At 45.2% G+C, this 71,864-nt stretch overlaps 3 protein-coding genes across 9 annotated transcripts; 1 reads left to right on the top strand and 2 right to left on the bottom strand.

The window, feature by feature from the left end:
* Window positions 1-16,317: 16,317 nt before the first annotated feature.
* On the top strand, window positions 16,318-19,472 carry LOC124661004 (mitochondrial carrier protein CoAc1). The gene is made up of 7 exons (XM_047198863.1): window positions 16,318-17,268; window positions 17,378-17,463; window positions 17,587-17,794; window positions 17,984-18,113; window positions 18,620-18,804; window positions 18,894-19,025; window positions 19,118-19,472. The coding sequence occupies exons 1-7, from the start codon at window positions 17,101-17,103 to the stop codon at window positions 19,226-19,228; spliced, it is 1,020 nt and encodes a 339-aa protein (XP_047054819.1). The 5' UTR covers window positions 16,318-17,100; the 3' UTR covers window positions 19,229-19,472.
* A 12,065-nt stretch (window positions 19,473-31,537) lies between these two features.
* On the bottom strand, window positions 31,538-36,856 carry LOC124663267. 7 transcript variants are annotated; one of them, XM_047200991.1, is made up of 5 exons: window positions 36,755-36,856; window positions 35,932-36,096; window positions 35,349-35,489; window positions 32,335-32,511; window positions 31,538-32,198 (listed from the first exon to the last, which is right to left on the bottom strand). In XM_047200991.1, the coding sequence occupies exons 2-5, from the start codon at window positions 36,071-36,073 to the stop codon at window positions 31,867-31,869; spliced, it is 792 nt and encodes a 263-aa protein (XP_047056947.1). In that variant the 5' UTR covers window positions 36,074-36,096; window positions 36,755-36,856; the 3' UTR covers window positions 31,538-31,866. The 7 variants fall into 7 exon arrangements, with proteins under 7 accessions (XP_047056947.1, XP_047056944.1, XP_047056946.1 ...); XM_047200988.1 differs by having other exon boundaries at window positions 35,932-36,110; window positions 36,755-36,853; XM_047200990.1 differs by having other exon boundaries at window positions 35,932-36,110; window positions 36,759-36,846.
* Window positions 36,857-39,315: 2,459 nt separating this feature from the next.
* Window positions 39,316-58,745, bottom strand: LOC124663605. Its single transcript, XM_047201287.1, has 7 exons — window positions 58,617-58,745; window positions 42,365-42,767; window positions 42,180-42,233; window positions 41,251-41,306; window positions 40,440-40,523; window positions 39,899-39,970; window positions 39,316-39,823 (listed from the first exon to the last, which is right to left on the bottom strand). Exons 1-7 carry the CDS (start codon window positions 58,743-58,745, stop codon window positions 39,794-39,796), a joined length of 828 nt encoding a protein of 275 aa, XP_047057243.1. The 3' UTR covers window positions 39,316-39,793.
* Between the last annotated feature and the right edge of the window lie 13,119 nt (window positions 58,746-71,864).

The following is a 71,864-nucleotide window of genomic DNA, read 5'->3' on the forward strand; positions in this document are numbered from 1 at the left end:
TAGTACTCGAATTTCTTACCCTATCATTCTTATTTGTGCCACTTGGGTTTAAGAACATCAACGTTGGCTTGCACGCCCGCCCATTTTTGGCAATCGGTGTTGATGCCGGACCAACGCCTTCCTCCTCGGCGGCGCTCGCGCCTTGCCGGGGGCCTGCGCGGCAGCGGCTGTGTGCAGCGTCGCACGCTGGGGGACGAAGAGAGCACGGGCAGCGGCGGTTGTGTTGCCGGCGTCGGCGCCACCGCTAGGGTTTGGCGCATGGGGCAGCGGCGCGGCGGAGGCAACGGCCGCGCGGAGGCGTGGGATTGGACGGTGGGGCGGCGAGGCGCTAGGGAAAGTTTCAGCGTGGGGTTTCTTCGCGCGTGCGTCGAGCGATGACGCGCGCTGTAGCCGACGTCCAAACTTTAGCGATTGCGATAGCGCAAACCGGCCCACGGCCAATTTTTTTACAGCGCTGCGTCGTTTGCAGTGCCTGCTGGAGGAGCAATTTTGCATCCGCGCGCTGCAAAATGGCAGTTTATATAGCGCGCGTCATATATAGCGTGCGTGTTGGAGATGCTCTTACAACATTGTCGGCGATCTATGGTGTCATGTCGGTAGTGTTCGTCGCTCGCGCCTTGTGGTTCCTCAAGTGCACCTGGTTCTAGCCGGCGGGAGGTGGCCGTGCTCGGAGCGGTGTGGTGCGGGCGTGCGGCTGATGTCGCAGGCAGGTATCACTGGTAGAAAAACGGCCTTTAGTCGCGGTTCGCAAAGGCCATTAGTCGCGGTTGCGCAACCGGGACCAATTATGCGCGACTAAAGGCCCGTCCACGTGGGCGCCAGGCGTCCGTCGGGGCGGAGGACCTTTAGTCGCGGTTCGCCTGGCGAACCGCGACTAAAGGCCTCCGCAGGTTTAGGGTTTTAGCCCCCCTAAATCTGGTTTCTTTTTAATTTGTAGTGTTTTATTTCTTTTATATTTTATTTGGTGTTTTATTTTAAATTTGAAGAAGTTTCAGTACACATATTCTATGCTACTATATTGTAACATCCCAAATTTTCAAACAAAGAAGAAAATGAATTTCACTTATTTCAAATATTGGAGCCAACAAAAACTTTAATTGAACCACTTGATATGCATATTATTCAAGTATGTATGATGTGATTTTTGCCATGATGGTTTGTTTGATGTATGCAACATGTTTCTAAACCCTAAACCCTATCCTTTTCACAAACCAAAGAGGACCAAACCAAAAAGAAAACAAAATAAAAGAAAAAGCATATGTGGGCATATAGCCATAATGGCAAATCTTGACCTATGCCATTATACTTTAGCTAAATGGTTTGAAACCATTACTAAACTCAACTTCACACTCAATGAACCCAACACAAAGACTTTTGGTCAAAGAAAAAGATAAGGAAATAAAAAATGGAATTCACATGTGAGGCTATGGCCATTTTTACCAAACTTTAACCTAGGCCATCTTACTTTGTTTCAATGGTTTAGAAACCTTACTAAACACATAAGAATCACTTTTGAATCAAAGAAATGCAAAACAAATCAAAAGAAAAATCAAAACTCACTCACATATGATAATGGTCAAATCTGCCAATTTTAACATCTTACCTACTTTGAGCCTCTGTATTAAGAGATTTCTAATCTAGACTTGCTCAACTCTTTGCACCTCATCCAAGACCTCATCAAGGTGAACACTTTTGGTATTGAACAACTATACAAACTCTTTCTCAATTGCTTAATATAAGAATGCAAAGTGGCAATGTTGAATCAGATTCAAGATCATATCCATTTTGGATTTTCTCAAACCACCTCCATTTCTCAAACCAACACCACCAATGTGTGCCAAATATTATTTGAATCACACCCAAGAAAAAGTTTGGCAAAATTCGAATATTTTTCTCTTTCGACCATTACATCAAACACCTTGTGTGCAAATTTCTGGAAAGTACAAACTCTCTAATACCCAGCATATTTTAGACTAAACCATCACACCAATTGCCATCAGTGACTTCTCCTAGGACCTCTTGGACAATGCCAAGCATTGGTACCTCTAGTACTTGGATAATTTTGACAAAACCACACCATGCCGAGCCATCATGGCATCACCATGCCACTCATCCTCACCTGCCCTCTCTGGTCCCTCTCACCATGTCCTTCAGCTCGCCCTCACTCCACTGAGCACGACCCTGCACGCCCTGGGCACAGGAGACGCTGGCTTTGGCCAGAACACGACGCGCCCAGGACACCCAGAACGTGCCAGCACGCGCACAGGCATGCCACTGGATGCACCAGAGCACGACGTAGCCACGTCGTGTCAGCCCTCCCCTCGCTCCCTCCTTTCGCACGCGCACTCGCCGCGACACCAGCTAGCCGCCAGACAAGCTCCCTCTCGCTCCCAGGCCCTGTCGCCGTCGCCATCGTCACCGTCCTCCGCCGCAGTACTGCACGGACGTTGACATCGCCCGAGCCATCCCGTCTCCCTCCTGATGTGCAGTGACGCTCGCAAGGACCGTCAGGCCACGCTGCATCATCCTCTGCCCTCGCCCACTCCTCTCTGCCCCTGTACTGTCGCCTCCATCGATGACCTCACCATGTCGTGCCGCAGCACCTCGCCCGCTATAAAAGGAGGACGCCCCAGCCCCCATTCTCCACACTAGCTCACTCCCCTCATTCATCTCGCTCTCCTCGACCACCTGCCCCTCCACATTCTCGCCGGAGCCGCTCCAATTTCTCGCCGGAGCCCCGCCAGCTCCGCAGCAAGGGCGCCGACGATTGGAGCCACCTCAGGCGACGCCGCCGGTACCAGGAGCCTCGCCATCCTCGACAACCTCGCCCTGCGTCAACGCCGACGACCGCCGGACCTCCGGTGAGCCGCCGACCCCTAGCCTCGCCGCCAGTAACGCGGGATCTCGTCGGAGACGACGATGATCCACCGCCATCGGATCCTGTTCTAATCCAACGCCCCACGTCCCTCGTACCGTTTCGCTGGTTAAGTGCCGCTGATAGTGGGTCCCGCTGTCAGGCAGCCCACGCGTGCGAGACGCGCAGTTGGGCTGGCCCATTTCTTTCTCCCCCTGGCCCAAGTTCTTTCCCGCGCAAGCCCATCAGTTTGAATTTTGTATTTTCGTTTTAATTCAAATTTCAACACTGGTGCTTTACTAGAAATTGAATAACTTCAAATCTACAATTCCAAATTGAGTAATTCCAATTGTTCTGGAAAGCTTATGAAATAATCTAGCAAACCCCACTGGTATCAAAACCCTAGTTCGTTATAGATCAATTGCAACAAAAATAACAAGGCAGTAACTTTTCAGAATTCAAACAATTATTAAAAATCAACCATAATGAATTTTGAGGTGATTCCACCTCTCATAATTCAAATTTCAAATATTATAATTGTTTATGCAAAAATATGACATGGTTGTTTCATATGATCATGGGAAAGATTTAAATAGTGGCTATGTGGCCATTTCTAGCTCATTTAAATTATTTCGCAAATAGTATTTAAATTCTATGAGATGTAGCATCTCATTTAAATCATTGTCCCAAGTACTTCAATATGAGGAAATGACCTTAGTCTATAGGACCTCATATGTTATTACTTGAGAATATTAAATCATTTTCCATAGTAGTATTTAAATTGCATGAGATAAAGTATCTCATTTAAATCATTTTCCCAAATGGTAAATATGAAGTGTTGAATTTGGTCAACATGATCTCATACTTATTATTTGAGGATATTAAACCTTAGTAATATTCAATGAGAGGGAATTATTTCTCAAACGAAATAAATAGAAACTCTAATAAATATTTTCAATGAGAGGAAATTATTTTTCTTAAAAAGAAAACAAAACCAACCACCATGATAATAAAGTTGTGATGCTAGGATAGCTTGTGTGATCCCTTTGTGTGTTATGTCTAGTGCTTAAGATTTGTTTGGTGATTGTTACCTCGTATCCGTTTATAGACGCTAGTACTGAAGGCTACGAGGAAGAGGAAGTCTTCTACGAAGAAGAAGAAGAACACTTTGATCAGTACACCAACCAAGGCAAGCTATACTCTTGCAAGCTACCATAGTGCAAAGATCTACTAGAGCAAGGCACCATTACAATGTTACTTTGTGTCTAAGGATTCTAATCCCAAGTTTTTATCTTGCAAGCTTTTACTATGGGTTATCAAAGTTTATTTTGTTCATAGTTCACTTTGGTCTAGATATGAAGTACTACAAGAGCATCAAAGTTAGCCTAGAGAACTACAAGTTAGTTAGCACCCCTCATGACTAGTTGCTAGTGCTAAAACTAAAATTGACTACTCTAGATGGGAACATGTGAATCAAATGACTTTGAAAACCTTAGAATGATGAGCCATTCTATTGAAAGTTTTGAAGGTGAATATGACTTGTGAATGACATGGTGAATTTTACGAAAAACTGATGGTTGGGTTCGGATGCGATACCATTCCAATTTTAGAGTACCCCCACAATACCTGATCATGGGTAGGGCTTAACTGAAAATTTATGTGCTTTAGTATGGGTTCCCTCTAAACAAGCGTCATAGGGGTTATGCCGAGGCTGCCTCCGTTGAAAGTGAAATGACGTGAAATGAGGTGAATGTCCGACCCAAGCCCTGTGCAGTTCCCAGGATGGCGGTTTGCCATGGCTGGGAGGCCAAGCTCATGGGGAGAGGTGCCTATACTAGGGTATGTAAGTGAAAGGTTATGGTTGGTAGTCCGCACACTGAGTGTGATAAATCAGGGCCAGTTACCCCTGACGGATTATTGCAAATATTGTGGCAAAAGTGTGCGAACTCTGCAGAGTGTAAACCTATTCAAATAGCCGCGCCCGCGGTCATGGGCAGTTGGAAAGGCCATACTGTTCCGTCATCAGAACCTTTCAAAATATGACATGTGACTGGTGAATTGTGACCTTGACTTGAATCACAACAGGGTTGTGGGAATGACACTAATGTTCCCACTTGAGTTAGTTAGACAACTAAAGAGTCTTTTATTACTAAGTGCTTATCTACACTACTTAAAAAGAATGAACCTGTTCCTTATTCTGCCAAGATACCAATACGTCAAGATTTTGGTCGTTCACTCCGTCGTTCCGCATGGGCTTAACTGGGCCGAAGCCCAGCTACCAGATCGTTAACTCGTCATGGAACCTAAAACCAGCACCAGAAACCCTCGCCCCTCGCCCCTGAGCTCGTCATCCTCCCCCCGTGATAGAAACAGAAGAGTAGGACGGCGTGTGGGCGGCGGAGCAGGAGCGGCGGTGGAGAGCTCGCGGCGTCCATGGGGAGCTCGCAGGAGTAGGAGCTACATGACGAGCGCTGCGTCGTGCAGCGTCCATGGCGCGTGGGCGTCGGCGGGCGCGAGCAGCCGATGCATGGAGGAGAGAGCCGCCCAAGCCCGGTGCGGCCGGGCGGAGGCATGGGCGATGAATCGGCATTGAGGAGCTCCTCCGCGCGAGCTCAAGGAGGACGGAGCTCGGGGCGGAACCGGCGCGCGGGTCCGGCCCTAGAAAGGAGGCGCGGAAGAGGACCGGTCCGGCAGCCCGACGTCGAGGTCGCAGGAGAAGCATGGCGTGGCTGGGGGTCGACGGGGGATAACGCGCCGCCGCTACCATCCAGGCGCTCGAGGTCTTTCCACATCTTCCTCCCGCACCCCGAATCGGCGAATTGCATCTCCATTTCTTAGTGCCCAGTTCGCCTGATTTTGGTTCGATGTACGTTTAGGCGACGATCTCGCATCTCCAGGAGGAGATAACGAATGTGGGCTCCGAGCTGGAGGAGCTTAAGGTCAGAAATCTCGAAAATCGCAGTGAATCAGGGTCCTACTAGCATGTTGCTTTAACATGACGCGGCGTGTGTATGATTTGCATTGGCGGGGTTGCGCTTTGGGTGATTGATGTAATGTCTCTACAGAGCAAGGAAGACAGTGAGAGGTGAGCAGGATGAACTATCTTTATTGGTTGTTTCTGTTGTGCTTCAGTAGGATGATGTTTCTGGTACCGACTAAAATTTTCATGCGCCTGCGCTTGGTTGGTTCAGAGACGAGTTCATCAGCCAGATGCTTGAAATGAATGCAAGGATAAGGTATGTGTTTTTTTGTTTTCCTGTGACAACTCCATGTCGCTTCCTGCAAATGCAATCAGCTGCGGCTGGTGCTGCATCTGTTGTTTGCTTTGGTACTGTAAAAAACCATGGTCATCGGCTAGCGCTCAAATTACAATTGAACAATTAGGCTTGCTCACGTTGTCATGGCTGGGCGTCAGCTGTTGGCGGACTGACAAACTAATTTGGTTATCACGCTTTGGTGGTGATCCTGAAAAGTTTGTTCTGTGGTTATTGGACTGTGCGTTGGTGATGGAGTAAGTAGCTGTGTAGTGGTGAACTTTGTTTTGGCGCCTGCCTTTTCCTATAGTATGTTAAACTTTGTAAAACTGTGCGGGAACGGTTTAGCTCATTGCTTCATTTTGTGTGGATCCTCAGAATTACTTTGATATATGAAGTCTGGACTCTGGAGCATTGTTTCTCGTAATTCAAATATTTGTTGTAGTCTGAAGGCATTATTAAGATCCTTTAATATAAAGATGGCAAACAACTCACGTGGAGGAACACTACTTAGTTATTTTTAATTCTTCAGACGGGTCTTACAGAATCACCCTTCTGCTTTTACGTGTTTATGTCCATTTGGTACTATTTGCTTTACCTGCTAGCTGAAACGTATGTTGGAAATTTATATTTAGCTAAATATCTTGTGATAAACTACATACCTCCTTTGCAGGCAATTTCAACATATGGCTTCTGTAGAATTAGCAAGGAAGTGCTCTGGAGTGTCAGCAGATGGTGAGCAAGAAAAGGCAACAGACGGTAATCAAGGCAAGGGAATAGATTGTAAGCAATGCGACTTTGTTTCCTGAATCCCTGTAAATTTGTAGCATCCGTTCTATTTCTGTTTCACTGCTTTGACATGTCCTTTTATTGAAAATGGACTGTGGATATTGTATTTCTATGTTGTGCATTAATATTTTCTGTACCGAAAAGCTTGCTACTCCTATTATTTTTAGTCGGGCCAATCCGATGTGTTTATTTGTGCTTGTGCCGTGAAAGACTAAGATGGCATATAATAAGGCGAAGGCTCATAAAATGTTATTTAATTATATTTCTTCATAATAGTATAAACTTGTGATTGAATATAAAAGAAGCTTCAGAATGTTCGATTCAGTGTTGTATATATACTTATGATCTAAATTGCTTTTGGAAATACAAGTTACTGCGGTCTTTGTTCTTCTGTGACTATTTTGTTAACTGTGTTTTCTGCAATGTGTTGAGGCTATGAGTTGCATGATAGAGCTCCCATTTGTTTTTTATTTATTTGTCATCAGTGTATTTTGCTATATAGACATGTTATGTTGTTTCCGCTTAGACTGAAATGTTCACATTGGCAGGTCATAATGTGAAAAACAAGAATGAAACTGATGAATCAGAAGACATGGTGATAGATCTTGCTGATAAGTTGAGCAGCATCGAGGCTGAAATGCATGCCTTGGAGGAAGAGTATCGAAAGGACCTGCTTGTTCATAAACAGGTTTTTCTCCACTGTCCCCCCCCTCCACACACACACCCCAGAATTGTGTTATTATTATTGACACTTCTTTGGTTGTGTCTTGACTATATTATTATTTATGAGAGCTTAACATATCTATGTGGCAGCTAAAACCCTCTGTTGCTAGATTTTACATGTCGTGGTTGTGTAATTGGAACAATCTATAATGGACAATAATTATGATGGAGGTGGTGGTTCCGCTGTGCCATCCGGAGCTGCCGCAGCGGCTCGGTATTTGGCCCCGTGAGCCAACACTGCTCTCCCTCTACCCATATTCGGAGGCATTGAGCGAATTGTTGATCTCATTCTAATGCTTGATTTGGTGCTTTTTAGTGTTTGTTACTGTATTTGTATTGTACACAGAGCCGTAGGACATCCAGGAGCTCTCGAGTGAGCAACCAAATCGGAAGGAGTACTGAACATGCACACTTTTGCGTTAAGTGGTAGTAAAGTAGACTGGGACAGTTCATTGAGGTAAATGATTTTCCCCACTATATTACTCTCCTTGTCCAATTTTTTAATTTTTATTCTGCACTCCTTATGCTATTTTTCATTTAGATTGGGAGAGTTCTTCGAGTCAAAAGTTTTCTTTTGACGGAAGGCATCCGGATAGACAAGTTCTTCTTCAAGTTGAATCTCTATATATGCCCAGTCCTGCATATGCCAACAAAATCTGATGTGTAGGTAAGACTGGAAGAAGATCTGGGAGGACTTCCGCACCAAGACCGATGTGTAGGTAATACAAATTCATCGAGGATGGTCCTTCTAATTTCTAAGCCATTGAGCGAATTGATCTCATTCTAATGCTTGATGTGGTGCTTTTTAGTGTTTGTTACTGTATTTGTATTGTCCGCGGAGCCGTTGGACATCCAGGAGCTCTCGAGTGAGCAACCAAATCGGAAGGAGTACTAAATATGCACACTTTTGCGGTAAGCAGTAGTAAAGTAGTTTGGGACAGTTCACTGTGGTAAATGATTTTCCCCACTATATTACTTTCCTTGTCCAAATTTTGTTAATTTTTTTCTGCACTCCTTATGCTTTGTTTCATTTAGATTGGGAGAGTTCTTTGAGTCAAAAGTTTTATTTTGATGGAAGGCATCTGGATAGACAAGTTCTTCATCAGGTTGAATCTCTATATATGCCCTGCATATGCCAACAAAATTTCCTTTAGGCCAGAGTGTTTATACATCCTCCGTGGAGTTACAAAGAATGTGCTAATTAAACTATGTTGCAGGTGTTTGTACCTGTACCTTCCACATATACCGGTATCTTCCACATGTACCGGTACCTGAGACCCATAGATTTATTGTGAAACTGCAACGCGATCAATGGAGTGAGTGCAGGAGCAAATATATATTAACTTTTTAAGGGACAACGTATCTTCTTGAGTATATAATTACTATATCATCAAGATGATACGTTGTCCTTTAAAAAGTTACGTGTATGATTTGGCAAGAGATGCAAAAAAGCATAATCTTCTATGTATCTTTTCTTAGGCCAGTTTGGTGATGCAAAAAATAGAATCTTCTATATATCTTTTCTTTGACCAGTTTGGTGATGCAAATTCGCAAGTTCTGCATTAGCCTCACGCTGCGCCGAGATCATTTTTATTTATTGGCTTATACCACTAGATTCATGCATCTCAGGTCAATTTAGTCAGTCCTATACCTCAAATATTTTTGTTGTCTCCTTTGTAGGACAATGTGGTGCTCCTATGTGTGGTAATGCTTTGACACATCCTTAATGAAGATGAGGCTCATTGCTAGGATTTTGCTCTATTGTTATAGACTTGTAGTAGTTTCAAATTAACTGTGTTACTTCTCAAGTAAATAAGTAGTATCTGATCTGCTTTTAGCGCTGAGAATATTCAAGGAAATACCTTTCACAGAATCGTTGTCTAGGATATAATCGGTAGTACATGGCATATATAGGTCGTGAAATGACATCAGTTATTTTCGTTGTAGGGTCAATTTTTTACCGACCAAGCTATTCTATGCTGTTTTTATATTATACACACGAGTCTCACACTTTATGTCATAACAAATAGTAAAATTTCGCAGCATGCATTTTTAATCTTTTTTTTGTGTCATTCTCTTACTTCTTGGTTGTCCTTCCATACTTGAGCAAAAAAAGCCTAATTAGAGTGTCACACTGTATGCCACAACGTTTTGTAGAGTCATATGATTTAAACATTACTATATTTTTCATTACTGACTTAATGAGTGCTTGGCAATACAGGTTTTCTAATATTATGTCCAGTTATTTTTGTGGCTTGAATAATTGGGTGAATTACTATACATGTATTACCTCTGTAAGAATTCTAGGGGTGAAAAAAGTATTTCTTTTTGGAGGTAAAATCATGTTCTCTTACGGACACCAGTGGATATTAAATCTGGACAACATGAAGGCTCGATGTAAACATATTTTTACACTTAGGCTGAAGTTTATGCCACTTTCATCAGGTTTTTTTTTTGGATGATCAAGGACTGTATGTCATAAGGACAACCGATTATGCTTTCACAGGCATGTCTTCCGTTTGCCATGGGCCTGACTACGCTGGTAGCCCTCAAAGTCAAACTCTTATATTTCAGGGAAGTTTGTGATGCCCACCAGCTTGTAGCAGCTTGTGCACACACTTAGTCACTTTTGAGAATAGGTCAAGAAGGAGGGTGAAGAATTTGAAGTTGTGTAAAAAGAGTCCAAAGAAAGGATATGTGGTTCATCGTTGCTCTGGGAAGAAAGAAGATGTTCGGTTCTAGACATTTACTTCTGGCAGTTTGCTTGGTTGTGGCATGTAAAAGTGTCATGTTTGGTTCTCTTTTAGGTGTTTCCTCTTTTGAAACTATAGTAACTTAGTTTTCTTTTTTTTGTTTTTGTTGCGTTGATGGTGCTATATGTGTTGTGGTGAAGAACTCTGTAGAATGTTTGGTTTTTTTAATGGAAATCGGGGAGTGATCTCTTGGTTTGTTCAAGAAACTTGTTCCACTGCCTCTGCATGCTAATGTAAAACCAAGAAAATATTGTGCAACAAATGCAGAAAATCTATTCTATTTCCCTTATGGGATATACATTATTTTGTAGATTGGCAGATGGGTCTATGTAGGGCCTAGGTCTATGGTTAACTTTGAAGCCATTCAAGTCCACGAATGAGAAAGAGAGAGCGGTAGGGGACCTACTGTCAACTTGCTTATGGTTGCACGGCTTTACTATTGGTTCTAGCTTGCCTGACATTCTGACAACACGTGTTAGTTGATATGATAAGGGTGTCTTTGAAAGAGGGAGGATAAGCAAAGATTTTATAGTCAAATCCTTTCGATAAAATGCAGCTCCAACTTTCTCGTGCGCTCCTGTAGCAATGCATGTTCTCTCTATTGGCTCGATGTGTCGGAATCATTAAATATTTATGTGCATTATATTCTATGTGCAACTAGAAATATTTTTTATGAACCGTGGCAAAGTGCTGACATTTAACTATACATCTAAAAGGATAGGTTATTGAGTTAACAGTTATGACAGCCTAGAACATAGGTGTGAGACTTACCGCGGAAGAGTAACTACAAAACGTATAACTTGGAACCACGTAGATGCACAACAATGATGTCTCGTTATTGCGTACGGTATTAGTTCATTATGATATTCCTAATTCGTTTTGAATTTTCATAGTGAGTTGTGAATTATATGTGTGTACTGCGAAATGAAATTTGAGGACCCGTGGCAACGCACGGGCATTTGTACTAGTGAAATAAAACTGGCTTTATGCAAATAAACCTAGAGCTTAGAACCCCCTTACCATGGTTGATAGTGCTTACACTAGTATTAGTTTGCGAGTACTTTAAAGTACTCATGGCTTTGTCCCTGGCTATTCAAATGGCCAGACTTTGAAGAGGAGCACCAGTACCAAGAAGATGGACAACAAGACGTCTATGATAACTAGGACTACTCCTGACGTCAAGCGTTGCCTGTGGAACAGATGGACCGCTACTACGTTTCTTCCGCTGTGTGTTTTGTAATTGATCGTTAGATCAACTCTTATTGTAACACTACTAGAAAAAGGGCAATCAGTGGCGCACCACTTTTACCCATCAGTGGCGCACTAGTGGTGCGCCACTGCTATCACGCCACTGCTAACTTTTAGTAGTGGCGCACTAGTGGTGCGCCATTGCTATTTGGCTTAGCAGTGGCGCACCGGGTAGTGCGCCACTACTAGCTTCATGGTGCGCCACTCCTAAACATCTGAGGTGCGCCACTGGATAGAAAAAAGGTGCGCCACTACTAAAATTTGAAATTTCTAGATCTGGATCTGGATCGGGATCTGGATCTAGATCTGGCACATTTCGTTTCGAATTTTTTTGGCTCGTTATTTTTTCTCGTTCTTGTTGCTAGAATTATTTGTGCAATGTTCATTCTCATTTTTCTTAGCCTAGCCGCCGGTGATGATGGATGAGGGACATAGGAGAGGTGAAGAGAGGTGAGGAGATGTAGGAGAGGATGAACAAGAGGACGAGGAGGTCGCCGGAGTGAAAGGAGGAGAGGAGAGGAGGAGTTCGCCGGAGTGAAAGGAGGAGAGGAGAGGAGGAGGTCGCCGGAGTGAAAGGAGGAGAGGAGAGGAGAGGAAGAGGTCGCCGGAGTGAAAGGAGGAGAGGAGAGGAGGAGGTCGCCGGAGTGAAAGGAGGAGAGGAGAGGAGGAGGTCGCCGGAGTGAAAGGAGGAGAGGAGAGGAGGAGGTCGCCGGTGAAAGGAGGAGAGGAGAGGAGGAGAGCAGGAGGAGGAGAGGAGAATGAAAGCAGTAGAATGTGTGGAGGAGGAGGAGGGAGGAGGGAGGAGGGAGGAGGGGGTTAAGTGGCCGGCTCCTCCCATTTTGAATTTCGTGGGCGGGAAGCTTAGCAGTGGCGCACCAAGGCATGGGTGCGCCACCGCTATTTTTTTCTATTTTCTGAAATTTTTTCATCAAAATCTAAAACCTGAAAAAAGTCCTGTTTCTGTTTTCCAATTGACGAATCCATTTTTTGTCCAAACGGCCGTAGGCCGTTGAATTCGAATAGGAAATTTCGAGTAGATCGATTTTGATATAAAAAAGTTTTTCATCGGAGGTCGTATGCAACCAGAAATCCCGTTTTACCGAAACATGACGCCATTTTGCATAATACATCGAAATTCAAATTTTCAAAGTTTCACTAAAACTAGATCACATATTACATGGGCATCTCGAAGGATTTTATTTTTTGACATTTCTATCTATTTCTTTTATTTTTTCCAAACCCGAAAAGGCGATCCACGGGGGGGGGGGTGGAAATGTTTGGGCACCACTTAGCAGTGGCGCACCAAGCATGGTGCGCCACTACTAAGTGATGCCCAAACATGTCCATCATCCCTTTACATAGCAATGGCGCACCATGTAGAGGTGCGCCACTGCTACATAAAATAGCTGTGGCGCACCTCTACATGGTGCGCCATTGCTATGTATAAGGCTGGGTCAAACCCATGGTCAAACTTAGTGGTGGCGCACCACGGAAGAGGTGCGCCACTACTACATTTTTTATAGTGGCCCACCACTTTCCGGTGCGCCACTGCTAAGTAGTAGTGGCGCACTGCCCTCCTGGTGCGCCACTAACACCCATCTTACGGCTAGGCCTTTTCCTAGTAGTGTAAGAATGGATCAGGTGATCCTTTGTTGTAAGACGATTATGGTTTGTAATGAATGATGTTCTGTGATATCAATCTATTATGTCTCGCAAAAACAATATTCCTGGGATTGCGATGTATGGCATAATAGGCATCTGGAATTAAAAATCCGGGTGTTGACATATATACATGCATATGAATGTACAATTTCAAACAAGTTTGAAATTTCAAACAAGAAGTATTCAAGAGGAATATACAATATATATTCAATCTCGGGTGACCATATACAACTTCGAACAAGTTTCCATACACAATTTACGGCATCAGAAGTTCTTCGTCCTCGTAATAGTGTTCTCCTTTAGGATGGAGGACTTCCCTCACCAAAAATCCTGCTAATTCCTCTTGAATTGGTCGGAAGCGAGCTTCTGGACTAAGCTTCTTCCGCAAGTTATTCCTCTGCAAGTTGCTATCCGACGCCTTCCGCTCAGAGGTGTGTCTCCGGATGAACTCACAAACATAGTATCCACATAGATTGGTCCCCGGTGGCTGAATATCCGTAGTAAGTAACCTTCTAAATTCTAGCTCATGCTTGAATTCACCGACCATTTGATCTGAGAACCGTCTCCAAACCCTACAGGGCAAAGAAAATTAAATGAACAAGGGAATTATTAGTTACTTGATATTAGGAAATGAACGAAAGAGGCCGATCGATTAGGAAACATATTCTTCATCATTTTCAGCAAATTTTTAAATCCCGAGTGAGATAGACCTTCCCGTGCCTTCCATTTCAGCAAATCCAGTGTGTAGCCCAGCTTTTTCAGACCATTATCGATCCTGGGTACATCGACTTTTTGTGATCCTCTAACATGCGATCCAAATTCTTCCTCTCCTTTTCAGTTTCGTAGCCTCTCCGTGCATCAGCAATGGTCCGACCAAGATCATCAGCGGGCTCATCACGTGCCTCTTCTTCACCTTCCCCTTCACCTTCCCCACCTTCAGCATCCTCCATGAAAGTATCACCGAAATGATCAGGATAGTTGTCATCGATGATATCATCCCCTTCTTCATCTTCTTCCATTCTAACCCCTCGTTCTCCATGCTTGGTCCAACAATTATAGCTTGGCATGAAACCCTGTCGAAGCAGGTGCAGGTGAACGTCTCTTGAGGAAGAGTAACCCTTCTGATTCTTACAGGCAACACATGGACAGATAACAAAACCCCACTGCTTGTTCGCATTAGCCACTACGAGGAAATCTTGCAAACCCGTAATGAACTCGTCGGAGAGTCGGTTACCGTACGTCCATTGCCGATTCATCTGCATTATTATTATATAAAGTATATAATTAACCATCATGCATTTGTTAAACTAACTAGCTACAAACAATAGAAATTAAACAATGAACTACACACATGCATATTTTATCAATGACACATGAAAGGTTCAAGTTGCTAACCGTGATCGAGGAGGAAAAATAAATGAGAAAGCTCAAGTGTGGCTCGGACACTTTATATCATGTTTGTTTCATGCTCTCGGACATTTCATCGAACACCTTGTGTGCATAAGAGGAACCAAAAGCAAACCCACCACCCCCTTGTGAAGATTGTGAAGAGAAGTGGCACCAAATGGCTAAGTGAGTGTGCTAAACCGCATTTATAGGGGTGGGCCTTTAGTCCCGGTTGGCCTAGCCAACCGCGACTAAAGGCCTTCGGGCCAGGCCTGAGGACCTTTAGTCGCGGTTGGCCTGGCCAACCGCGACTAAAGCCCCTCCCGTCCCCCAGCTGTCGATCGAGCCCACTGGGCCCAGACCTTTGGTCGCAGGTAGATCCCGAACCGCGACTAAAGACCACTTTAGTCGCGGTTCGAATAATTTGGGGACTAATGGGGGTGGATGGAAGCCGCTTTTTCTACTAGTGTATTGGGTGATGTTGCTCCTCATTGCCATGGTGTACGGCCATACGGCGTGGTGTGGGCGGCCGATGTTGCAGGGAGAAGCGTTAGCACGAGCGCCAAGTTGTCATGGTTGGCGCGGTGTTCATCGCGGCGTATGCGAGCATGTTGGTGCCATGAGCGACCACGACGACCACTCATGGATGAGGAGGCTCTTTCTCGTGCTCACCGTCACCGTCCCCGGCTTGGTGTTCACCTGTTGTGTGCCTTGCAATGGCGGAGTCCGCATGCTCTACTCCGTAGGGAGGATGCCACGGCTCACTCCCATGTCCGTGTCGTGCTGGTTTTGTTGCCCCTTTCCTTCACGAGTGTCTGAGCGCAACGGCTAGCTTCCAGTATCTGCGTGGGTGATGTGCACGTGGCCGGCGTGCTTATAGTATAGAAAGAACTTACGTATTAGTTTACCGTTAAGATGTAGGGAAAATTTGCCATAAGAGGACACCGTTATTTTTTGGCGTTTGCTGAAACATACCGCTCGATTGTGTCTTTGCCAGATACCATTATAATTTTGTGCCACGTTTGCCAGAACACATCACTGGCTGAAAAGGGAAAGCTTTGCATTTTGTCTTCAAAACCAGTCATCACAGGCAAAAGTGCAAAACTTTCTGTTTTTAGGCTGGTGGTGTGTTCTGTCAAATGTGCCACAGAATTGTAATGGTACCTGACAAAGACACAATCGGACGGTGTGTTTCAACAAACGACAGAAAATAACGGTGTCCTCTAGCAAATTTTTCCTAAGATGTATTATGGTGAGATGGCAAGGTCGTGTGTTGGGTATCAAAAGGTGCTGAGTTTGAATCCTCCTTAGTTCATGCATTTTTAATTATTTTCTTGTAAACTGATAGGTGGGACCATATGTAAGGCATCAACAAGGTAACATGTGCCCGAGAAAAAACACAGAGCTGTTTCTGTAAAATTTACAATACCACGTGTCATCTTTAAAATGATTTGGTACCTATTTGCTTTCTCAGTATAAATTATGGTACCACGGATTGACAAGATATGGTATAAACTACACATTTGATACAAGTTGTGGTACCAAAGATATACATTTGAGTAGAGTGGAGCCTCCCGTTTTGCCGCACGCGGGAGTGACCCGCCACCAATCACAGATCGGCAGGCCCCTCTCCACTTCCTCCATTCCGCCCAACGAATCGATCCCCTCTCCTCCTCTCGTAGGTCCAACGAATACTCGCCCACCCAGATCAATTCCCCTCTCTACCTCTCTCCCCAGTCCCAACCCCCGCAGATCCTCCGCGATTGATGAGTATTCTTCCCCCACACTCTTGCTGGCGCGATTTGGATGCGAGGGAGCTCGGCCGCGAGCCTTCTCTCCGATCTCCCCGCCGTAAGGCCTCCGCCGCCTCTCGCCTCTCGCCGCCACACATAGGCCGATGGGCTAGGGAGCTGGCCCTCCTCCACCTGCGCTCGCCAGCGGCGGGCCGGAGCCTTTCTGGATCTGCCCCTCTGCTCTCGCTTTACAAGCCTACGCCCCCGTAGGCAGCTGTTGGAGCCTACTATTACCGTTGATTCCCCTCTGAACCTGCTATACTGGGTTATCACTGTACACTTCTTGTTGCTTCTCGGATGATCAGACCTGCCGATCGTGGATGCTGCGTCGTCAACCAGCTTACGCTAGAATCTCCTCTTTGTTCGGTTAACTAGCTATCATTACTCAGACACTACCGTGCGAGATTCTAGCTTATCCCGGGCCTCCTGTTAATGCGAGCGGGCAGGAAACAGACTAAAAAAAGCCAGTTTTGATTCTGTTCTTCGCGTTTGGATATCCAATTTTCAGGGACATATTCCTGGCAACACTCTGCCTGTAAAAGATACTCTCTGCCCAGAGTTGATTTATCAGTGTTAATGTTAATAGTGGTGGGGAGAGCAGGCGTTACATATCCTGATCTGCCCAGACAGCTGGAAAGATGGGTTCCTCGCAGGAATCCACATTTTCATCGGCCTCAACAGCCGCGCAGGTGAATGCTCTGGACTTGCTACCGGTCTATGCTAAGGAGCTTATTGCTGGCGGTGCAGCCGGTGCGTTCGCAAAGACTGCGGTGGCGCCACTAGAGAGGGTCAAGATCTTGCTGCAGGTATGGACCATTTTATGATATCCTTACGTTTCCGTTAGTTTGTGATTATTGCACAAGTATTTAGCTGATTTATTAAGTTTGGAGAATACATCTTTCTGTTGCTTTGTAGACTAGAACCCAGGGGTTTCAGTCCCTTGGGATCGTTCGATCCTTGAGGAAGTTGTGGCAGTACGAGGGAACCCGAGGTTTCTACAAGTAAGTATTGTGGGGAAATATGCCTTAAGCTTTGACTGTTGAATTCAGCATCTTGATTTTGAGCTTTGGCTGCTGAATTCACAGCATTTTTTTATTTTAATGCTTTATTTATCATTCATGCAGAGGGAATGGTGCAAGTGTGCTTAGGATTGTTCCATATGCGGCATTGCATTACATGACATATGAGCAGTATAGGTGCTGGATACTGAATAATGCTCCGTCCGTGGGCACAGGACCTGTGGTTGATCTCTTGGCTGGCTCAGCTGCCGGCGGAACTGCAGTTCTGTGTACCTACCCTTTAGACTTGGCTAGGACCAAGCTGGCATACCAGGTATTATTGTACATCCATTCTGATCATTGTTTGTTTCATTGTCACTATATAGGTAAAGACTCTCCATCAATACAAGTATTACTGGAAGAATTTCTCAATCACCTCTAGTGGTTTACACATTGTCAGATGTTGATCAGTTATTGTCGGAATCATTGCCTCATGGTTATTCTCATTAATTTTCTTCACTAGGTTTCAAATGTAGCCCAACCTGGGAATCCTTTGGGAAATTCTGGCCAGCAACCAGTATATAATGGTGTAAAGGATGTTTTTAAAACTGTTTATAAGGAAGGAGGTGCACGATCTCTGTACCGTGGAATAGGTATGTCTTATCCCCCAACTTTGCTATTGGTCTGAGCAAGCATCATTTTATGGTTCGTTACTCCGAGGCTATCAAATTTGTAAGTCACGTCTCTTGGTCTAATATGTCGGTGCGACTTTAGTTAATGTTTCATGCTTGCAAAGCTTTTATGTTGTAACAAGGGTGCTATAATTCAAGTTCAGGTTAATAGAAAATATGATATGCATATGCAACTCTATATCTCATCCGTATCTGGTATCACACTTTATTACTATCATGTGCTTGCATAGCCGTTTTAGTTGACCCTAAAGTAAATTACCAGGACTCAGTATATGAGGATTGTTTATGATAGGCTAACACATGATGACATGAATATTCTGAAAGTTCCATTTGACATCTCCCTCGTTAATATTTTTTATTGCTTGGTAATGCGAGAAGTTATGTATTTAGCTGTCATGTAAAACTTACCTGGGGACTGGGCCATAGAGTTGCTCGGCATGACACAGTCAAATTCAATTATCTGCCAGGTCCAACCTTGATCGGCATTCTTCCATATGCTGGCCTAAAATTTTACATCTACGAAGACCTAAAATCTCGTGTTCCAGAAGATTACAAGAGATCTGTTATATTGAAGCTTTCTTGTGGTGCTTTGGCTGGTCTTTTTGGACAAACCCTCACTTATCCACTGGATGTCGTCCGAAGGCAAATGCAGGTATAATTCACATTCTAGTCATGATAATCTATAGATTTTTGCGATTTGGATTGCAATTCTGATTAGCTTCTGATATGTTCTCTTTTCAGGTCCAGAACAAGCAGCCCCTGAATGCAAATGATTCCTTCCGCATAAGAGGGACATTTCAGGGTCTCTTGCTTATCATTCGGTGCCAAGGTTGGAGACAACTCTTCGCTGGCTTGAGCCTTAACTATGTGAAGGTAATTGAGCAATATGGTGGCAGATACTGTATGCTCTCTTTTTTCATGAACTCTTAACCATGCAACTCTTTCTAAACGTTGATTTGTTTCAGGTTGTCCCTTCAGTTGCTATTGGTTTCACAACATATGACATGATGAAAAATTTGCTTGGAGTACCTCCACGCGAGAGAGCTCATCCATCAACCGGTAACAATAACAAATGAAGCAGCATCGACCTACTTGTGTTGTAGGTCTCGTTGTAAATCATATCGCTGGGTAGCATATGGTGGCTATTAATTGAATCTTCAACTTTAAATTTGTGAGAAGGGCAGCTCAGTCAAGTGCATGAGCTACTCCTACAGACTTGGATATGATTGTATACCGATTGTGCTGCTCCGATAAGTGAATCGAGATAAAGAATTTTATTTGTGATTGTCCTGCATCTGCAATAAACTATGATTTGAGCTGCTTTGTTGAACCATTCGGGCATTGTCACAGATGCACCTGACTAAACGTCGACAGTTTCGTCAGTGACATTGTGTCAAGAAAGAGCAAGGAGTTAGTATGGGGCCCTGGGCTGTTTGTTGTGTTGCGCCGCTTGTGGCATTCAGGTGTGCGTGAGTCTGGGAGTTAAATACCTGAACCTATACCAGAACTGGTTATCGAATGAATAGAACGCTAAAGCGTATTCTCATCCTCTATACCTCTCGCTCTCGCCTCTTTGTTTGCTCCTCTCACCCTAGAATTCAAATACTCTCCAATTCCTGGTTCGATTGGATTATATCGAGATCTAGCCGTGACAATTTAGTATCAAGAGCTAGAAATCCTGCGAAAATTTGTTTTTCCCCGTCCTTTTGCACTCTAATTTCTCTCGGCATCGATCTGTCAAACCAGGTGAAAGGTGGGATTCACTTTGGTGCGATCCTACGAAATCCTTAGCTCGGTAGGATCTGCTTGGAGTGAGTCACAACGGCGCCGGCGAAGAACAACGCGCAGACGCAGCAGCTGCTGATGGCGTTGGAGACGAGCAGTGACAGACGAAAGCCATTCTGGCGCAGATCCTGAAGCGCTTGGACGATGGTGCTGCGCTCGGAATCAGCACCATGAGGAGCAGTCGGCGTTCAACGCCCAGGTCTCGCAGGATTTGCAGGCAGTCCCAGGCAGACGTGGATGAAGCCCGGCAAGCAGCGTCCATAGCCACGCGCCCAACAGCAGCACGCTCGCAAGTCGTGGATCACCGCGCCACGGCAGCGGGGTTCGTGGCATTTGGCCTTGGTGTACCCGGGTACCCCCGCCTCGCCAACGATGGCGCGCCCCTGTTGCCCGTGGCACCAGAGACACGTTTGGGGCCCCCGCAACATGTTCGATAGAATCGCACACCGGCAAACATGGAGGAGCGTGACGCCTTTGTGAAGCCACCCAAGCACGATTTTCCTTGCTTCGATGGGCATCTTTCAAATTTGTGGCTGGATAGGTGTTTATCTTACTTCGAGCTGTATTGAACATCGCCGCAGAATTGGGTAACGAGTGCAGCATTATGGTGGCAGGTGATGCGTCTGGCACGTCGTACTGTGACTTGGGACAGCTTGGCTAATGCATTGCAAGAGGAGTTTGGGCCTGACGAATATGAAGTCCAAATGCATCAATTACTGCAATTGCACCAAACAGGCCCGTCAGTGAATATCGTCTTCAGTTTGAGACATATATGTATCATTTGCTTGCAATGGAGCCTACTCTGAGCTCGAAATTCTTTGTCACCCAGTTCTTATTAGGACTGAAGCCACAAATTCGTGCAGTGATTCGGGTACAGTCGCCTACAAGTATCACGAGGGCAATGGTACTGGCACGCATTCAAGAAGAAGAATTGTCACTCATTAATCCTGCTAATGTGTGCCCTGTTCCCGCTGGTCGACCGCCACCACACCAACCTGTACAACCGCTAAAACAGCCGCCAGCTCAATGCACAATTGGTGATGATTTTGGCCGAGAGCATCAGCTTCGCGACTTTCAGCGAGCAAATAATTTGTGTTTCAAGTGTGGCGACAGATACTCTCGCGATCATCAGTGTAAAAAGCCTGCACAACTGCTTACCATCCAAGTGGGAGATTTTGGTGAAATGTTATCAGATGAAGCAGTGCGTGCTCTCGAGTTACTAGATGATCCAGTGGAACAAGGGGAATGTTCTATGCTGTCAGCTCAAGCTTTGACTGGAGCAGATTCACCAACAGCAATGAGATTGCCAGTGCAAGTTGGAAGTCATACCATGCTCCTTTTCGATTCAGGAAGCTCTCATAGCTTTGTCAATAAGAACTTTCCAGATAGTGTTGGGTTGGGCATGGTGGATATATCTGCTGTCTCGGTGAAAGTGGCAAATGGACAGTATATTGTCTGCAATAAAATGGTGCCTGCTTTGGAATGGCATTGCCAGGGTACCACATTTCATACTGATCTAAGGGTTTTAGAATTGGGAGCCTATGATGGTGTTTTGGGGAAGGATTGGCTTGACTCATTCAGCCCAATGAATTGTCACTGGAAAGAGAATAGAATTGTTTTTGATCATGAGGGCAAAGTAGTCTCGCTGCAAGGATTATTGCCTGATGGTGATCAAGTTGCAGAACGGATGGATTTGGACACTCTGCAACAGCTCCATGATTCTAATGAAATTTGGTCTGTGGCAGTACTGGAAAATTTTGCTGAAGCAGCTGCAAATCTTGAGGCCTTACCACTGTAAATTCAGTCGATTTTGACTGCTTTCGACGATGTCTTCGCCGAACCTCAAGGCCTTCCACCACACAGGTAGTATGATCATGTAGTGACTTTGGAGGAAGGGGCTACACCACCCAACAAAAAACCTTACCGATACTCACCTATGCAAAAGACGAAATCGAGTGGCAAGTACAAGAGATGTTGCGCACTGGAGTGAACACGCATAGTATGAGTCCCTATGTTGCACCTGTGCTTTTAGTAAAAAAGAAGGATGGCAGTTGGCGGTTTTGCATCGACTTTCGCAGGCTGAATTTGATTATGATTAAAAACAAATTCCCACTGCCGATTGTGGATGAGCTGTTGGACGAGCTTGCCGGAGCCTCTTTCTTTTCCAAGCTTGATCTTCGCGCAGGTTATCATCAGATTCGAATGCGCGAAGAGGACAAGGAGAAGACTGCGTTTAAAACACATCATGGGCATTTTCATTTCAGAGTCATGCCGTTTGGTCTCACAAACGCGCCAGCGACTTTTCAGTGCCTCATGAATCAGATTTTTGCTGCTTACACTCGCAAGTTCGTCATAGTGTTCTTGGATGATATCCTCGTGTACAGTCCAACATTGCAGGAACATCAACAACATCTTGGTCTGGTGCTTGAATTATTAAGAAAGAATCAGCTCTTTGCTAAAGCATCCAAATGTTCATTCGCACAACGTCAGATTGACTACTTGGGCCACATTATCTCTGGAGCCGGCGTTGCAACTGACAAATCTAAGACCCAAGCTATGCTTGATTGGCCAGTACCAACTACTGCAACAGAGCTGAGGGATTTTCTGGGCCACACAGGGTATTATCGTAAGTTTGTGCCTAGATATGGAATTATTGCTAAACCATTGACTCAATTACTAACAAATAAGGAATTTCAGTGGTCAGATCACACACAAGCATTGGACCAACTCAAACAAGCAATGATACACACCCCAGTCTTTTTTCGATAAAGGGCGATTTATTACTCAAGTAGCAAAACACCTGGCCTCTGCATAACTAGGATGCACACAGCCGTTTTTGGTTCACAAAACACACCGAAAAAGAAAATTCCACGAGTACTTTATGTGACAAGAACAAATCACTAGACTGTAGGAGGCAAAATCCTTCGACTATACAGCCACCCATGTTGGGTAATAAAATCCTTCGCCGTTTCCTCCAATCGTGAAGACACCTCCGTAAATAGGTCGCGGTCCTCCAAGCGCTAAAGCGATGACCATGAACGAGCAACGCCGTACATCGGTAGATGACCTGCATAAGAGAAGAATTTTTATTGTCAAAAACCTTGCCATTTCTACATAGCCAAAGCGACCATATAATTGCAATCGCTCCCACTCTGATAAAAACTTTAAACCTAGCATCCACTCCGTTTAGCCAATTGCCAAAAATATTTGCAATGTTTTTTTGGGGATATAATGTAAAAAAGAACAAAAGCACGAGGTAGGGGAGGTTCAGCCGTCAGATATCAGATCTCCCATCAATGGCACGCAGGAACCTTCATCAAGCTGCCCCACCAAAATCCTTCAAAAGATATTGAGACTGCCTGATGCTCATGACCAACAATACTATGTAGGGATGACACTTGTTGAATGGTGATGCCTGGGCTGAATAAGCAGCAAGGCTAAAGCAGGGATTGGATTGGATAAATAAACAATATGAGCACTGGGCTGCAAAGATCTAGCTCGACGTATGCGTTGCTTTCCTCCGCCCTGCCTACCTGGGTATGGCTCAATCAGTCAATCTATTGCCTACTGAATTCTTCCCAATTGACATATAGTACTGTGCTTAATTAAGTGAAGTTCGCTATTCTAGTGCGATGTTCAGTTCACTGTCTCCACTCCACTATTCTTATCTTACATAATAACCTGCCTCTTCTTTAATTGATTGGAAAGCTGGTCAATAAAATGCCAGTGGGAAATCCATTGACCACGGCTTCTCGCCGGCGGGAGGGTTTTCGTTCTTTGTTAGGTTTATTTTCAGTGTCTTCTTCGGGATGGTGAGGCGGCGGCTCCATCTTGATGTCAGAATAAGGTCCTCCCCGCTCTATCCTCGCTCTGGTGGTGCGTCTAGCATCAGCAGAGGACGCGTGGAGTCATGTGCCCGGCGGATCTCGCAGGATCCGATCGGTTTTCGTGTTCGTTGGTGTGGTTTCAGGTCAGTCTCTTCCGATCTAAAGTTGTCATCTTGGGCGACGGTTGCTGCTTCGGTGCGCTGGTCCTTTGGGACCTTAGCACGACGACTTCCCATTTGTCTACTACAACAAGCTCTACTACGACAAGCTTTGCCCGGATCCGGTGATGGAGGGGCGAGGACATCGGCGCGCCTTCGGCTCGCGTCAGTGTTTGTAGTCGTCGCTAGATGGTCGAAAGACCTACTTGTAATTTTTATTACTTTTGGGTCAGTTTGTACTGCTATTGATGATTATTAATAGATCGGTGGAATTTTCGCCAAAAAAAAATGCCAGTGGGAAATCCATTGAGTAGCAGCTCGGGAACCTATCGGAATGATTGACCATATAGATCGCGTGATCTGGCATTGAAAGAACAAGTGTTTTATTGTCTCCTCTTCGTGACAGAAAACACACTTCCTACAACCATGCCAATTCCGCTTTGCAAGGTTATCTTTAGTAAGAATAACACCCCGACGAAGATACCAAGCAAAAACCTTAGTTTTCAGTGGTATGTTCATCTTCCAGATGGATTTATAATTCACTACCGGCTGAATAGGTTCAATTAAGGCCGTGTACATAGATCCAACAGAGAATACCCGTTTTTTTGTAAGGTTCCAGCGGAACTCATCTGATCCTTGTAGCAGCTGGACATAGGCTAATCTTTGTATTAGCTCATTCCAAGATGCCAAACAAGGACCAACAAGGTCACGCCTGAACGTCACAGACGAAGGTGATGTCACCTTCTGTAAAGTATCATGTTTATGTCTCACAATATTGAACAAGGCCGGATATTTTTCGCGAAGGGTGGTTGTTCCCAACCATATGTCCTCCCAGAACCTTATCTCAGACCCATCTCTAATGGAGAAGGAGCCATGTGGGAAGAAGTGTTTCTTAGTTGCCATAATGCCTGCCAAAAAATGCGAATCTCCTAGTTTCCATATAACCTGAGAGATTTCTTTTGAGCTAACATACTTCCTCCGCAGTAGATTCTGCCATACTCCATCCTTGGTTAATAACCGAGCTAGCCATTTACCTAGCAAAGCTCTGTTCTTAACCTCAAGATCATGAACACCAAGTCCACCTTGATCTTTTGGACCGCAAACGACACTCCATTTTGTTAACCGGTATTTTTTCTTTTCACTATCTCCTTGCCAAAAAAATCTTGAGCGGAAGTAATCCAATCTATGTAGGACTCCCTTAGGCAACTGGAAAAAGGAAACCATATACAGTACCATGTTCGTGAGTACTGAGTTAATGAGTACCAATCTTCCACCAAGAGATAGTAATTTTCCTTTCCAACTACTAAGTCGTTTCTGTAGTCTTTCCTCAACGAGTTTCCATTCAGCAAGCGTGAGCCTCCGGTGATGAACCGGAATGCCCAAATAGCTAAGTGGAAAGCTGACCAACCCACATCCGAAGAGTTTGGCGTAAAGGTTAGCCTCGTCTTGGGGTTCGCCAAAGCAAAAGAATTCGCTCTTATGGAGATTTATTTTGAGACCTGACAATTGCTCGAACGCTGACAAAATTAATTTTAGGTTTGTAGCTTTTTGTAGGTCATAATCCATAAAAAGGATTGTGTCATCGGCGTACTGAAGAATTGATAAACCCCCATCAACTAAGTGAGGTACCACTCCTTCAATTTGACCATCAACTTTAGCACACTCAATTAAAATTGCCAACATGTCCGCAACATTGTTAAATAATATTGGAGATATCGGATCACCTTGTCTTAAAACTTTTTTTGTTTGAAAGTATCGACCAATATCATCATTTACTTTAATGGCGACACTTCCTCAAAAAACAAAGTTATTAATTAAAGTGCGCCACTCCTCAGAAAAACCTTTCATACGGAGTGTTTGTTGAAGAAACGACCATTTGACTTTATCATAGGCTTTTTCAAAGTCGATTTTAAGGATAAGTCCATTCAACTTTTTGTGGTGCAACTCATGAATTGTTTCATGCACGTAACGACTCCATCTAGGATATATCGTCTTTGCATGAAAGCAGTCTGAGTAGGACGCAAAACGTGATCTGCCACCGAGTTTAGTCTAATAGTAGCGACTTTGGTGAAAATTTAAAGCATACATTTAAAAGACATATTGGTCTAAACTGTTGAATCCGTTTCGCATCATTAACTTTAGGGAGCAGGATTATCTCCCCGAAGTTGATTCGGAATAGGTCAAGTTGTCCAGCATGAAGCTCAACGAATAAACTCATCAAATCATTCTTAATAAGGTCCGAGAAGTTCTGGTAGAACTCGGCTGGAAATCCATCGGACCTGGTGCCTTATTAAGCTCCATTTGGAAGACAGCTTTTCTCACCTCCTCTGTGTAAGGATTTGTAAGAATCGCATTCTCTTCTGGAGAAACCTGAGGAATATCATCGATCCTTGATTCATCTAAGGATATATCTGATTCCTCTGGTGCACCGAATAAACCTTTATAATATGATGTAATATAAGACTTGAGCTGCTCATGGTCCTCAATCAGACCCTCGTCTTGTGTCAGAGAATGAATGTGTTTCTTCCTGTGCCGACCATTGGCTACACTATGGAAGTATCTCGTATTCGAATCTCCTTGAATAATGAATTGGGCTTTAGATCTTTGGTACCATTTGAGTTCCTCTTCTCTCGGTAGTCCAGCTAACTTTGCATTGTATTGACTTTTAAGTTCAATTTTTTGCGTAGTCAGTGGACGTACTTTCAGCGATTGCCTCTAAATCATCGATAGATGAAGAGAGAGAGTATCTCCTGCTTAAGCTGCCCAGCCAAATATCTCGCCCACCCACCAAGGTATCTCCGTACCGATCGGAGTTTATTATTCCACCTTTGGATGGGGGTAGACCCAGTGACCGGCTGCTCCCACACTTTCTTAACCATATATGAGAAACCATCTCTAAGCATTCATCCAAGTTCAAATTTGAACGGTCGACGACGCTGGGGCGATGGTGTTCCAGTGGAAATTAAGATAGGAGCATGATCCGACAAAGACTCTATCCGAGGTAGAACCCGCAACGATACGAGAGGGAATTTCTATTCCCATTCTGAATCCATGAGTACGCGATCTAATTTCTCGTATGTAGGTTCTGGAAGACTGTTAGCCCACGTAAACTGTCTTCCAACCATTGCCACTTCTCTTAAGTCCAAACTGTCTATAACAACGTTGAACAGAAAAGGCCAATGGTTGTCAAATCTGCCTTTGCTCTTCTCATGAGAATTAACCAACTCACGAAGGAATGTAGGCTTAGAAATATCCTCTGCAGCCCCATAAACAGAAACCAAACTACAAATGAAATTGTCTAACTTATTCCGGATGTGAAGTTTTATATGAAACTCACCACCCGAATTATCCAGAATTTCCATGGTTGAAGATCGGACTCCTATTAATAGGCCGTGAGAACGTCCCCGAGATGGACGGGATACCCAATCCGCCTGAAAGGCAATTCAGAAAATTCATTGAGTAATTTCGTTTACTTGTCTCGGAAATGGCAACAAAATCTAAAATATAGTCTCTGATGGATTCAGCGATGTGTAAGTGTTTAGCCAAGTCTTGGAGACGTCTGCTATTCTTAAACATGCCATTCATTTGGAAACTGTAGTAGATTTTGTCACCCTTGCCTTTTTATTAGGCCACGCGTTCTTTTTAATATGGGAGGCTCTGGATTTGCGATTTGTTGCTTGTAGTTCGAAACACGAACCTAGCATCGCGTTATCCGTTCCTACCTCCAAAACCTCTCCAACAAGATGTGTGACAAGCTGGCCATCCAAAATTGCGTAAGCTTCGTCATCATCATCATTAGTCGGAGAAGTAGTAGACTTAGTCGAAACATAGGAGTGAATTTTAATCTATCAAACTCCAAATGTTTTAGAGCCTTAGTGGAAACAGAAATAGCATCTAAAGAGCTACCTAAGGAGACGCCAACATTATGAAGTTTGGCGGAAACCTCAGGTGTAATATAAGATAAAAAAGACTTAGAGCAGCTATCCATACCCTTAGTGTCGAGGTTTGCCACCGCCTTACGACGCATCGCCTTGGCCATGGAGTCCTCATCCGTGGCCGCAGTACCGTCTGTGGTAACTCCGTGGCGCGTACTACTAGAGGAGGGTAAGGGCGAAGCAGGCCCCTCCTCTAAAAAGGCTCCCGCCCCCTAAGTCGTATCCGGGTGAGCGCATGTCGATGTAGACCCTCCCCCCAGACCAACCATTGGAGCAGCAGCTCCCCGCGCCGTCGACGAGGATCCTTGCGCGCCATACGAAACAGCATCCGGCGGCGTCACCGCGCTCGGCTGCACGACGGTCGGACCAGCAGCAGCAGAGTGCATGGTTGGCGTCGTTGGCAGCTGAGCCCGAGAGCCAGCAGCAGGGCTGGCGTGGCCGAGCCGCGGGTCGGCTGCCCGGTGCGAGGTGCCTCGGCGGTGGCTGGCTTGGCCGGGTTGCTGGGCTGCAGCACCACGCGCCCCACGGCACTAGGCAGAACCAGCGGAGCCTTGGGCTGCCTCCCGGCCGAAGAAGCCTCAGGCATCGGAGATGGTGCGGGGTGCTGCTGCCCCGCTGAGCCCCCAGGCGATGTCACGATGCCGGAACGCACGACGGCAGGCGCGTGTAGGGGAGCAAGGGTGTCCAACCCTTATCATCGCCGCTAGCCGCGACAGAAGCCACCCCTGTAGGCGTCGTGTGGCCGAGAGTACTCACCCGCCCGCGGGCAGGTCTGTCCGACCTCGGAGACTCCGAAGCATCCTGGACTGACAAGGTCGCTCCCGCAGAAGATGGCTGCAAGCGAACAGACAACAGAGCCTCCTTCAAGTGCTCAGCCGAGCTCATCGGACTATTGTCAACCCCGACCCGATCCTAAAGAGTAGGACTAGTCTGCCGCAACTTCACAACAATCTCCTTAGCCCTAGGAGTCTGTGGGTTTGGATTGAAAGGAGTGAGCGCAATCATAGCCGCGGGTGCCACCGGAGGTAGAAGTCCCAACTCCGCCCACCGTCCCTGAGGCGTAATTGAGGGTTTAGGGTTTAGGGTAACCTAAATGCCATCTACCCTGTCGAGGTCCTCAAAGGAAGGGACACTGATTAGAAATTTGAGCTCATCAGTAGGTACAGCCTCCCATTTCCAACCAGGACGATCCGAGCATCGTCTCGCCACCTGTTTGGCAATCACATCAGCTGGCACAAGATCTCCAACAACCACTGGTCGGTTGTTGATTTTTGACACCAAGAGCTTTGCTGAAATAAGCAATTGGGTGGTTGTCTTGCACAAGGACAACTCTAATGCCAAAGCCAAGACTGGGTTAATGATGCTCTTACACCCAGTCAGTCTCGTGTGGCTCTTGTACCTATGAAAAGGAGTTCTTGGCAGTGATGATGGCAGTTGACAAGTGGTGTGCTTATTTGCAACGAGGCCCTTTCACCATTGTCACTGATCATAAAAGCTTGTGTAATTTGGGTGATCAACAACTGGAAACTGATCTCCAATGCAAAGCTACGTCGAAGCTAGTAGGACTACAGTTCAAGTTTCAGTACAAAAGAGGAGCTGATAATGGTGATAATGGTGCTGCAGATGCTTTGGCCAGAGTGGGGCATTTTCTATCTGCAAATGTTGTGTCCACCTGTCAACCTCGTTGACCTAGTTGGACCCTGGAAGTGGCAAACTCATATGAAAAGGATTCCAAAGCTCAAGATATGCTGACCAGACTAGCAATTTCAAGTCCAGATGAAGATGGATATTCTCTGCATCAAGGCTTAATTCGTTTTCATGGAAGGATCTGGATTGGAGCAAATACAACACTGCAACCAAAGTTAATTAGTGCATTACACTAGTGCAGTGGGTGGACACTCAGGTATTACTGCAACTTATCAACGAGTTAAAAAGCTGTTTGCCTGGATTTGTTTAAAAACATCAGTGAGGGGTTTTGTCCGACAATGCCTAGTCTGTCAACAGTGTAAACATGAGCAGATCAAGCCTGCTGGCACACTGCAACTCTTACCTGTACCTGTGGAACCTTGGCAAGACATATCCATGGATTTTGTGGACGGGCTTCCTAAATCCGATGGCTATGACTCGATTATGGTGGTCGTAGATCGACTGACAAAAGCGGCACATTTTGTACCCTTGAAGCACCCATACACAGCAGTACAAGTGGCATCTGCGCTGTGGGACAACGTTATCAAGCTCCATGGCATTCCCTTGATAATTGTGTTCGATCGAGATAAAATATTTACAAGCTCCGTTTTGCGTGATCTCTTGTCTACTGCTGGAACAAAATTGTTGTACTCCACAGCTTACCACCCACAGACGGACAGCCAGACGGAGCGGGTTAATCAGTGTCTGGAGATGTACCTCCGCTCCGCCATCCAGGAGGCTCCTCGCAAATGGCGACGCTGGCTGCGGGCGGCAGAATTCTGGTACAATTCAAGTCACCATGCTTCTCTGTCTTTTTCTCCTTTTAAAGCTCTCTCCGGCCGTGAGCCGAATCCGGGATTGATGGTGCATTGGGGTGATCAAGGAAACACCTCAGAGGATTTTGATTGGGCAGCTCATACTGCACAATTGCGCGCGCAACTGGCTCGTGCTCAAGAGCGATTCAAGAAGGCTGATAGACATCGCACAGAGCGCTCGTTCAAGGTGGGTGATCAGGTATTGGGCAAGCTGCAGCCATACGCTCAATCATCAGTGGCAAATCGTCCATGTCGTAAGTTGGCATACAAGTATTTTGGGCCTTTTCCAGTGGAACAGAAGATTGGAAATTTGGCATACAAACTGATGTTGCCAGCGGATGCACGGGTACATCCAGTGTTTCATGTTTCTCAACTCAAGCCATTTACACCAAACTACACTCCAGTGTTCGGAGAGCTTGCTCATCCTCCTGACATAACAGCTGCTGATCTGTCACCAATAGCTATTCTGGATCGCCGTTTGAGGAAGGAAGCAAACATACCAGTGGTGCAAGTACTGATTAATCATTCACCTGAAGCAGCAATATGGGAGGAATATGACGTGCTTCGCCATCGATACCCTACTGCAGGCATTTGGGAGGAAGTTTCATCTCAAGAGGAGGCCATTGTCACAGATGCCCCTGACTAAACGTCGACAGTTTTGTCAGTGACATTGTGTCAAGAAAGTGCAAGGAGTTAGTATGGGCCCTGGGCTGTTTGTTGTCTTCTGCCGCTTGTGGCAGTCATGTGTGCGTGAGTCTGGGAGTTAAATACCTGAACCTGTACCAGAACTGGTTATCGAATGAATAGAAGGCTGAAGCGTATTCTCATCCTCTACCTCTCGCTCTCACCTCCTTGCTTGCTCCTCTCACCCTAGAGTTCAAATACTCTCCAATTCCTGGTTAGATTGGATTATATCGAGATCTAGTCGTGACAGACATCAGCTGTCCCATAAATAATATTTCTGTCAGAGGCCAGCAAAAATGAAAAGGCGAACTCTAGTTACTATCAAGTTTATTAATCAGTTATCTAGAGCCTCATTTGATTCCATTTTTTGTTCATTGGTATTGCCAGGTTAACATGAACATCTTTTTGTAGTTCGTTTTGGCAAGACTTTCCAAGTTTTTTTTTTCCCTGATAGAGCATGTGGAAGTCAAAGCATTTTCATTCAGCTTGTTCCCACAAAAGAAAAAGAACTTCGGTGTATCCTTCATTAACATCATGCAATATTAACCAATGGTTATTACACTTCTTGATACATGAAGCCTTTAAAATAAATTTAATCATTCTTTGATTCACACAAATAGGATCAAATCCATCTGTGATAAGAATTACACAAAATAAAACATTCTTTTGCATCCATCATCATCAAGGTCAAACCCAAAATCGAATAACTTTGAAGTGAACAAACAACTGCAAACTGTACACCATCCATAGCCCCCATCCAGACAATCCAGTTTTGAAGAAAATAAAATGATTGATAAATCCTGCAGCTGACCTGCCACACAAGCCTAGTCTTTCTTCTTGTCAGCTGGGGAGCAGAACCTCTCAAAGAGCTTGGCGAAGAATCCAACGAGATCCATTCGGTTCTTGGGGTTGTCTTTCTCCACCTCGCGATTTACTTCCTCAGGCTTGTCTCCTTCTGCTGGAGTTTCAGTTTCAGCAGCGGTCTCAGCTGGAACCTCAGTTTCATCTCTGGCTGTTTCATGCGGCTGCGCAGCTGCGACAATAGTCTGAATCTCTTCCACAGCCTGCTCTAGGATGTTTGACTCTTTGGTCTTGTCGACCGAGGTCTCGCCTTCTTCGGTCTTCTCCTCAGCCTCAGTTTCTTTCTCTTTGGATTCTGTATGCATCGAAGATGGTTCAAATTGTAGAAACATGATGATCAGGTTGCAAATAATCTGAGGGTGGACAAAACAATGCTTCCTTGTTTGTCTCCTAATTGCAGAAAAGTGATATGCTAGATCAAAACTTTTTACCATGTTTGCCCAGATGTAGAACGTCAGCAACTTTTTCCAGCACTTCTGGGTGACTCTTCACCTTGTCAAGGACTGAGTGGACCTTTTCCATCACATCTGGGTTACTTTTCACCTTGTCCAGCATCGAATTGAAAGCATCCATGTCCTCCTTTCCTTGTTCTTCTTCACTTCCTTGACCTTTAGAAATTGACAAAAATACGTTTCAGAACTATAGTTGGCAGTTCAATTCAGAGGCATCAAAACTATGCTAGAAAACTCCTCATGCCATCAAGAAACTGGAAAGCACATTTTCGCATATGGAACTTAATACCAGTAGTTAAAGAAAAAACTTGCAGACTTTGATAAATCCAATCACTCAACTTTTGGGTATCAAATATCGATATGTCCGGAACATAAGAACCAGATAAACAAGAATTGAAGTTGGCAGTGACTGGACCAGAATTCAGACATCGGTAGTAAACGCAGTAAGGAATACGATCATAGAAACACATGGCAGCTAAGCAACGTAAGGAATCTGATTATAGACACATATGAAAGCTATAACGAATGGCAAAGCATAATTAACAAGAGTTCCCCAGTTTTTTTAAGGAAGTAGGAAAAATCTGATCAACCTTGAAAGGGAAGGATTAAGTTCCTTTCGAAGAACAACAAGAGGTTGGCAATCCCTTACAAAATCATGCGCACAAAGCAAAGAATGAAGAGATCCGGAGACAGAGGCTCGGAAGAAAAAGTTCTCCTATCTTATCCGTAATACTGGTTAAATCAAACTACAGAGGAAGAAGAGACCTTACCAGTTGGAACCTTCGGATTTGGTGGAAAGCTAAGGTTGCAATAAATGGGGAAAGCAAAGCAGAAGGAATCCTAAAGGGACAAGCTTATAATCTGCACGAGAGGCTGAAGAACTATGGATTGTTGTTTGGTTTGGATCTGTGACTAAGGGCTCTAACGGAGCTCCTTGATCTAGATGAAGAGAATCAGGCTGACGTTCAGGCACTATAAGTAGAGACTGCCGAAGCATGATACAAGAGCTGCTGTACATGGTAGTGGTAGGGCAGTGCAGGAGGGTGACAGCTAGATATAATACACACTGGCAACCTGCAAACATTGATTGTAGTTGGTGGAAGAAGATTTTGCGTTACTGCATGCACGATAAAGAGTTTTTGTGGTCATACAGACTGTTTTCTTAGTATTTTTTTATTTGGTTTACTTGATCAACGATATCAGAAAGAAGAATATACGACATTACAGTTGGATCCTGTGTTATTTAGCAGTTTGTTTTTTACTCCTGGCTGGACTAATTGCGTTAAATTAAGGGTTTGCTGTACAATATGCGTCTGTGTCAATGTCAACTAACCATCTGGCACATGGAGGCCAGCTAGAAGGACACACGAACATGATGCCTGAGCTGTAACTGACGAAGCTCTTCGTCAGAATAAGATAGGAAAGCTATAGCTGGGTATGGGCAGCCCGACCCAGCCCAAAAATCTCAAACCGGCCCGGGTCAAGATTGCATGTCAGGCTGGGCTCGGGCCTGAATTTTGAGCCTGATGGTCGGGCCGGGCCCAGACCTCCAAAATGCGCAATTTAGGCATGAGTTGGGACGGGCCGGGTTTTCCCATGTTTTGGGCTGGGCTTGGGCCTGATTTCTAGGCCCGATGGTCAGCCTGGGCCAGGCTCGGGCCTGAATTTTGAGCCTGGTGGTCGGCCGGGCCCAGGCCTCCAAAATGCGTGATTTAGGCAGGAGTTGGGACGGGCCGGGTTTTCCCGTTTTGGGTTGGGCTCGGGCCTGATTTCAGGCCCAAACAGTCAGCCTGGGCCAGGCTCGGCCCTGCATTTTAACTTCGGGCTTTTTCAGGCCCGGCCTGAGTTTTGCCTAGGTATAAGCATCCAACAAGTCCTCTACTTTGCTTACAATGATTTTTCTGAATATGGGATGCAGTAAAGCTAACTGTTTTAATATATAAATATATTTTTCTTTGTGATTTCAGATCATGAATGGCCCTTTATGGATAAAAACAAGCTGGAAAATGGTATCAGGTACATCCTAAATCACACATGCCCAGACGTCCTACATAATTATTGTGCATAAAGGTGCTTTTCCTTGGAAGTAAAGCTAAAGATAGACCACCAGAAAAAACCATGTAGCTCATGCAAGTTGTAACTATGAAATGCTGAAATCTAAACGGCAGTTTGTTGGTTGGGCCATCAAAATAGTAATCTTTAGCGGTCAGGATCATGTTATAAATCAACATGTGTTAGGCCCAGTTTCGAATCATGTGCACTCACTGACTCACACAAGAAGCCAAAAATATCACATACCTTACATTTTTTTCGATAATCAGCAGAAAAATTCACATGCCTTATTTTTTAGAACAAGCAGCAAAAATTCACATAACTTACATACTAATATTATTTCGAGAAAATTCCAAGTTAAGTTTGCCATCGCCAAATTTCAGTTAGATGGATTCTTGTAGAAGTTCAAAGAAATCATGGCATCCTAAGAAAATGGTAGGCCTAATGCGTCATATCTCAATTCAAATATGGCGATGATCCATTATCATGATCTGAACCAACCTATTCTAGGAGTATGGGTGGAATTAACTTCTGCAGACTACCTGTTATATTACCTTTTTTTTATCGATTACATGACTTGTGGATTTCCTTCAAAAGGGTATCAGAAAATAAAAGGATATCTCACCTAATCAGGAAAACTATCTAATACTGTATTACATAGACTAGTTTTATCCATCTTCTCCTTGTCAGACAAACAAGGGGCACTGTGCACACTATGCAATTTGTTGTTACGACTGCTGAGGCTGTCTGCCAACTGCTGCATAGTGCTAGTTTCTTCGTATCTCCTAAATGTTGATTTAAGTTCCTAACCATTTTGATCTAATTCACGGATGAAGGAGGAACTGCACTATTTAATATTATATATTTCTATCTTTGAAATGGTCACACATTGAAGGTACATAATTTTCTTTTGACGTGACTTTGAATTGAATACGATTTACCTAGTTCATTTGAACGGCTGACTTCTGAATGACCTCCAATATCCTCTTTCGCTTTCTCAAGAATGACTGAGCCCCTCTCTACGATTGTTTCAATGCCTTCCTTCACATCCTCTTGAACCTGTTCGGACCTCTCCTCCACGTCTGCCAATCAGCTTGGAATGTCAGGGTGGAGACAAATTATTAAGGTTACACATCATGGGCAGCTGTCTATTAGGACTTAGGAAAGGTAACATGGAACAATTATGGAGGCATTTAGAATTGTGAAAGATGGCATGGAAATTACTATAATAACACCATTTCAACTCTGAAACCTTCTACCTTGATTAATTATAGCTGTTAATCTACTGTTCAACTGTCGGGTTCATGTGGGAAGCAAAAGTTCCCTTGTGCTGGTCTAAAATACGAAGCTACTTTCAAAAGGAGTATTATTTATGCAGGTTATCTATTCAGAAAAAGCCTATTTTTTTGTCTCAAATGATAAAAGTTGTATTAGCAATTCCATTCTCATGTTCATTGTAAGCTTGATAGGCATTCTTGTAAACTTTTTTTTTTTCTGAAAATGGATGGAACGAGAACGACTAACCATTCTTGGCTGACCTGAAGCTTCCTGCAAGAGCACCAAGTCCCCCCTTGGTGCGATCCAACAAGTCGTTCTTCCCACGGCTACTTTTGTCCTTCTTCGGCGATGATCCATCTTTCTTTGAATTCTTCCTCTGAAAAAACATCTTGTTTTGCTTCTCCTCTTACACTACAACAGTACAACTGTTGGTTTAAAAAGTGAACAAAACATAAGCAGTCAGCCAAGAGCATATTTCCTGAAAGCTAAATGCAAAATTGTGTTGATGTGATGTATCATTAACATGGTGGATTGTCGCTGTCTCGAATCATATTCCTAAAAGCAAAATGATGCAGCTCAAGCTTGTGCCTGAGAAGATAGTACTAGACTACTAGTCCATGTTCTTCGGACAAATAGAGAAAAAAGCAGAGCACCCATTTTTTCGAAATGGGGCATCCCCAGCCTCTGAATCAATTGATGCATACAGCTTTATTTTATTAATAACTCAGCAGTACAGCATATTATCTCAGAGCACCCATTGGTTGTTCTCAAACATGGTCTCTATTGCCTAACGATGTAAATAATTGTTTTGGTCCTAGCAACTGAAATCTTAAGAGGGATACTCGAACAACAAGCGCCGGAGCTTGTCGCGGATGACGAAAAAGAGCAGAATTGCACAATAACATGAGCAGTGTATCCAGGTGAACAGGAACAGCACCTATATAAGTCATCAAGCTCATGACAGACAACAGCAACAACCCTCGCTAGAAAACAAGAGAAGAAAAATGGAAAAAGGAAGCAAGACAACAAGAAACATATGTAGAAGCATGTGGGCATGAGAATATCTTACCTACCTTCCTTGATATGATGAGAGAATGGAGAGGAGTTGCGAAAGAGAAGAGAAGAGCGACAGGGGGGATACGCAGAGGAATAATCTGCTCCTCCCTTTATGGCTTTATGTATAGAATGGAGGTATTCAGCTATTAGTCGTTGCCACATTCAAGCCTGTCGTCCTGTCGGATTCGGGTGCCCCAACCCGCAACCTTTAGCTTCAAATTCTTGGATAACTTCTCAGCATGGCCATTCCGTTTCTTTACTGAATCAACAACACGGGATTAAAAGGGAAATTTGTTTATATGGTTCCTGTGTTGACTTAACCTGCACAATCCTGTTTTATGGGCGAGGCGTGCACACAGCACAAGCGTGTCAGATTTATACAAGTAAGAAGAAAATGTAAGCTCAACTTGAAGTGCTAAACAGGAGTCTAATTGGCCTATCTTGCAGACTTGCTTTAGCGTGTACGTCGCAACGCAATAGACTTGAAACGGATAAGTTTCGACGAGTCTTCGAGGATACTACCGCGCGCTTCTCGGAAATTTAGCCTTAGTCATCAATTATTTACTCTGGATTCCATCGCTACAACCGATGAGAGCTTCAACTGACTAGGATGTTTCTTGTTTTCAGATGATTACGAAAACCTTGCATCAATCATTCAAATGCCAGAAGAATATCTAACTTGTAGCGCACCGTTAAATTTATCATCTCACTTTTTTTGCTTTAGAAATATCTTAGCAAATGTATAGTTGTTTCTTATTAATTAAGATGCACACAGTTGTACCATTAAGCCTGCAGTAATGAAGCGCTCTTTATCGTAAAAAAACAGGCTTAATGATAACTAGCAGCGATGTGGCAAAAGTGGCAGAAACAGCATGTCCTGTTATCGTGATACCAAAATCGATTACGACTGAAAGAAGAAGAATTTAAGGGCAGATAGCAGCTTGCAGCTGCCATGTCCAACGGGAGAGTTGCCGATCGATCGACCACGTGTGTTTCGGCTTGGTTCACTCAGGCATTGAACCATTACCTGTAATTGAGGACACCAAGAACGTTGACGGCGACACTCATATGGTCGGCGTGACCGGATCTTTTCCCTCGTTGTGTAGCGCACGTATACCCCATTCACCTTGGCAGTGGTTGCCGCCAACCTCCCAGACTGAAAGTTCTCCTTCCTCCCATTTAAATTTATTTCTCGCGACCATTCAGCCATCACACACACGCGCACCCAAAGGCCAAAGCCGGGTTTTGATTCTGCATCATGCATGTCATTCGATAGCTAGCAACGACTTGGTTCATCATTATTTCTCATTGTCTGGACCGAAAACACAAAATGTACCGTTGATCCTACAAGATCATAACATGTTTTTCTGTTGCACCTATACATGTAGTAGTAAGATGGTGCAGACAAGACAAGTAATCGATCTTTGCATCTCTTTGACCGTTCGCTGTACGTAGCAATCTGACAGCCTGGGAGTACGATTTAATACGAGGAGGACGGCGTGCACGGAAGCTCAATTTACTAGACCAATTATAAATCGTGCTAGGAAGCATTGGCGCGGCGTGTGCCGTTATCATAACATTCCTATGGTATTATGTATAACATGTAGCATGGTTATAAAAGCCACTTAGGAACCCTTCGATCTGAATCATTTTTGGCTAACTTTTTATATTATATTATAAGGAAATAAACAAGTCAAACAGTAGTACTACAATTCCAAATTATGTTTCTGTGAAATAATACAAAAACACTGTGCTCACTTTATATATAACAAAATAAACACCTACATTAGACTGCTCACAATGCATAGTATCATATAAAAGATCATGTGTATGATACTACTACATGTTACTACATCCACAATGCATGGTATCATGTATTAGTATCATAATCTTCTTATATTAATTGATTTGTAGAATCTCAATGCAGATCTATGTACAAGATGTATTTGACATTAATTTTTTTAGTACTACATGCTATGATACGGTATCCACCTATGATACTACAATTCTCTCTCGCATCTTTAATTGCACTGTTACATCAGCTTTTTGCATGCATGAGATACATGATACTACCTATGATACTCCCATTGTGGGTAATCTTACTATTCCATTAAACTATCTCATGACTTCTTAAATATAGTGTTGTCATCGCTGCCAGTACACCAAAAAGATCTGAATAGGCAGCTCTCAAACATGTACATCATCGTCACAACCAATCGTAGCCACCATCTCATCAAGCCAAAAATTCATTCATTCATTCCATCCATCCATTTATTTGCTCAGCCTACTATACTTGTTGGACAAAATGAATCTCTTTCAACATCTTTTATTGGAATGAAAGAATCTGAAAAGGAGGTGCAGATTGAAAATAAAATGGATGTGTTGTCCAAACAATTTGTTCCCCGGGTGAGTAACGTCGCACATAAATGAGATGGATACCTTCTCTTCCAGAAAAGCTATAAGGCAGAAACAATTTACTTTATTCAGCAACATAATCAACTGAAACCAAATGCTAAATCTGCAAAAACCTATCAACACTAATTAAAGATAAAAGACGCACGAACGTCCTACAATGCAAAAAAACATGACTTCTATATTCTCCAAAACTGAAACGTAATCATTAGAACACACACCTGCAGTGACTCACTCATGTAGGAAGTAGTAGGCACCTTGGCAAATATAAGATCGTCGAAAAGATGATGTTAGCTCTGGTGGGAAGACCGTCACATGGAATAGATGGATGCCTTTTTTTCAGCAAAAACTGAACATCATGAGAGGGCTATTCTATCCAGCGTGATATTAGTTTCGACTGTACGAATTACACAGATACTTTATTAAAAGGGGATAAAAGAAGCACATGGAATTACATGAGAATAGGATATCAATACTTATCTGGAATTGGCAGGCACGTAGCCTGTCACAAGCATGTCCCACCTTGGAACAGACAGTAATGCATACTTGGATATGATATCAATGATGAGAATAACAATTTTTTAAACAACACATACATCAAAGGAATTTAATTTGGAACGATATTAATATGAGCTCCTTTTCAGCTTTCGTCCTTCATCAAAAGTAATAACTGAGTTAGGAAGTAAAAAAAATACGATTAGCGGTGTACCAAATATTCACAAAATAGCTAAAAATGTATATTGACCTTAACCTCAACGAAAAGATGTCCCAAAACCTTGTGCAGTTCGGGCTCTAATTCCGCCTCACCAGTCTCCTCCTAGATGCATAGGAAAGCTACAACCAATAAATAAAATTCTGTGTAATAGTTTGCAGCGACGACTTCATATGAATATATTATGTTCATAAGAACCTTGATCTCTAACCTAACCAACCTTCTTGTTCTCGGAATCTGAGGCTAAACTAATTTTGGGCTACCCAATTTAGTTCATTTATATTTCCCTAAGGAACATGGACTCGGCATGTACAGGGTGTCAAACAAAAGCTGAATTGACATCAAGATCTATTATAGCTAGATTTTTTTTGACAGTAGATAATATCCCTGTACATGGCATAGTTGTTGTACCGTTATAAGGACATGGTTCTCTCCAGTTCAGTTACACAGGCTTTAATGTACCTGTTTTTCAAAATGAGCATTGTTCTGCCATGAATGAGCAAAAATAATCAAGGAAAAATAGCAGCAATCATTTGATTCATTGTTAGAACATTAGTAGATGAGCGTGAGTTACCTGAAATTTAGGCCAACAGACCACATCTTCCACAGTTTGAGGTTGCATGCATTCCGTCATACGATTTATCATCACAAGATCCATCTGTAGATAATCAACACGGAGTATGAGATAACAAATAGGGAAAAAAATAAAAAAAGGGGGAATCTCTTATGGTGAAGATGGCTGCAAGGCTTCCAACATTGGAATCAGGTACAGTGAGAAGTTAAAATCATCATAGCAACTCCAAAATTATTAAGAACCAATCTACAGTATGGATAGTCATAAATAGCCAAGCTGCAAGCAATTATTTTAATTGATCTATCTGCAAGAAATACTTAACATCGTCCTATAGAAACTCAACAAAGAGGACGGCACGAGACCATGAGAGGACGACCAAGACCGTTGCTGGACGCGGCAGATTGGGAAGGCTATAAAGCGTCGAGGAGAAAATGGAATTAGGTGCAGAACTGGAATGACAATGGTGATTCGGAAAGACACAGGCCGAAGCCAATGGCTGTTGTGTGGATAGTGGTATGGAGGGGAAGGCGTTCCTTCCTAGTTCCTAATATAGTAACATGGAAGAGGAGAAAAGAAACTAATCCTTACACCAACTACTGCCGTCTAAATAGAAAAAAAAATCATTTTTCTGACAAGACATTTAGTAATTGTATTAAGTTTCATGGAAGGAACAACTGAACTACTGAACTGGATACTAATTGTATTCCATTGGGCAACTGAAAAATTTATTTAGAATCAAGCATAAAATGTTGTTTTGATCGTGAGTCCTCATTGCCCTATATAAGCAAATCGAACAGAATGCGAATCTTACATCTGCTGCCATAACCTCCACAAAGGTGCCTATGGATTCACAATCAGAGTATAAACCTGAAAAAAATCACAATTCAAATGATTTTATTGTCCTAATCATCTATTATGCCACAAGAGACATCTCCTGGCAGCTGCATATCGCACTGCAAAATAAAAGAGAGCTTGACGCTCCTATAGGATAGATTTGTGAATGGTTTCTTATCCTATTTCTCATATACTCCGATAGACTCCAAATCATCTAGAGAAGCAGGAACATGATGATGTATGTTTATTAGAACAGGTTGAGTGATACATGCATAAACCAAGTATTGTTTTGTTAAAAGAAAATATAGCAGGTACTCCATTATACAACAAAAATCACAATAGACTGAACTTCAACAATGATGTCGTTAAAGCATTGGAAATTAGCTCTCGTCTGTAAAAAAATGACTGAACAGAAAATCCTGCACAAAAGGGCACCATGTTCAAACAAAAACTAACTGCAAGTGTACAAAATTTTAGCCTCTAGGAACGTAACAGATAATGCATGTGGAGTTGTGGACTACAGAAACAACAAATTTCAATTCACCTGGTTATTCTGCCTTTTAATTACGTACAAATATGTACTCATATTCAGATTCATCCATATCAACTAAACTAACCAACAATGATAGAAAAACCAAATAACATAAATCCCCCATTGTGCATCAGCACCACACCAGGGTATCTGCACCGCACCATACAGCAAGACGAAAGTCACCAAATCAAAATTAACACAAAATCTCGAACCAGTCGTACTCGCATTATATTACCAATGTGCTCTGAATCCCACAAAAAAAACTTGAAACAAATAGTTTTATTTCTTATGATCATAAAATCGAACAGGTAGAAGGCATTAGCTCACACACAAGTAGATACAGAAAGATAGAGGATCTGTACGGGCATACTCACCAGGGGAGAGGACGGAGCAACATCTGGCACGAGGAGCAATAGTAGAGAGAGGGGCTGCAGCAGCGACAATCATAGATAACAGGTAGCAACAGGCACAAGGATACAAAGAAAAAATCAGTTATGCACGCGTACAGGAAGAGAAGCAGCAGCGGGACGCGTGTGTAAAGGGGCAACTGCAGAAGAACCTTGACGGCCAACACTCTGCCCGCTCGAGGAGCAGCTGTATGACCAGTGCGTGCTCCTCACAGGACACAGGGGGATATGCATCCCCGTGCGACCGTCTAACTCGCGCAAGTTGGGGTCAGCGCTGGTGTCGAAGAGCTCGTGTATCCCCTTCCCGTTGCCCTCATATACATCATCTGGAAATTCGCGATGCTGGCAGCTTCTTCCGATCCCTCCGTGCTCCGCCTCCGCTGCTGTGGTCAGACGCCATAGAAGACTGCTTTCCCAGCGTAAATCGAGGGGTGGGCGGCGCTGAGGCCGCGGCCGCGGCCGCCACCGCCTCTTCCGTCGATGTGCTCGGCTAGGATTCAATAGGAATTGCGTTCTGACTGTGGGAGAAAGAAATCGAGGGGCGTTGAGAGCCTTCTGGATTATTCGGTCAAAACGGTGCAAGGGTAAGACAAAGATCAGACCAAGCCACAGTACATGGGGCCTACCCGCTAGATATTTCTAGAACACTAAGGGCTCGTTCGTTTAATCCCCCAGGAGCAGGGATTGGCGTGGATTAAGGCCGATCTTGGTTTTCCAGCCCGGCGAGTAAATATTTCCAGCCCAGCAAACTTTAGGTGTTCGTTTACTCCTAGGCAGAATTTTAGCCCGGCAAATCCCGTGCATCTTACACTAACTTGGTCTGGAAAAAAATTATCTCCACCAGACGCGTGGAAAAATTTCCACGATGCAAAGCGAAGGAGCGAGCATGGCTGAATCAAACTTGTATCCTGGCTTAAGCGAACGACTAAAATATACATGGGAATGTGGAGGAGGGATTGACAAGGGTCCGTGGGGCTTGGGTGGAAGGACTGGATCAACCCAATCCAAGGCTGGATTAGATCCAAAGCTGGATTCAATCCCATCAAAACGAACGAGGCCTAAGGCCTTGTTCGTTTACTCCCTAACAGGCAGGGATCGGCCTGGATTGGTCTGGATTCCCGACTGTCCAGCCCGGCGGGGTAAATTTTCCAGCCCAGCAAATCTAAGCTCTTCGTTTATCCCCGGACGGTATTATAGCCCAGCCCATCCCGTCAATTTTTCACCTGTCCGGGCTTGGAAAAATTATCTCCCCACACGATGCGTGGAATTTTTTCCACGAGATCGAGACAAGCGGATGCCGCTTCGTTTGTGCTGTTTCCATGCGGGGATTTAGTGCGGAGTCTGGAATAATCGAACAAAATAAGTAATGCATGGATTAGGATAATTGATCCCCAAAGGGATTGGGTGAAGCACAGGGATCAACCAAATCCCCGTCAGGCTCAGATCCAAGTTTGGATTCGTTCCATTACAACCGAACGAGCCCTAACGGGGAGCAAAAAAAAAAACTAAAGGAATCACACCTACCACTGGTAACCGGTAGCACTTCTTGTTAAAAGGAAAGGAAGGCAGTCGGAAGATCTGGTCCCATGTTGCCTCCTGCCTCAATGTGAGCATTCTTGCTCCGGAGGCGTGGCATTTGGAGCAGCAAGACGTCAAATCCTGGCACAAGAAGATAGTTGGCGACCAACCGAAAGACACTAGAAAGATCACTTTCCCGCTAGTCAACTTGATTTTACGGGAGATTTGGAAGGAGCGAAATCGCCGTATTTTCAACAAACAAGAAGCTGCCGGTACACGCGTTCATTTCGAGAATTATGGAGGAAATAGATATTTGGAGGTTGGCAGGAGCCCCCGTTCCTTTGGTAGTGCGGGCTAGTGGAACCCCCTTCGACCACGATCGATTGCCTAGCCTTTCCCTTTTACAGAGGTGCCAGCTTTTGGCCCTCTTTTGCTGTATCTTAACGCTCCTTCTAATGCAATGAACACAGCAGCTCTCCTGCTGTTATTCAAAAAAAAAAAAAAGGAAAGGAAGTAATCTAAGGTAACACCAAGCAGGAAAATAGGATACGTATCAAGAAACTATTGAAGAGAAGAAATTAGCTCTTCTACAGTGTCTAAATGGTTTAGGAAATGCTAAACTGTTCAGCAATTATCATAATTTCTCGAGGAAACAGTACGGAAAAGACCAAAAAAAGTCAACTCTGTTTAGGTAAGGCTCCGGCGACGTGGGAGATTTTGCCCTACCGCTTCCGCCGCCACCTTACGAGAGTCCAGCGGATCGCGGAGGGCGCTACGACATACCAGGCGTGTCACGCGACACGCGGAGAAGGAAGGAGTGTGGGGAGTCCATCCCCAACACGAAGTAGGAGAGGCGGCGGAGGGGCCTTTTAATCCCCAAACCAAAGGAGACTTGGATCGCAAAATTTCCACGACACCAAATCGATCGGAGGCTGTCTTTCGTGTTCTCGACCACGCAAAGCCGGCGGCGATGGCACCGAAGGGGCGGAAGAAGGTGTTGGAGATATGCCCAAGAGGCAATAATAAAGTGGTTATTATATATTTTTATTTATGTTTATGATAAATATTTGCATACCATGCTATAATTGTATTAACCGAAACATTGATACATGTGTGTTATGTAAACAACAAGGAGTCCCTAGTAAGCCGCTTGTATAACTAGCTTGTTGATTAATAGATGATCATAGTTTCGTGATCTTGAACATTGGATGTTATTAATAACAAGGTTATGCCATTGATGAATGATGTAATGGACATACACCCAAATAAGCGTAGCATATGATCACGTCATTAAGTTATATTTGCTATAAAGCTTCCGATACATAGTTACATAATCCTTAGACCATGAGATCATGTAAATCACTTATACCGGAAGGGTACTTTGATTACATCAAACGCCACTGCGTAAATATGTGGTTAAAAAGGTGGGATTAAGTATTCGGAAAGTATGAGTTGAGGCATATGGATCAAGAGTGGGATATTATCCATCCCGATGACGGATAGATATACTCTGGGCCTTCTCGGTGGAATGTCGTCTGATTAGCTTGCAAGCATATGAATGGTTCATAAGAGATGACATACCACAGTACGAGTAAAGAGTACTTGTCGGAGACGAGGTTGAACGAGGTACAGAGATACCGATGATCAAACCCCGGACAAGTAAAATATCGCGTGACAAAGGGAATCGGTATCGTATGTCAATGGTTCAATCGATCACTAAGTCATCGTTGAATATGTGGGAGCCATTATGGATCTCCAGATCCCGCTATTGGTTATTGGTCGGAGAGAAGTCTCAACCATGTCTGCATAGTTCACGAACCATAGGGTGACACACTTAAGGTTTGATGTCGTTTAAGTAGATATGGAATATGCAATGGAGTTCGAAGTTTTGTTCGGAGTCTCTGATGGGATCCAGGACATCACGAGGAGGTCCGGAATGGTCCGGAGAATAAGATTCATATATAGGAAGTCATTTTCTAAGTTTGAAAATGATCCGGTGCATTTATGGAAGGTTCTAGAAAAGTCCGGAAGAAATCACCATGGAAGGTGGAGTCCTGGAGGGACTCCACCTAGCTTGGCCGGCCAGCCTAAGGGAGGAGGAGTCCCAGGTGGACTCCAAAATAGGGGGCCGGCCACCCTACCAAGGAAAGGGAGGAGTCCCACCCCAAGTAGAATTCGTCCATATGGCAGTTTTGAGTTGGGGTCTTATTCGAAGACTTTGAGGCAAACTCTTGGGGGGTCCACCTATATAATGAGGGACAAGGGGAGGGGGCCGGCCACACCAAGCCACCTTGGCCGCACCCCTTAGAGGCCGGCGCCCCCCTCTCCCCAAACCCTAGCCGCCCTCCTCCTCCACCTCTCCCGCATACGCTTTGGCGAAGCCCTGCCGGAGATCTCCACCACCACCGCCACCACGCCGTCGTGCTGCCGGGATTCCGAGGAGGATCTACTACTTCCGCTGCCCACTGGAATGGGGAGAAGGACATCTTCATCAACACCGAACGTGTGACCGAGTACGAAGGTGCTGCCCGACTGTGGCACCGTCAAGATCTTCTACGCGCTTTTGAAAGCGGCAAGTGATCATCTTGTGCAACAACGAGATCTAATCTCGTAGGCTTTGGAAATTTTCAAGGGTTAATCTCGTGATCTCCTCATTGCTACCATCTTCTAGATTGCATCTTCGCTTGGTTTTCGTTCTTGCGGTAGGAAATTTTTTGCTTTCTATGCTACGAATCCCATCAGTGGTATCAGAGCCAGGTCTATGCATAGATTGGTTGCACGAGTAGAACACAATTGTTTTGTGGGCGTTGATGCTTTGTTGTCTTTAGTTCGTGTACTTTGCATCTTGCGGCATGGTGGGATGAAACGGCTCGGGCTAACTTTACATGACCGCGTTCATGAGATTTGCTCCACGCTCGACATGCAACTTGTATTGCATAAGTGGCTTTGCGGGTGTCTGTCTCTCCCACCATAGTGAAGATTCAATTTACTCTTTCTATTGACAACACTAGTATCACCGTTGTGGTTCATGTTCGTACGTAGATTGGATCTTACTCGAAAACCCTAAACCACGTAAAATATGCAAACCAAATTAGAACCGTCTAACTTGTTTTTGCAGGGTTTGGTGATGTGATATGGCCATGATGTGATGATGAATATGTATGAGATGATCATTATTGTATTGTGGCAACCGACATGAGCCTTATGGTTGTCTTTAAATTTCATGTTGAGTATTATTTCAAAGTAGTTGTAATAGTTGCTACATGGGAGAACAATCATGAAGACGGCGCCATTGACCTTGACGCTACGCCGACGATGATGGAGATCATGACCGTTGATGATGGAGATCATGTCCGTGCTTTGGAGATGAAGATCAAAGGCGCAAAGACAAAGGGGCCATATCATATCACATATGAATTGCATGTGATGTTAATCCTTTTATGCATCTTATATTGCTTAGATCGCGACGGTAGCATTATAAGATGATCCCTCTCACTAAATATCAAGATAATAAAGTGTTCATCATTAGTATGCACCGTTGCTAAGACTTGTCATTTCGAAGCATCACGTGATGATCGGGTGTGATAGATTCTACATGTGCATACAACGGGTGCAAGCCAGCTTTGCACACGCGGATACTAAGGTTGCCTTGACGAGCCTAGCATGTACAGACATGGTCTCGGAACACGGGATACCGAAAGGTAGAGCATGAGTCATATGATTGATATGATGAACACTTTGAGTGTTCGCCTTTGAAGTTACATCTTGTCTCGTGATGATCAGACTTGGTGTAGTGGATTTGGTTCGTGTGATCACTAAGACAATGCGAGGGATATTGTTTTGAGTGGGAGTTCACCTAGTTTAATTTTGTAGAATTAAAATTTGAACTCAATTTGTCATAAACTTAGTCTAAACTCTTTGCAAATATATGTTGTAGATCATGGCGTCCCCATCAATCAATTTTAACCAGTTCCTAGAGAAAGAAAAGCTTAAAAGCAATGGTAGCAACTTCACCGACTGGTTCTGTCATGTGAGGATCTTCCTCAATGGCGGAAATCTTCAATATGTGCTTGATGCACCGCTAGGTCCCCCACCACCACTTGCAGTATCCGAGGAAGAAAAGAATGTTTACGAGACTCGGGTGATTCGGTACTCTCAAGTTCAGTGTGCCATCCTATGCAGCCTAGAGGCGGAGCTCCAAAAGCGTTTTGAGCACCACGACCCTTATGAGCTGGTCAATGAGTTGAGAACGATATTTCAAACTCATGCGGCCGTGGAAAGCTATGAGGCTTCGAAACACTTCTTTGGCTGTATGATGGAAGAGGGCAGCTCCATTAGTGAGCACGTGCTCGCTATGTCCGGGCATGCGAAGAAGCTCAGTGACTTGGGGATAGTGATTCCTAACCAGCTGGGTATTCATCGTGTCCTCCAATCACTGCCACCAAGTTACAAGAACTTCGTGATGAACTACAACATGCAAAACATGAACAAGGAGTTACCTGAACTCTTGTCCATGCTAAAGTCTGCTGAGATTGAGATACAGAAAGAGCACCAAGTGTTGATGGTCAACAAGACCACCAGTTTCAAGAAACAAGGCAAACCTAAGAAGGGTAACTCCAAGAAGGGCGGCAAGAAAGCTGTCGCGCCTCCTGAGAAGCCTAAGGCTGGCCCTAAACCTGATACTGAGTGCTATTACTGCAATGGGAAGGGGCACTGGAAGCGTAATTGCCCCAAGTACTTGGCTGATCTGAAGAGCGGCCTTGTCAAGAAGAAGAAAGGTATATTTGATATACATGTTATAGATGTCTATCTTACTGGTTCTCGTACTAGTGCCTGGGTATTTGATACTGGTTCGGTCGCTCACATTTGTAACTCGAAACAGGAACTATGGAATAAACGAAGCCTGGCGAGGGACGAGGTGACGATGCGCGTTGGAAATGGATCCAAGGTCGATGTGATCGCTGTCGGCACGCTCCCTCTACATCTACCTTCGGGGTTAGTTTTAAACCTCAATAATTGTTATTGGTGCCTGCGTTGAGCATGAACATTATATCTGGATCTTGTTTAATGCAAGATGGTTATTCATTTAAGTCTGAGAATAATGGTTGTTCTATTTTGTGAATAATATCTTTTATGGTCATGCGCCTGAGATGAATGGTTTATTCTTGTTAAATCTCGATAGTAGTGATACACACGTTCATAACATTGATGCTAAGCGAATTAAATTGAATGATAATTCTACTTATATGTGGCACTGTCGTCTTGGTCATATTGGAGTGAAGCGCATGAAGAAACTCCATTCCGATGGACTTCTTGAGTCACTTGACTTTGAGTCACTTGATAGATGCGAAGCATGTCTACTGGGAAAAATGACTAATACTCCATTCTCTGGTATAATGGAGCGAGCTACAGACTTATTGGAAATCATACATACCGATGTGTGCGGATCAATGAGTGTAGCCTCGCGCGGTGGTTATCGTTATGTTCTAACCTCACAGATGATCTGAGTAGATATGGGTATATCTATTTCATGAAACATAAGTCCGAAACTTTCGAGAAGTTTAAGGAATTCCAAAGTGAAGTAGAAAATCAACGTAACAACAAGATTAAGTTTCTGCGTTCTGATCGTGGAGGCGAATATCTGAGTTATGAGTTTGGCATGCATTTAAAGAAATGCAGAATACTTTCACAGTTGACACCGCCGGGAACACCACAGCGCAATGGTGTGTCCGAACGTCGTAATCCAACTCTCTTAGATATGGTTCGTTCTATGATGTCTCTTACTGATTTGCCGTTATCGTTTTGGGGTTATGCATTAGAGACAACTGCATTCACTTTAAATAGGGAACCATCTAAATCCGTTGAAACGACACCGTATGAATTATGGTTTAAGAAGAAACCTAAGCTGCCGTTCCTTAAAGTTTGGGGTTGCGAAGCTTATGTAAAAAAGTTACAACCTGACAAGCTAGAACCCAAAGCGGAGAAATGCGTCTTCATAGGATACCCTAAAGAAACTATTGGGTATACTTTCTATCACAGATCCGAAGGCAAAATCTTTGTTGCTAAGAATGGAACCTTTCTTGAGAAGGAGTTTCTCACTAAAGAAGTGACTGGAAGGAAAGTAGAACTCGACGAGGTTGTTGAACCTTCTCTCGTAGATCAGAGTAGCGCAGTGCCGGAAGATGTTCCTGTACAACCTACACCGATAACAGAGGGAGCAAATGATAATGATCATGAAACTTCGAACGAGGTAACAACTGAACCTCGCAGATCGACAAGGGAGCGTACCACTCCTGATTGGTATGATCCTTGTCTAAATGTCATGATTGTGGACAACAATGATGAAGACCCTGCGACGTATGAAGAAGCGATGATGAGCCCAGATTCCAACAAATGGCAAGAAGCCATGAAATCCGAAATGGGATCCATGTATGATAACAAAGTGTGGACTTTGGTAGACTTACCTGATAGCCGCAAGGCTGTCGAGAATAAATGGATCTTCAAGAGAAAAATAGATGTTGATGGTAATGTTACTGTCTATAAAGCTCGACTTGTCGCAAAGGGTTTCCGACAAATTCAAGGAGTTGACTACGAGGAGACCTTCTCACCTGTAGCGAAGCTAAAGTCTGTGAGGATTTTTTTAGCAATAGCTGCATTTTTCGATTATGATATTTGGCAGACGGATGTCGAAACGGTGTTCCTTAATGGTGACATTGAGGAAGAGTTGTATATGGTACAACCCAAAGGTTTTTTCGATCCTAAAAATGCTGACAAGGTATGCAAACTTCAGCGTTCCATTTATGGACTGAAGCAAGCATCCAGGAGTTGGAACCGACGCTTTGATAAGGTGATCAAAGACTTCGGGTTTATACGAGTGTCATGGAGAGGCTCGTATTTACAAGAAAGTGAGTGGGAGCTCTGTAGCATTCCTGATATTATATGTAGATGACATATTATTGATTGGAAATGATATAGAACTATTAAGCAGTGTAAAAGTTTATTTGAATAAGTGTTTTTCAATGAAAGACCTTGGTGAAGCAGCGTACATTTTAGGCATCAAGATTTATAGAGATAGATCAAGACGCCTAATAGGGCTTTCACAGAGTACATACTTGGACAAGATTCTAAAGAAGTTTAGAATGGATGAAAGCAAGAAAGGGTTCTTGCCTATGTTGCCAGGTAAGGTCTTGAGTAAGACTCAAGGTCCGGCTACGGCAGAAGAAAGAGAGAGGATGAACAAGATCCCCTATGCCTCGGCGATAGGCTCTATCATGTATGCCATCCTGTGTACTAGACCGGATATCGCACATGCTTGTTAGTTTGACCAGCGAGATATCAAAGTGATCCAGGAATGGAACACTGGACAGCGGTCAAGAATATCCTGAAGTACTTGAAAAGGACTAAGGATATGTTTCTTTGTTATGGCGGTGACCAAGAGCTCGGTGTAACCAGTTACACCGATGCAAGTTGGAACACTGATCCTGATGTGCTGCAGTAAGCTGGTGCAGCTCCAAGCAGTGCACGGTGGCGAAGTCTTCAACAGAATCAAAATACATAGTGATATGGGGTGGACCGATCTTCTCAGTAAGCGACGGTGGTGATGAACACAATGGTGTATGCAGCGGAGGGAATCAATGATATGGTGGAGGTAACTTGTATGACGCCGACGAAGTCTCTCGATTGATTCCTGTAGCCAATGCAACAGATCTCAACCCTGTAAGATATTCGCAACTCCACACACTTGCGCACGTAGCCGCCGACCACGAAGCGGTAGATTGCAATCTTCTAATCCCCAATAGAACAGTAGATCACACACAAACTTTCAGTAGCATAAAACTCCAGATCGATGCGAATTGGAGAGTAGTATTCAATAGTTCTGCATAGCAAACAACTAAGAACTAGGGTTTATCTTAAACGTGGTCTAAAGCAGCTAGGGGACGTCCTATGGACTTATATAGGCGTCCAGGACGACTTCTGGTCAAAAAACTACGAGAATAACCAACCCAGAATAGATCTGGTCGAGACAGACTCAGACACGACCGGTCTGGGGGCCGGTCGACCGGGACTGGGACCGGGCTGGCCGGTTCAAATCGGGCCAGGGACCGGGGTACAACCGGGCTTCGAAATTGTGGCGTAGTAACCCGCCCGGTTGCAGTCAGCGTGGCGCCCGGTTGGCGCCGGGGTGGATCCAGCCTGGGGCCCGGTTACGGGTGCTTCTATTCTTGTAGACAGTGTTGGGTCTCCAAGAGCAGAGGTTTGTAGAACAGCAGCAAGTTTCCCTTAAGTGGATCACCCAAGGTTTATCGAACTCAGGGAGGAAGAGGTCAAAGATATCCCTCTCAAGCAACCACCGCAATCACGATACAAGAAGTCTCTTGTGTCCCCAACACACCTAATACACTTGTCAGATGTATAGGTGCACTAGTTCGGCGAAGAGATAGTAAAATACAAGTAGTATGAATGAATATGATCAGTAGTAACGGCGCCAGAAAAGTGCTTGTCGGCGTGCGATTGATGGTAGTAATATTGTAGGAAGTAAAGATGCAGTAAAACAGTAAACAAGCGATGATTGCAGTATTTGGAAACAAGGCCTAGGGATCATACTTTCACTAGTGGACACTCTCAACATTGATCACATAATAAATAAGTTCTCTTCCTTTGTGCTACATATACTTAGGGATGGCAATGGGTACCCATGACCCGCGTACCCACCGGGTAAAAACCCAATAGAAGTACGGGTATGGGATAAAATATTACCCATGGGTTTGTAAATGGGAAAATATCATACCCATCGGGTATGGCGGGTACGGGTATGGGATCGTAGAACCCATACCCACGTACCCATGTACCCATCTAAATTTCACAATTAGGTCGTTGTAATATTCTAAAGTACTTAATTTTCCTCCTAATCACGTTTTCACATGGCTAGGTTGAACCTCACGCTTTCCGGTCTCACAATTGCTGGTAGGTTAGTGAGGATTACTACCCTATTTAGGAACGCTTCACCCCATGTCATGTTTTTTATCAATTTGATGTGTTATAAGCGCGGGTATTTTTACCCGCGGGTACCCATTTACCCTGTCGGGTCACGGGTATGGGAAAAACTTGTACCCATTAACGGGTATGGGTACGGGTGATGGGTAAGATTGAAGGTGATGGGTACGGGTATGGGATGGCTCTACCCGTACCCATACCCTGCGGGTGCCATCCCTACATATACTCTTGTTTGATAATGAACACCATTCGTTGTGTAGGGCTACAAGAGCACCTCAATGCCGGAGTTAACAAGCTCCACAACATTCGACATTCATATTTAAGTAACCTTTAGAGCATAATAGATCTTTACAATTTAAACCGAGTACTAACATAGCATGCACACTGTCACCATCACACTACGAAGGGGGAATAAATCACATCCATACTATCATAGTAATAATTAACTCCATAACCTACAAGAGATTATGATCATAACCTACACCAAGTACTACACGATGCACACACTGTCACCATTACACCGTGAAGGAGGAATAGACTACTTTAATAACATCACAAGAGTAGCACATAGACTAATAGTGATACAAAACTCATATGAATCTCAATCATGTAAGGCAGCTCATGAGATCATTGTATTGAAGTACATATGAGAGAGATTAACCACATAGCTACCGGTACAGCCCTTAGCCTCGATGGAGAACTACTCCCTCCTCATGGGAGACAACAGCGTTGATGAAGATGGCGGTGGTGTCGATGGAGGAGCCTTCGGGGGCACTTCCCCGTCCCGGCGACGTGCCGGAACAGAGACTCCTGTCCCCCAGATCTTGGCTTCGCGATGGCGGCGGCTCTGGAAGGTTTCTCGTACCGTGGCTTTTCCGTATCGAAGATTTAGGTCAGGGACCTATATATAGGCGAAGAGGCGGAGTCGGAAGGCTGACGAGGCGGTGACACAATAGGGGGGCGCGGCCCAGGCCCTGGCCGCGCCGCCCTAGCGTCTGGTGGCCCTGTGGCCCTCCTCTGCTGGCTCTCGGGTGTTCTGGAAGCTTCGTGGAAAAATAGGATGCTGGGCATTGATTTCGTCCGATTCCGAGAATATTTCCTTACTAGGATTTACGAAACCAAAACAGCAGAAAACAGCAAATGGCCCTTCGGCATCTCGTCAATAGGTTAGTTCCGGAAAACGCATAAATATGACATATAATGTGTATAGAACATGTGAGTATCATCAATAAAGTAGCATGGAACATAAGAAATTATAGATACGTTTGAGACGTATCACGTGGCGGCCGGTCTGACCGGGTGCTGGGCCGGCCTAGACTTCATCTTGTCCTCTCGCGCATGCCTCCCTCTCCTCCCTCGCGCGTCCATGAGTTATCTTCATGTCCAGCTCCTTGTCCAGCTCCACGTCCATCTTCACGTCCAGCTGCTCCTCTCCTCCTCGTGCGATGCTTGTCTCCTCTTCATACCTGATGATACATAAGTAATAGGACTTAGGTAGTATAAAGTTCTCATCAATCAAAGTATCGTTTCGGAACAAGTTCACCTGTTGTTTAAGTAGCTTCGCACGAGCTCGTGTCATTGGTCCAATCCTGACTTCATTGGACTTGAGCTTCACAGCAGGTTCATCTTCAGTTGGTAATGACGGAGGTAGTAGTGAGGTAGGGATGTCCTCATCATCTCCCCCCCTTCAAAAGGCGTCGACCTCGACGCTCGAAGGTCTTCTCCGTCATATGGTGTCAAATCAGCTACATTGAAAGAATTACTGACACCAGACTCATCCTCTGGAAGATCTATCGAGTATGCATTATCATTGATCTTGGCAAGCACTTTGTAAGGACCAGCACCACGAGGCTTCAACTTGGACTTCCGCAGCTTCGGGAACCTATCCTTGCGAAAATGTACCCAGACCATATCACCGGGCTTGAAAAACATCTCCTTGCGCTTCTTGTTCTTCCTTGCAGCATTGCTCTTGCCTTTCTTCTCGATCAACTCTTTAGTCTTCACATGAATTTTCTTCACAAAATCTGCCGTCTTGGATGCCTCCATATTGACTCTCTCATGTATGGGCAAAGGCAACAAGTCAAGTGGAGTAATGGGTTTGAAACCATACACCACCTCAAAAGGACATAACTCAGTGGTAGAATGTACCGCCCTATTGTAAGCAAACTCCACATGCGGCAAACACTCTTCCCACTCCTTCAGGTTCTTCTTGATCATGGATCTCAATAGTTGTGACAAGGTTCTATTCACCACTGCAGTTTTACCATTAGTTTGGGGATGACAAGTAGTGCTGAAAAGCAGTTTCGTCCCCAGCTTTCTCCAAAGCGTCTTCCAGAAGTAGCTCATGAACTTCACATCACGATCAGAAACAATAGTCTTCGGGACTCCATGTAGACGTACAATCTCCCTGAAAAACAGGTTCGCAATATGCGACGCATCGTCGCTCTTGTGGCAGGCAATAAAATGTGACATCTTGGAAAATCTATCCACTACCACAAATATAGAATCATGGCCTCTCTTAGTACGCGGCAAACCCAACACAAAATCCATACCAATAACTTCCCAAGGTGTAGTAGGTGCCGGTAAAGGAGTATACAAACCGTGAGGCTTCAGCTTGGACTTGGACTTGTTGCAAGTAATGCACCGCTTCACATATCTATCCACGTCCCGCCTCATCTTTGGCCAATAAAAGTGGTCAGCGAGCATGAGTAGCGTCTTCTCACGCCCAAAGTGACCCATCAAACCTCCAGCATGTGATTCCTGCAATAAGAGCAAACGCACAGACGATTCTGGAACACATAGTTTGTTAGTCCTAAACAAGAACCCATCATGTATGTGATATTTTTCCCATGCTTTACCAAGAGCACATAAGAGATATGGTTCAGTAAAATCATGATCAGTGGCATACAAATCACATAATATCTCTAAACCAGGAATTTTAACATCAAGTTGAGTTAATAGCATATTCTTCCTAGATAGAGCATCAACAACAATATTATCTTTTCCCTTCTTATGCTTAATAATGTATGGAAAAGACTCAATGAACTCAACCCACTTAGCTAGACGCTTATGCAAAGTAGACTGAGCTTTCAGATATTTTAAAGCTTCATGATCAGAATGTATGATAAATTCTTTTGGCCACAAATAATGTTGCCAAACCTCAAGAACTCTAACTAAAGCATACAATTCTTTATCATATATAGGATAGTTCAACTTAGCACCAGAAAGTTTCTCAGAAAAATATGCAATTGGGCGACCCTCTTGCATTAGCACACCACCAATTCCAATACCACTAGCATCACATTCAATCTCAAATTGCTTATTGAAATCAGGAAGTGCAAGTAACGGTGCAGAAGTTAACAATCTCTTAAGTTCATCAAAAGCATGATCTTGGGCTGCGCCCCACTCAAAAACAACACCCTTTTTAGTCAAATCATTCAAAGGTGCAACAATAGTACTAAAATTGGGCACAAATCTGCGATAAAACCCAGCTAGACCATGAAAACTTCTTACTTGACTCACATTCATGGGAGTAGGCCAATTTTGAATAGCTTCAATTTTAGACACATCTACTTTTACTCCATGCTTAGAGACAACATAACCAAGAAATATGACCTTATCTTTGCAAAATGTGCACTTATCAAGATTACCATAGAGTTTATTATCACGCAACACTTGCAAAATATGTCGAATATGTATAGTATGATCAGATTCATTGCGGCTGTAGATTAATATATCATCAAAGTACACAACCACAAATTTGCCAATAAATTCACGCAAAACATGGTTCATCAGTCTCATGAAAGTGCTAGGTGCATTAGTCAAACCAAAAGGCATTACTAACCACTCATATAAACCAAATTTTGTTTTAAAGGCAGTTTTCCATTCATCCCCTTCTTTCATCCTAATTTGATGATAACCACTACGCAAATCAATTTTAGAGAACACAGCAACACCACTCAATTCATCTAGCATATCCTCTAAACGGGGAATAGGATGACAATATCGAATAATAATGTTGTTTATAGCTCTACAATCTACGCACATACGCCATGTACCATCTTTCTTAGGAACTAAAATAACAGGAACAACACAAGGACTAAGGCTTATGCGGATATAACCTTTGTCGAGTAGCGCTTGTACTTGCTTCTGTATCTCCTTCGTCTCTTCGGGATTTGTTCTATAGGGCGCCCTATTGGGCAGCGAAGCTCCGGGAATCAAATCAATTTGATGCTCAATACCTCGCAATGGTGGTAGTCCTGCGGGTACCTCCTCCGGAAACACGTCGCCAAATTCCTGGAAAACATTAGAAACACCAAGAGGAAGAGGGGTCATGTCGTTAGAAACCAAAACCGTACCCCTGTACAAAAGCACAAGAGGCATGGCCGTAGGATCCTCACTAAATTCTCTCATGTCATCTTTGGTGGCTAATGAAACTAAGGAATGCACTCGCTCACTTTTCGTTATATCACTCACAACATTACAATTCTCTCGCCTATCTAAAGGTGCATCCTCGAAGTTTACTTCAATCTTCTGACGAGACTCATTGACAATTTGTTGTGGTGACATAGGCTGTAAGTTGATTTTCTTGCCCTTGAACTCCAAGTGATATGTATTGGCGCGTCCATTGTGTTGCACAGAACGGTCATATAGCCATGGCCGACCCAATAGTAGGTGACACACCGTCATAGGAACCACATCAAAGTCAATGGAATCCTTATACGGTCCAATCTCAAAATCAACACGCACCATGTGGCTCACCCTTCATCTCACCATTATTGCTCAACCACTGAATATAATATGGATGTGGGTGCGGTAGATACTTCAGTTTCAGCTTGGCACATAACTCTTTGCTTGCTAAATTGCGACAACTTCCGCCATCAATAATAACCTTGCAAGCTTTATCAGGACCAACAAGTGCCTTTGTTTGGAACAAATTGCAGCGTTGTGTAGATGCACTAGGCTGCACATTAAGAACACGCTGTGACACAACAATAGTTTGAGGTTTAGAAGGATAAGCATCAAAACCATCATCATCATAATCATTATCTTCTGGAGCATCCGGATCAACATCGTCTCCAGTTTCATACTCATTGTCCTCATTAATAATCATAACTTTGCGATTAGGACAATCCTTCTTGAAGTGACCCTTGCCACCACATGTATGACAAACCATATCACGGTTGCGTGCAGTAGACATGCTAGAACCACTTGTACTTGCAGTAGATTCGGACTTCTTTGCATTAGACACATTGGAGACCGGCTTGCTAGACGGAGTAGAGTAAGGACCGGAGCGCGTCGATGGCGCGGGCGCCGTAGGTGGGGGCGCACGAGGCGTGAAGCGCCCAGCTCCCGTAGCACGACCTCTTTGTTGTGCTTCTTCAGCCAACTGTGATTCAGCTTCTCTTGCATGATGTAGTAGCTCATTCATTGTAGTGTAGCTATGATGACACACAATGCCTTTGATATTAAACTTGAGCCCATTCAGGAAACGCTGTAGTGTCATCTCCAAAGACTCACGGACACGGGCACGCTGCATAAGCATCTCCATCTCCATGTAGTAAGCATCAACCGTCATAACACATTGCTTCAATTGGGTCAACTTATCAAACACGGAACGCAAGTAATTGGTACGAACAAAACAAGCTCTCATTGCCGCCTTCATAGTACGCCATGTGATAATAGGCAGCTCACCATCCTCTTCGCGAGCACGAACAAGTCCATCCCACCAACGCAATGCATAGCCATCAAATTCAGAGGAAGCAAGTTTGATCTTCTTATCTTCAGTATAGTCATGTAATCTCCATAATCTCTCAATTTTCAGCTCCCATGTAAGATATTCTTCAACATCAGTAGTATCTTCAAATATGGGAATTGAGAACTTGGGCTTACCCAAACCATCGTCTTGCGGCTGTGGAGGAACACGGCGGGCTCCAATTTCAGCAAAGCCGCGATTAACGCCACGTGGAAGGCCACGACCACGTCCAATGCCTTGAGCAGCAGCATCCGCATTGTCACCATTGACGCTGCCATCTTCATCAAGCGGTTGTTGTGGTTGTTGTACCATAGTACGTATCTCATTGACGGCTTGAGTCAAAGTATTCATAGATGCTTGAAGAGTCGTCATCAATGTTTGAACGGTGTTAATAGCCGTAGTAGCCTCATCGACCTTCAAGTTGACACCCTGAATTTCAGTATCAAATGTCTCCGTAGTAACACGAAGTTCACGTGTTAGATGATCACGAAGTTCCTCATATTCCATCCAAGTAACCGGCGAGGCTGGATCCTTCTTCTGCATCACATCAAACTCAGAAGTAGACATGATTAGTAGGTTAGTGCACTAAACAAAAATGTTTGGTGGTACTCTCACAACTCACTCAAAACTGATAAGAAAGGTAAATCTTACCGCTCCAAAGTGAATTAGTATTGCTTACCAACTTGGATTGACGGACTAGTGCACGGATGTAGCGAAGCGAATATCAAGGGTATAAGAACAATCACACGACTAAGCAGGATATATGTGGGGCTGTAGGTAGGCTACCTATTTGCACCAATAACAAGCTCTAGCGCTGACCGTAGACAACCAAAGATACTCACACAAGGCGATAAATGTGGCAATGCAACTATATGGATGAAAGGTTGCAATGCACTCGAGAGACGCTAGCAAAGCTCAACGAAACATGCACAAGATTGCTCAACTACAGGTGCAGTAAAGAAAACTTAGGTCGTCACTTGATTCAACTAGCACTTCACTTTTCTTTTTTTTGTATTTTTCTATGTGTAACGCAGCTATGTAGCTCTTTTTTGCTTCTTTTCTATTTTCTGTTTTTTTTAAGACCCAACTCCTTGATAACACGGCCAACAAGATATGCAAAGCACCAAAACCCTAATGAGCAGCCTGTCGAGCGGTAAAACTAGTCTCTTCTGGGGAAGTTCCTAGTCACTTATATCGATAGGTTGTGTCTATGGTTGGGAACAAGCACACTGTACGCTATGTGGACTCGGAGTAACAAAGACTGACACAATATGATAAACTAGATGATAGAGAAAACACAAACCCTAACAATTCTACTAGATGAAAGATAAAGATACGCAAAAACAACTACGAAAAGCAACTAAAACTCGAAATTAGTGCAATCTAAGGCTATGGCAAACCCTAACCCTAACTTTTTATGACTTTTTCTGTATAGGAAAACACTCACAACTCAACTATGGGGTGGATTGTGGATGGCTTACCGAGGAAACGCTGAAATCTGATACCAAGATGATATGGGGTGGCCCGATCTTCTCAGTAAGCGACGGTGGTGATGAACACAATGGTGTATGCAGCGGAGGGAATCGATGATATGGTGGAGGTAACTTGTATGACGCCGACGAAGTCTCTCGATTGATTCCTGTAGCCAATGCAACAGATCTCAACCCTGTAAGATATTCGCAACTCCACACACTTGCGCATGTAGCCGCCGACCACGAAGCGGTAGATTGCAATCTTCTAATCCCCAATGGAACAGTAGATCACACACAAACTTTCAGTAGCATAAAACTCCAGATCGATGCGAATTGGAGAGTAGTATTCAATAGTTTTGCATAGCAAACAACTAAGAACTAGGGTTTATCTTAAACGTGGTCTAAAGCAGCTAGGGGGCGTCCTATGGACTTATATAGGCGTCCAGGACGACTTCTGGTCGAAAAACTACGAGAATAACCGACCTAGAATAGATCTGGTCGAGACAGACTCGGACACGGCCGGTCTGGGGGCCGGTCGACCGGGACTGGGACCGGGATGGCCGGTTCAAACCGGGCCAGGGACCGGGGTACAACCGGGCTTCGGAATTGTGGCGCAGTAACCCGCCCGGTTGCAGTCAGCGTGGCGCCCGGTTGGCGTCGGGGTGGATCCGGCCTGGGGCCCGGTTGGACCGGGCCAGGGACCGGGCGCGCCGGCGTGGCGGCCGGTCTGACCGGGTGCTGGGCCGGCCTGGACTTCATCTTCTCCTCTCGCGCATGCCTCCCTCTCCTCCCTCGCGCGTCCATGAGATATCTTCATGTCCAGCTCCTTGTCCACCTCCACGTCTATCTTCACGTCCAGCTGCTCCTCTCCTCCTCGTGCGATGCTTGTCTCCTCTTCATACCTGATGATACATAAGTAATAGGACTTAGGTAGTATAAAGTTCTCATCAATCAATGTATCGTTTAGGAACAAGTTCACCTGTTGTTTAAGTAGCTTCGCACGAGCTCGTGTCATTGGTCCAATCCTGACTTCATTGGACTTGAGCTTCACAGTAGGTTCATCTTCAGTTGGTAATGACGGAGGTAGTAGTGAGGTAGGGATGTCCTCATCACATAGCGGCTTCAGAGGCTTCATCGGAAGCGGTATGGATGAAGAGGTTCATTGTTGAGCTTGGTGTGGTTCCTAGTGCATTGGACCCACTAGTAATCTATTGTGACAACATGGGTGCCATCACCAATGCACAAGAACCAAGGTCACACAAGAAGCTGAAACATATCAAGCTGCGTTTTCATTCGATTCGCGATTACATCGAAGATGGAGAAGTGAAGATTTGCAAAGTACACACTGATCTGAATGTGGTAGGTCCGTTGACTAAAGCTCTCCATAGGGCAAAGCATGACCAACACCAGAATGCCATGGGTGTTAGGTACCTTACAATGTAATCTAGAATATTGACTCTAGTGCAAGTGGGAGACTGTTGGAGATATGCCCAAGAGGCAATAATAAAGTGGTTATTATATATTTTTATGTTTATGATAAATGTTTGCATACCATGCTATAATTGTATTAACCGAAACATTGATACATGTGTATTATGTAAACAACAAGGAGTCCCTAGTAAGCCTCTTGTATAACTAGCTTATTGACTAATAGATGATCATAGTTTCGTGATCATGAACATTGGATGTTATTAATAACAAGGTTATGTCATTGATGAATGATGTAATGGACATACACCCAAATAAGCGTAGCATATGATCACGTCATTATGTTCTATTTGCTATAAGCTTCCGATACATAGTTACCTAATCCTTGGACCATGAGATCATGTAAATCACTTATACCGGAAGGGTACTTTGATTACATAAAATGCCACTGCGTAAATGGGTGGTTATAAAGGTGGAATTAAGTATTCGGAAAGTATGAGTTGAGGCATATGGATCAAGAGTGGGATATTGTCCATCCCGATGACGGATAGATATACTCTGGGCCCTCTCGGTGGAATGTCGTCTGATTAGCTTGCAAGCATATGAATGGTTCATAAGAGATGACATACCACGGTACGAGTAAATATTACTTGTCGGAGACGAGGTTGAACGAGGTATAGAGATACCGATGATCAAACCTCGGACAAGTAAAATATCGCGTGACAAAGGGAATCAGTATCGTATGTCAATGGTTCAATCGATCACTAAGTCATCGTTGAATATGTGGGAGCCATTATGGATCTCCAGATCCCGCTATTGGTTATTGGTCGGAGAGAAGTCTCAACCATGTCTGCATAGTTCACGAACCGTAGGGTGACACACTTAAGGTTTGATGTCGTTTAAGTAGATATGGAATATGGAATGGAGTTTGAAATTTTGTTCGGAGTCTCTGATGGGATCCAGGACATCACGAGGAGGTCTGGAATGGTCCGAAGAATAAGATTCATATATAGGAAGTCATTTTCTAAGTTTGAAAATGATCCGGTGCATTTATGGAAGGTTCTAGAAGGTTCTAGAAAAGTCCGGAAGAAATCACCATGGAAGGTGGAGTCCCGGAGGGACTCCACCTAGCTTGGCCGGCCAGCCTAAGGGAGGAGGAGTCCCAGGTGGACTCCACCATAGGGGGCCGGCCACCCCACCAAGGAAAGGGAGGAGTCCCACCCCAAGTAGGATTCGTCCATATGGCACTTTTGAGTTGGGGTCTTATTCGAAGACTTTGAGGCAAACTCTTGGGGGTTCCACCTATATAATGAGGGAAAAGGGGAGGGGGCCGGCCACACCAAGCCACCTTGGCCGCACCCCTTAAAGGCCGGCGCCCCCTCTCCCCAAACCCTAGCCGCCCCCCTCCTCCACCTCTCCCGCATACGCTTTGGCGAAGCCCTGCCGGAGATCTCGACCACCACCGCTGATACGTCTCCGACGTATCGATAATTTCTTATGTTCCATGCCACATTATTGATGATATCTACATGTTTTATGCATACTTTATGTCATATTTATGCAATTTCCGGCACTAACCTATTAACGAGATGCCGAAGAGCCAGTTGATGTTTTCTGCTGTTTTTGGTTTCCGAAATCCTAGTAAGGAAATATTCTCGGAATTGGACGAAATCAACGCCCAGGGGCCTATTTTTCCACGAAGCTTCCAGAAGACCGGAGGACTTACGAAGTGGGGCCACGAGGTGGCGCCACACTAGGGCGGCGCGGCCCGGGCCTTGGCCGCGCCGGCCCGTTGTGTGGGGCCCTCGTGTGGCCCCCCGACCTGCCCTTCCGCCTACATATAGTCTTCGTCGCGAAACCCCCGTACCGAGAGCCACGATACGGAAAACCTTATCGTTGACGTCGAAACCCCCGGCGGGCGGAGACGGTCAACACGGTAGAGCCGGGAACAACTAGGGCTGCGGCTGGCCCCGGTCCCTCGAGCAACGGCCCGCAAAGCCTCCTGGTCGCACGCGCCGATGTTTATCACAAGGGCGTGCCACCCGACCTATACCGGTCGGGAAGGTGTGGATGATGCCTTGCTTAGTTTCTGCAGGGCACACACGTAAACGTTAAATACGAGCCTCGATCGGCTCTCAGAGTTATCCCGTGAATCGGCTTAAAGAGCCGATCCACCCATGATTCGGACGAGGTGTCCGAATATATGGTGGTCCCGCTTGATCAAGGTAAAGCTAATGAGATCTACGACGATTTAGGGTTTTCACCGCATAATCGGATCATCCTACTCAGGATTGGGCCTCGCGCTCGCGCACGGTGACCGTAAGCTCGATCCTAGACAGGGCCTAAAAACCAACACGAGGTTGATCCCCGGAACATCCGTTCTAGGACTAGCAAACGCCACCCTACACGCCGCTGGATCCTCCGACCCCTTGTAAGGCCTAACTATTGCAGATATTAAACTAATCCTTGTAAAACAAGGATGCAATCGTAACGGACCAGATCTACTAAACTATGACCAAGCGGGGTGCCGCCCTACACCTAAGATAGGTGTAAGGCGGCTAGACATGCAAGGGTTGCACTACGAAAGCATGTAATATGAAGAACAATGCTAACCCTAACATGTCTAAGATAACTACGTTGCTCGCCATCAAAAAGGCTTCGATACGAGCAACGCATGAACAACGTGGGCAGGCTTAGTGCTGCCTAGATCGCAAGATGCGATCTAGGCAGCATGATGCTTACCGGTAGAAACCCTCGAGACGAAGGGGTTGGCGATGCGCCGAGATTTGTTTGTGGTTGAACGTTGGTTGTTGTTTATTCCATAAACCCTAGATACATATTTATAGTCCAGCTGGACTTTCTAATGTGGGCGTGCACCAAACCGTGCACGAGTAAGATTCTAACTCTAAACTAAGATGCGATCTAATATGTTACAGATACACGGGCAATTAAGCCCAACTTGGTATAAAAGGCCGATTCACGTATTACTTCTATATATATATTCTTCACGTCCATCTTGATCGCGGCCCACCTCCGACTCGGTCAAATTCTCGGTGATAACACATGCCCCCTGGTTTTGGAAATGACATTTCCAAAATCATTACGCTTTCTCTCGTCGGGTCATGTCGTGGCGGAGAGCGAGCTGCCGCAGAATCCCCATCATGATGCCTTGCCCCTTCCACTTCTCCACGTGGCCGTAAAATTTTCTCGTTGGGCAACATCTCCTCGGAAACCGCTCGTGGCATTGAATCTCTCTCATATCCCCTTTATTTAACCGTTCTAAACAGCTTGCGTCTCCTTCGTTCTCCTCGCATTAGCACCAAAAACCCTCTGTGCCGCCATGTCTTCTTCCTCTTCCTCCGAGTTTTCCTACGGGTCCGACTCCTCCCGCGAGACGCCGCCGGAAATTCGTGCCCCGGAAGACTGGGACGAGGAGAGCCATGCCTCCTCCATTTGGTCTGAGGACGACAAGTCCTTGACCAGCGGGGATGAAGATCTTCAGTTCCTCGCCGATGGGGAACTGGAGCCAAAAAGCGAGGACGACCAGTTCTCCTGGGACGGCTGCCCCACCTCTGAAGAAGAGGGAGAAGAAGACGACGACGACGACGACGACGACTCCCTCGAGGGCTACCCGCCGGCGAAGCGCCTCCGCATGTGGTGGGACTACGACAGCAGCGACGACGAAGACGGGGATGAAGCCCCCGTGGAGGGCTACGGGAGTAGCGACGAGGAGCCCATCGGCAGCAGTGCCGATGAGAGTTCTCGAGGATGACGATGAGGGCGAGTGATGGCCCGTAGATTAGGATCTAATAGTATAGGCCTAGCGGTAGTAGATTGGTCAATAGACCCTTCTTTTGTTCTTCCCTCCTTGAGCAATCGGCTCCCCATTGTAAGAAATCCCAATACTAATGAAGAATTCCCTTAGCTTGATTTTGCCGATTTCTTTCATGCTGAGTTTGTCGACTGTTGGCCTAATCCACGCTTAGTGACTGATGGTAACGCATCAGTTTCATGATAATCTGCGAGACAAGCCAATTTAGCCATCCCTCCAAGCTAGCTGGCTTCTGCCGATGACGATGACACAGCCGATCTTAGTAAGCTGGCGACTTGGTCTTTGAGCAGGCGACTTTAAAAAAGCCCTGGAACCGCCTTGGATGCTCAAGCCGATGACTCCGTAACGAACACCGCTCTTCAAACCGGTTGTGTCGCGAGGCTAGCCGATTCCAACCAAATCGGCTCCCGAGCAACGACCTTTAGGGCGAGCTGCCCCCGAGCCTTAATGAAGGCGAATCAGCCACATGTGCCGACATTAGCCTTAACTCATGACGTAGCCCCAAGCGAGAGAACCTTCAAGGTGAGCTGCCCCCGAGCTTCTTCAGCTTCTTCCTCGCGCCTTGCCGCTAGATCGGCTCCTTTCCTTTGGTAGATCCGATGCGATCCATCCTTGACCTGATCCGCACGTCCGAGTCGCTCTTGGTCTTGTCCTTGAAGAGAGGATCCGAGCTCTTAAGCTACTCCATTAAGGAGTTCTTTCATTAAAACCCTCTTCGTGCTCCATTGACCCTCTGACCGTGACAGTCATTCCTCTTGAGTCGATGGCCACGCATCGGCTTCCATATCCTTAAGTCGATGTCTGCTGCATCGGCTGTGCTCGAAAATTTTCGAATTTTCAGAATTTTTTTTTACGGCCGACTGGTGCATCGGCCCCCACACTCCAATACCCATCACCAAAGATGAGACGGGATAATTCTACTGCATATCCTCGTGTTCTATCCACCTGGGTGCCCCCCGAGCCGATTCTGTCAAGAGAATTGATGGTATCGGCTCTGTTGGATAACATGTTGAACCCAGGCAGAATGGTGGGTGAGGATAATTTTGGCCGATTGCTGGAATCGGCCCCCACTTTGCTTGCTCGGTGAAGGTTTTGTAAGTTCCTTTCACAAATTTTTTGGGGCCGATCACAAGGATCAGCCTCGCCATGTTTGCTCATTGACATGTTCTTGCTACTCGTTCAGGCCGGTAGACAGAACCAGCCCAATCTCTGACTTTATCATGTTGGTGCGCTTGCTGTCGTCCACCTTGGATGTATCGTGTAACCGTGGAGCACTGAGCTTCGTCGGAAGTACGAGCACCATGTTTGTGCCAGCCGATGTTTCATCATCGGCTTTCCTTTGCTTGGGGCGCCACTCCATTTTCCGTGGGCGACCCTCTTCATCCAGGGTTCGCTGAACCTTTGCAGCCAGATCAGGCCTTGCCTTCCTCAATGTATGCAAGTATAACCTCTCGGCTTCTTCCAGGCCGCGCAATCGTTGAACCTCGCGTTTACGGGAACGGCTGAGTCCATCGGGGCACCACCTTGGCCGGTGATACCTGTCTTCTTCTTCTCCCTCGTCTTCTGAATCTTCGAGATCCTTCAAGTGAGGGGACTCAGCTCGTTTGCTCTGTGGCGGGAGAGGTCCTAAGCGCTCGAACACGGACACGTCGGCTGCCTCCTTCTTCTTCCGGTTGCATTCGGGCAATTGCCGATTGTTGGCAATCGGCTCATTCCTCGAATCCCGAGCAGTGCCTGAAGAAAGGACAATCCCAGTGCCTGTCCTCGTCGTCTCGCTCCCTTGCCTTTCCCTTGGCACAACGCTCGTGCTCCTCCTCGTCACGATTATGCCGACGATGTCTTCTGGCTTCTCTAGCCAGACGATCTCTTTCATCACCGTCGCTGGACCGTCGGCGTTGGTCGTACTGACTCACATACTTGTTGAGGAGGTGATCAGAGAGAGGTCGCTGATATCTTATGTTCTTCACTTCTCCCTCTGTTACGTAGCGCTTGCCATCTTGGCGGAGCCGATCGCGTGGAGCGGCTTCCTCTTGTTTCTTTGCTATGAGAGCAGCTGCCCTCATCTCCATCCTTGCCAGCGTGGTGTCCAAGATCTACCATGTTGATATTGCACAGGAAACCCAGCTGGCACCCTCCATGGCAAGCATACTCCACCATGTTTACGGCGGGGAAGGGGTGTGTGTCGACCTTCATGGCGTATTGGTTGAAAATCAACCGTCCGCTTTCTATCGCCATTTGGATCTGCCGCCGCCACACCCCGCAGTCGTTGGTGGTGTGGGAGAACGTGTTATGCCATTTGCGGTATGGCCTTCCGTTCAGCCTCTTGCACCGTGGGGAACTTGTGGCCTTCGGGTACCTTTATATGCTTCTCCGCGAGTAAGAGGTCAAAAATCTGCTCCGTTTTAGTCACGTCGAAGTCGAACCCTTTTGGAGGGCCTTGTGGCTTCACCCATTTGCGGGTCACGGGGCCCGTCGCTCGAGTCCATTCAGCCATCGCTACCTCCCCGATCTCCCATGGCACCTTTATCTTCGTCACGCCTCAACCACAGTCACCACCCGCTTGAATTTGTCCCGGTAAACATCCGGGTGGCGCTCGTTCATATGCTCGTCGCCTTCGCACCATGTGCGCTAACGAAGGGTAGTCTCGCTTGGGAGGCCACGTCCTTGATTGATGATGAGAGACCCACCACCGCCAACTCGATCGCTTCCTTTTCACTCATACGAGCCGAAAAGCATCGGTTCCTAATAGTCCCGAAGCGCCGGACGTATTCTCGCCACCGTCTCCCCGCGCTTCGTCGTACTTGCGCTAGATCGGCAAAACCAACATCGGAAGCCTCCGAGTGATACCGCTCGTGAAACTCGCTTCTTCCAACTGCTTCCAGTGTTTGGATGGAGTTCGGTGGTAGCGATGTGTACCACCCGAAAGCCGATCCCGTGAGGGACTGCGAGAAGAACCTCACGCGCAACTCATCCGACGCCGAGATCGTGCCCAGCCTGTGCCAAATATCGGCTCACATGCTCGATGGAGCTGGACCCATCCGATCCACTAAACTTGGTGAAGTCCGGGAGCCGATATTTGGGTGGCAGCGGGATCAGTTCGTAGCTGTTGGGGTACGGCTTGGTGTAGCCGAACGCCTTCCTTTTCGGCATCATACCGAACCGATCTTTCGAATTGCACAAATCTGATCCGCTCGTGATGGCTGAAGGTGTCGAACCCCGAAGATTTGCCGGGGTGGCATACTTAACCAGCCATGCTTGCTTTTCCGGTTCTAAGCCAACCTGCAGGAGCTGGGCTTTGGAGGTTTGTCGGGGGTGGCGTACTTAGCCGCCCACGATTGCTTCCAGGATCGGCTCCTGACGTTCCTCCTGCCGTTCCAGAGGCCGCTGATATTGCAGCCTGGCTCGAGAGTGCCCAGGCGTTGCAGTCCGGTACGTATGCGCACGTGTATCCGTGCGGGATCTCCTTAGGCGGCTCAGGTAGGAATTGGTAGTCACTAGGATCACCACCAACCTTGTAGACGACGTATGCCGATGAGGTCGGCAGTTCCGGTGCTGCCCATGCGAACGGCTGGGGCTGGAGCGGCATCTCTCCTTTGAAAGTCCCCGCAGCCGGTCCCGACGGGAGTACCGGTGACTCATGATTTCCTTGACGACGCGCGCAGCGACACGCTCCAAGGTGTTCACCAGTGCTCTCGAGTGGCGGTGCAGCGAATGAGCCACCATGTAGTTGATCTCCCGCCGCAGCCGACCTGGTGCGTTCTTCTCGACGGGCGGACAGGTCCACTCCATCGAGCGCGCCTTCGGGTGTGAAACCCTTCCACCCGACGCCATGGGAGCGGGTTCGGTGGAAGGAGCCGATGCGTTCGGCTTCGAGGGTTGCCTCGATCTCGTCATGTTTCTTCTTGAGCTCATCGGGCAGATCCTCGTACGTGACCGGAGTGTCTTCCGCCATCTCGGATGTAGATGGCGATGTTGTGGATGTCGAAGGCGGTCCCACCGGGCGTGTCGAATGTGTTGACGTCGAAACCCCCGGCGGGCGCAGACGGTCAACACGGTAGAGCCGGGAACAACTAGGGCTGCGGCCGGCCCTGGTCCCTCGCGAGCGACGGCCCGCAAAGCCTCCCCGGTCGCACGCGCCGATGTTTATCACAAGGGCGTGCCACCCGACCTATACCCGGTCGGAAGGTGTGGATGATGCCTCGCTTAGTTTCCTGCAGGGCACACACGTAAACGTTAAATACGAGCCTCGATCGGCTCTCGATGTTATCCCGTGAATCGGCTCAAAGAGCCGATCCACCCATGATTCGGACGAGGTGTCCGAATATATGGTGGTCCCGCTTGATCAAGGTAAAGCTAATGAGATCTACGACGATTTAGGGTTTTCACCGCATAATCGGATCATCCTACTCGTGATTGGGCCTCGCGCTCGCGCACGGTGACCGTAAGCCGATCCTAGACAGGGCCTAAAAACCAACACGAGGTTGATCCCCGGAACATCCGTTCTAGGACTAGCAAACGCCACCCTACACGCCGCTGGATCCTCCGACCCCTTGTAAGGCCTAACTATTGCAGATATTAAACTAATCCTTGTAAAACAAGGATGCAATCGTAACGGACCAGATCTACTAAACTATGACCAAGCGGGGTGCCGCCCCTACACCTAAGATAGGTGTAAGGGCGGCTAGACATGCAAGGGTTGCACTACGAAAGCATGTAATATGAAGGACAATGCTAACCCTAACATGTCTAAGATAACTACGTTGCTCGCCATCAAAAAGGCTTCGATGACGAGCAACGCATGAACAACGTGGGCAGGCTAGGCCGCCTAGATCGCAAGATGCGATCTAGGCAGCATGATGCTTACCGGTAGAAACCCTCGAGACGAAGGGGTTGGCGATGCGCCGAGATTTGTTTGTGGTTGAACGTTGGTTGTTGTTTATTCCATAAACCCTAGATACATATTTATAGTCCAAGTGGACTTTCTAATGTGGGCGTGCACCAAACCGTGCACGAGTAAGATTCTAACTCTAAACTAAGATGCGATCTAATATGTTACGTATACACGGGCAATTAAGCCCAACTTGGTATAAAAGGCCGATTCACGTATTACTTCTATATATATATTCTTCACGTCCATCTTGATCGCGGCCCACCTCCGACTCGGTCAAATTCCGGTGATAACACTTACCGAGACGCCGCCGCCGCCAATCCCATCTCGGGGGATTCAGGAGATCGCCTCCGGCACCCTGCCTGAGAGGGGAATCATCTCCCGGAGGACTCTTCACCGCCATGGTCGCCTCCGGAGTGATGAGTGAGTAGTTCACCCCTGGACTATGGGTCCATAGCAGTAGCTAGATGGTCGTCTTCTCCTTATGTACTTCATTGTCGGATCTTGTGAGCTGCCTAACATGATCAAGATCATCTATTTGTAATGCTATATGTTGTGTTTGTCGGGATCCGATGGATAGAGAATATTATGTTATGTTGATTATCAATCTATTACCTATGTGTTGTTTATGATCTTTCATGCTCTCCGTTATTAGTAGAGGCTCTGGCCAAGTTTTTGCTCTTAACTCCAAGAGGGAGTATTTATGCTCGATAGTGGGTTCATGCCTCCATTAAATGCAGGACGGTGACGGAAAGTTCTAAGGTTGTGGATGTGCTTGTTGCCACTAGGGATAAAACATTGATGCTATGTCCGAGGATGTAGTTATTGATTACATTACGCACCATACTTAATGCAATTGTCTCGTTGTTTGCAACTTAATACTTGGAAGGGGTTCGGATGATAACCCGAAGGTGGACTTTTTAGGCATAGCTGCATGCCTGGATAGCGGTCTATGTACTTTGTCGTAATGCCCAATTAAATCTCACTATACTCATCATATCATGTATGTGCATGGTCATGCCCTCTCTATTTGTCAATTGCCCGACTGTAATTTGTTCACCCAACATGCTATTTATCTTATGGGAGAGACACCTCTAGTGAACTGTGGACCCCGGTCCATTCTTTTACATTGAATACAATTTACTGCAATACTTGTTCTATCTGTTTTTCGCAAACAATCATCATCCACACTATACATCTAATCCTTTGTTACAGCAAGCCGGTGAGATTGACAACCTCACTGTTTCGTTGGGGCAAAGTACTTTGGTTGTGTTGTGTAGGTTCCACGTTGGTGCCGGAATCCCTGGTGTTGCGCCGCACTACATCCCGCCGCCATCAACCTTCAACGTGCTTCTTGGCTCCTACTGGTTCGATTAAACCTTGGTTTCTTACTGAGGGAAACTTGCTACTGTGCGCATCACACCTTCCTCTTGGGGTTCCCAACGGACGTGTCAACTACACGCATCAAGAAAATTTCTGGCGCCGTTGCCGGGGAACTGAAGAAATGATACACCACAAAGATTTCTAACTCCCACGTCAACTACACGCCAGCAACTAAATTTCTGGCGCCGTTGCCGGGGAGATCAAGACACGCTGCAAGGGGAGTCTCCACAATCCAATCTCTTTACTTTGTTTTTGTCTTGCTTTATTTTATTTACTTTCTTGTTTGCTGCATTATATCAAAACACAAAAAAATTAGTTGCTAGCTTTACTTTATTTACTGTCTTGTTCCCTATATCAAAAACACAAAAAATTAGTTACTTGC

Source organism: Lolium rigidum, chromosome 6, assembly GCF_022539505.1.
Source record: "Lolium rigidum isolate FL_2022 chromosome 6, APGP_CSIRO_Lrig_0.1, whole genome shotgun sequence".
Taxonomy (NCBI): Eukaryota; Viridiplantae; Streptophyta; class Magnoliopsida; order Poales; family Poaceae; genus Lolium; species Lolium rigidum.

What these genes read in the sequence shown, in the direction of transcription:
- LOC124663267 (XM_047200991.1), bottom strand. Translation starts at nt 36,073, where the DNA reads ATGTTTTTTCAGAGGAAGAATTCAAAGAAAGATGGATCATCGCCGAAG. An exon ending in CTTCAGGTCAGCCAAGAATG is followed by an intron (nt 35,490 to 35,931) that starts GTTAGTCGTTCT and finishes GCTGATTGGCAG; the next exon opens with ACGTGGAGGAGAGGTCCGAA. An exon ending in CAGCCGTTCAAATGAACTAG is followed by an intron (nt 32,512 to 35,348) that starts GTAAATCGTATT and finishes CAATTTCTAAAG; the next exon opens with GTCAAGGAAGTGAAGAAGAA.
- LOC124663605 (XM_047201287.1), bottom strand. Translation starts at nt 58,745, where the DNA reads ATGGTGACAATGCGGATGCTGCTGCTCAAGGCATTGGACGTGGTCGTG. An exon ending in GCCGCAAGACGATGGTTTGG is followed by an intron (nt 42,768 to 58,616) that starts GTAAGCCCAAGT and finishes CGAATAATCCAG; the next exon opens with AAGGCTCTCAACGCCCCTCG. An exon ending in ATCTTTTCGTTGAGGTTAAG is followed by an intron (nt 39,824 to 39,898) that starts GTCAATATACAT and finishes TTCCTAACTCAG; the next exon opens with TTATTACTTTTGATGAAGGA.
- LOC124661004 (XM_047198863.1), top strand. Translation starts at nt 17,101, where the DNA reads ATGGGTTCCTCGCAGGAATCCACATTTTCATCGGCCTCAACAGCCGCG. An exon ending in GGAACCCGAGGTTTCTACAA is followed by an intron (nt 17,464 to 17,586) that starts GTAAGTATTGTG and finishes TCATTCATGCAG; the next exon opens with AGGGAATGGTGCAAGTGTGC. An exon ending in TGAGCCTTAACTATGTGAAG is followed by an intron (nt 19,026 to 19,117) that starts GTAATTGAGCAA and finishes GATTTGTTTCAG; the next exon opens with GTTGTCCCTTCAGTTGCTAT.